Source organism: Acanthaster planci, linkage group LG01 (assembly GCF_054643075.1).
Source record: "Acanthaster planci isolate LZ-2023a linkage group LG01, COTS_SCS, whole genome shotgun sequence".
NCBI classification, from domain to species: Eukaryota; Metazoa; Echinodermata; class Asteroidea; order Valvatida; family Acanthasteridae; genus Acanthaster; species Acanthaster planci.
The window spans coordinates 956,645-1,028,733 of NC_141777.1; the positions used below are offsets into that span (position 1 = coordinate 956,645).

General features: G+C 43.3%; 1 protein-coding gene across 2 annotated transcripts; it reads left to right on the plus strand.

The window, feature by feature from the left end:
- The first annotated feature begins 31,427 nt into the window (after positions 1-31,427).
- LOC110977668 (homeobox protein Nkx-2.2-like) lies at positions 31,428-55,810 on the plus strand. Of its 2 annotated transcripts, none has more exons than XM_022231965.2 (3): positions 31,428-31,645; positions 47,948-48,351; positions 51,253-55,810. In XM_022231965.2, exons 2-3 carry the CDS (start codon positions 48,042-48,044, stop codon positions 51,951-51,953), a joined length of 1,011 nt encoding a protein of 336 aa, XP_022087657.1. In that variant the 5' UTR covers positions 31,428-31,645; positions 47,948-48,041; the 3' UTR covers positions 51,954-55,810. The 2 variants fall into 2 exon arrangements, with proteins under 2 accessions (XP_022087657.1, XP_022087658.1); XM_022231966.2 differs by lacking the exon at positions 31,428-31,645 and adding an exon at positions 37,778-38,317.
- The last annotated feature ends 16,279 nt before the right edge of the window (positions 55,811-72,089 follow it).

Below are 72,089 nucleotides of genomic sequence, written 5' to 3' on the forward strand. Positions count from 1 at the left end.
AGGTTATCAGAGCTTAATGTTCAACCACAGGTCGCGATTTTCTTTAGTCATCTGCTCTCGTTCTGATTTTTGTTTTGCTTTATTTAATTAAAAGGTGATTTGGCGTCTTTTTATCAATTCATTTCCGTATTTTCAGTCAAAACTGTAATTCTGTCCCTCGACTGACTACCGGCACAAAAGCTGCTGGAAATCTATCATTTAGTTATCCTAATTTTTTGTTCATTTGCATTCATTACAATTGAGATAATAAAGCGACATTTCACTATAATCGTGAATTCAGTACAAGTGATGAAATTTTAATCAATTGAAATGAAAAGTGGTGAGACTGGCAAAAACTAGTTTCTTCTATGAGGCCAGGCCCCCGTAAATGTAATTTTAAGTTTCTTTGGCGTTTTGTAACAACGTGGCAAAAAGCGAAAAGGAACTCTTGTTTCTCGGAAATATTTTCATGTGCCAACTTTTGGGTTCACAATTTTAAAAGAAAAACATTAACAGTAACCACCCCATGGTCTGCCCTGATTGACATAATGCGGCAACAGCGCCCTCACTTAGGCTTTTTGCACCAGTAACAATATAAGTTTATTCATAACCTTTATTAATCAGCATCACACTATAGAGTTAGGAAGAGGGTCCAGTTTTAGAGGCAAGAGGAAACCGAAGTACCTGGAGAAAACCTGCGAGAACGAGTATGGCCTAGAAACCAAATGCACTTATTGAGCCTGGTCCAAGATGGGACCCGGGCCCGAGTACAAAGGGAAGAAATAACGGCTTCACTAATCTGCCCACCATCCACATATATTTTGACTTCTCAGGGTACTTTGCTTTAGAATCATCATTTAGCATCATCTACTGTAATATTGTTATTCGCATTCTTGAATAAATGACCAAATAACAGGGTTTTTTTTATAAACAGCCCTGGAAAATATTTACTTGCCAGCTTAAAAAAGATGTTGTTGAATAAAAACAAAAATATATATAACCCCGGTGCCTTTTTTCTCTTATCTGATGCACGTAGAGGGCGCCTGCACGCTCCCAGAAGACTCTGCCAGTCATTGTGTCATGGGTAATGTTGCGGTTTACTACATAATAATGGGCGTTGGCACAGAAGGATAAATGGTGGGCGGGGTGGATGGTGTGGGATACTGTGTTTTTCGACGCACAAAAGGTGATTCTGTTATTTATTTATGTCAGAAAGTGTATTTATATGATGAAGATTCATTAAAGGCAAATTTTCGGTTTGCGTACGGTACGCACGGGCTTGAACCCCCATTTGTACGCATGGTGTATACGCAGTGGCACCCCCCCCCTGCGTACATACTGTATGGACAGCCCCTGATATTACTGGATTACAGTTCGATTTTGTCAAGCACTAAGATCGTTAACTTCTGAACCTAACGGTGATCTCACGGTTCATCCTCGCGAGGACCCCAGTTGAGCAGGCCACCCGTCGGCTTTGGACAAACTCCGGGCAGCTCCTCCAAGACGCATCAGCTTCCGTCAAGACTGTACTTGTAAAGTTCAAGTGTACATGCAATGAATTTTCTTCCACACAAATCTTCTTCAAAATTGTATTCTTTTTCAATGTATGGAAACTCTTTTACATTCCTATTCAATTAAATGCATTTCAAAGCGCACTTTTTCAATTATGTGCACTTTCCTGGACAACTGAGGGCGCTGTTGCTGTGAAGTTATCTGGAGAAGACACTGTTCAGTCCCTCGGTTTGGTGTTCAAATTGTAAACCTATATATTACTTTCAGAAAACATTCTGAGAAAGGGACTGATGCTTATGTCTATGCTTATAAACAACAATTAAATACCAAAGAGGAGAAAGAAAACTGATGAGTACCTCAAATCAACAAAATCCAGGACGTCTGAGTATACAAACCAGTGTAACAATGAAGCTTCTTCCTGGAATGACATCCAAGTTTTGCTTATGAATATGGAAATACCTAGAAGCATAAAAAAGGCAGTAAAATACCCTTTGAAGTAAGCATTTGAAGGTTTGTTGCAGCTACCTTTTAATGTTTTATAACGAGTCCTGATGACTGTTGGTAATCAGTGAACATATTACATATTTCTTACAGACGTTAGATTAGTTTGTGTATTGGTTGTACAAAAGCATAAAAAACATGATGTACAAATTTCAAAGGGATCCCGATCAGACATTAATGCATATTATAATGAAATAGGCTGTTTTCTTGCGAATATCAAATCCGTATGGGAAGATTTCTTTTATTTCTGTGAAGTGTCCAAAGCACACCTAACTTCGAACCCGGTTGGTGACGTTGGCTTTGTTTACAGGTCGGCTAGCCTTATTCACAAGTCGGCCATCTTAATAAATTCTGAAGCGTAAAAATTCTTTAAAAACTTCATGTGTGTGAGAAAGATAATGATGCATTATAAGGGCATGTTGCAGACTGGTATGATCCGATGGGTACTTGTAAGTTATGGATAAAAAGTCATGTCAAATTTAAATTGTCCAAATAAAAATGTTTCTCAAAGTGAAGTTATGCCTGTGATTACAGCAGAATAATCAGGCTCCTTGTTTTGTGTTCAGTAAATAAAAAGCGGATCAGCGGAGTATGATCCCATCTCACGCCGTAGCTTCAGCCACCGCCACCATCGTGGTGTGGTACTGGCTATTCATTGTCACGCTGAGTCGTTTCCTTGTACATGTATACTGTTCTTTACTTTGGTTGTAGCCCTGTAACTCGAAATGTACTGAGATGAATTAATCTCAGACAGCTTTTACAGCACTAAGCTCATGGAAGGCGCGGTCCCTGTCCATTGAATGTTCAAGTCGTTGGCGGCAGCCGTACTGCAGAAAATTGCACTTTTAATAAACACAACTGCTCAAATGTCCGTTTCTGAGCTACATCTTACCATTCTTGCAGTTTTGTAATGGTTATTTGGCTATTCCCCCCCCCCGTTTATTCTCCCTCGAGTTTGCCGTGTCACCGCGTCGCGTGGGGATCACGCTCTAAACTTTCCTTGGACATTGACCGTAATTTATCACCACTCGGCAAATTGGGTTAACGATTCGAGACAATCTGCCTTTATCCAATCACAGGGACCCGTGGCGTGCTCTTGCATTCCTGCATTGCCCCCATAACACTCGACCCTTTTGAGGTTTCCAGAACTCTGGAGAAAATGGTGACGTCAAAGTAGAGGGCGTTAGAGGGCGCTCTTGTAACTCGATGCTCCGTGATCGGCATCCCTCTGCATGAGAGATGTGTATGTGGGGGTGTGTGTGAGTTTGTTTCTGCATTCAATTGGGGACCCTGAACAATAGAGGACAATAAGGTCCCCGATTGACAGAGGGTCCCCGATTGACAACTGTGTACAAAACATATGGGTGGTCTTCTAAAATAGTTAAAGTACGAACAAAAGAGGAACAATAGGGGGTCCCCAGTTGCAGGCAACTGCAACTGGGGTTGTTGGAAACGTTTTATTTTCTTCCATTTTGGGCAGTTTGTTTGTTTGTTGGGGGGTGTTGGGTTGGTTGTTTGTTTGTTTGTTTGTTTGTTTGTTTGTTTGTTTGTTTGTTTGTTTGTTTGTTTTCTCCTGTTTCCCTCTACTCATGTAAAATGATTGATCGTTATGTCTTACTTTTGTTATAATAATAATCTATTTTTGTAGAATTTCTACATTTTTTTTTATTTGGACCTTGGTATTTACTTAGTTAGGATACCTTTCCCTACTCAGTTTTGCCTTCTAATGGGTGTTGGACTGTGCATTAAAATGAACCAACGAAAGGTTTCAAGACGCGTGTTGAATTGATTTAAAAAGGCTAAATAAGGTAGGTTTGACAAGTGCAACTCGACACGTTACACGACACTTTGGCAAAGCAATAAGCGGAAAAAACGTGCAAAGGTAGAGAGAGAGAAAGAGAAGGAAAGAAGAGCTATCTGTTCTTAGAGCCGTAAATTGAAGTATCCAAGGGAACAGCCGGGAGATGCGTCCTCGCCAAGTCCCTGGGACTCGCGGCTATATACGGGGCGGCACTCTACCGGCCCTGACAGCCCGGCTTCTCAAATCACGGCCAGAGCATACGGGAGACGGACATTCCCCGGTTGCTATTGGCACGGTTGGAGCGATGAGTTGGAATCTGATCGAGAGAACGGCGGGATGGAGGACGGAGAGAGAGAGAGAGAGCGAGGAACCCCTAGGAAAACATGGATCCGAATTATCGGAGAAGGCATTCGTACAGGAAAGTGCAGTCTCGTCTGGTTTATGAGCTGGGTGATTGACTGCAGTTAGATTCTGACACGACTTCCAAATAGCTGCGTTCATTGTTTGGTCTTTTTCGTTAACCGCTAATGCTTTGTTCAGGATACCACTTCTCCTTGTCAAGTTCAGTCCATTGTCAACTGCTCTGTGCAATAGTGTTGTCAATAATTTAGTGCGTCTTTAGTTTGGTCAAGTTAAGTTTTCATTGCTTCTTCTCTATCGTGTCTTTTTCTGCTCTGTTCTTCTTTACCATCTGCAGTTCTGTTGGTGTTTTGTGACGATCCGTTCTGCTGATCGACTTGGCCCTGTTGCGTAACTTTAGGGCTCATTTTTGGGTGGGGAAGGGGGAGTTTGAGGGTTTATCATCTTCTGTATGAAGAGGCACTCATTGAATTTGGTCATTTTTTTATCGCACGCAATATACAGGACACAAAGGGTATGTTGGCGTCTATAGTGGGGATGGCAGGGCCGGGTGGTTGTCATCTTCAGGTACGCAAGTGCAAGACACTGCTGGATCTGTTGACTGTGGTTAGCTTTGATCAATTCTTTCAGTTTTCAGCGCCCAAGATCAGGTTTTCTCTGTTGTGCTCCTTTCTTCGCAGCTACACCACAAAAACAGTAGCTATGATTTAACACACCTTTAGTTTCCAAGTTCGGTCGGCGACACCAACATTGTGATTTTCAGTTTAACGCCTCAGTTTTGTGCAGTTCTTGCACGCACGACAGAGCTCAGATCGGCCCTGCTCAGCTAAGCTTCCTTCTTTTTTTTAACTACCAAAGTGCCATGGTGCAAGGCATGGTGTACTGCAAGCAGCGTCATGATAAAAGGATTTAGATATCGCACTGCGTTTCATTTTCATGCGTTGATTAAAATGATAACACAAAAATGATACCATTCAACGAATTTAACAGGATGCAAGCCGTTTTGATTTGTTACATGTCTCCTCGCTCCCTTGTGTTTTGACCCAGAGTGGTTTCGATTCGATGATTTACGACATGCTTATTAGAGTCTCACGCAGGGCGAAGAGGTCAGCGAAGCGTACTGTGGCGTTAAAACATCGCCAATTTATTACTTGGAGCAGGGGAGGCTCTGGGTCGTCACACGTGCAAGGCCACCGGCAGGGAGCGAGCCAGCGAGGCAAGCCCGGCTCGTCTCATCAACTACCAGGGAATCTAATCGTCGGTATTAGCGCTGTAATCATCACCGGTCAGATTTTCTTTGACTGCCCTTTGATTCTGTCAGATTGACTGTCCAGCATTTGGGATATTCGGGTATTCAATTCGTAAAAAAATAATAAAGTGGGATATTCGGGTATTCAATTCGTAAAAAAATAATAAAGATGAAATAAAAAGTGCCAAGGTCAAATTAATGATGACATCGTTACTCATTCCGTTTGCTTAAAATTAAAAACAATAATTATCATTTAAAAAGCACGATCATATCACAGATCGGCAAATCAGGAAAAAAATAGACATGTTTACAGAAAAAGAACAAAACTGGAATGGGAGTCCATCAGAAGCTGTACGATAAGGATTCCTGTAGAGTCGATTGCAATACAGACCGCATAGTGACAGGTGCACATGCATTGTTTAGTCCACACCGCAGGTTTCCCTTGGCAGGACATATTGTCGTGATTTCTTTTCTGTTTCGGGGGAAAATGGGCGAGATACAGGAGCAAGAAATGGAAATCTATTTAAATTTAACAAGAAGTCAATTTTGAATGCAGTTGACTGACTACATGTATTACCAAAATGACACCATTAGAAGTTAAAAAGTTCAAGTGAAATTTTAAAAAGGAAATCACACGAAATAACAGTGTCAGAGCAATGAGTACACAGAACCCCATGCTGAGCGACTGAATCGTGCTAGGTTCAGACCACTGTGCTGATAACAAACCAAACCAACCCAAACAGCCCAACCCTACCCCGAACCAAAACAAACCAAACCAACCCAACCCTATCCCTAACCAAACCAAACAAAACCAACCCAACCCTAACCAAACCAAACTAAATCGAACCAAACCAAACCAATCCACACAAAACTAAACCAAATCGAACCAAACCACACCAAAGCAAAGCAAACAAATCAAATTAAAATCAAACTAAACCAAATAAAACGAAACGACTGAATAAAGACCTGTAGTTTAGTGGGGAGGGGAACTTTTGGGTCTTCATTTTCTTCCAAGAGAACTCCATGGGTTAACTCAGGGAATACATTTTATAATTAATTTAAGAATAATAACTTTTTCCATGAGCAGATACAAAAGGGAGGGGAAGGAAGCCTCGGGCGAAAATGTATTCTGGCTAAAACTTGTGAAGAGAAACGCTAATTTATGCATCAAGAAATGGCGATGCTGTTGGACAAGACGGAAAAACTAGCATCAATCTTAATGTGATTACAACTTGAGGTTTAGCCCTCGTGAAGCTGGTAATCTCGATGGTAGCTGGACTTTGCGAACAACGAAAATGTGTTGCCGAAACTGCTCGAGGGATATTTCACTGTTCTCTCGTAGTACATATTCAACCACTCGGTTGAGAATTCAACAGAACAGTTTCCGCATATTGGAAAATCTATTACACATGAAGATGATCAAAAGCACATGTATCAGAATGCCTCCGCGCTCAGAATACATACTGCCGTTTTGGACATAAACATGTTTTAAAAATAAAACCGTCGATGGAATGAAGGCGATAATTGTGCGCAGTCTACTGGTGAACGTAACCTTTTCTTTACCGTGAAATAGTTCGGACAGGCGTGAGGGTCGGCACTATCGCGGGATCTTACGCTTCAAATGACCCGTGAGGATCGTCCAGTGTCTTCGGTTAGTCATACTTGTTTTTTTTTCCTTCCCATCTTTCTTTCTTTCCCCCCGACGAGGACGTTTGTACCATGCAGTCTATTACCTCGGTTGAGAGCGCCACCCGTCATCACCTCTTTACCGCTGATCACGTTTCGATTAAGAACCCATAGAAAGTGTTGAAAGGTTTCTCTTCCTAGATATAGCGGGAGATTTGGCACCATCTTTTGTGGTGCTGTCGATGTTCCCGATTGAGTTGGGCGGTTTTCCTGATTGAATCTTTGGTTCAGCTGGGGATCCACCAGCTTGCTGTGTGCAAAACTCAAAAAAGACAAAGGGCTCGCTTTCATTTGAGTGCAGAACAAAAGAAATTCTCTTCCCAAAGATAAACATGTCTGCAGACTGCAGCATTTATAAAAAAATTAAGGCTTGTCGTAGTTTGGTTGTACACGTTTCGCTTGTACGTTTTTCCGTAGCATTTTCTTTGGTTTCTAACAAGCAATCAGTTCTTTTCAGTTTCTGACAAAACTTTTCACGAAGTCTATCCGGTGTAACGACATCCAGTAAGATTTTGAAGTAGAAGTTCGTGTGTAAATTACTTTGAATATATTAAGACGTTTATTCTGAAAAGGATTCCTGGTTCCAGTTCTAATGTCAGCTGTTCTCTCAAACGGACGTATTAAATTGGGACAGATTCTGTCCCAATTTAATACGTCTAATCGAATGTACCATAGTTTCTAAGAGTCAGATTGGGCATCAGCAAATAGGGAATTCAAGTATTTTTGCCCAAATACGTTTAATATGAGCGGTTTTGCCTTCTATGTATCACTGATGTGAACCACATGTGGAAGCATTTAGGCAAAACTGGGCAAAATCAAACAAGCAAGAAACACCCGAGGAAAATATTGTGCTGTTTTTGTCAGGGTTTAACATCCCCAGGAGACTTTAAATGAGGTTATAACTTACCAAGTAATTGAAATCTGTTGGCTTTGTCTCAGAAACAACGCATTAGTTTAAAGAGGACCTTTGGAATTACAGTTTAGTTCTGCCTAGGACCTGGAGTTTACCTTGTTTGTCGCTAGGTAAACCAGATGTCAAAGTTGTTTATCCTACTGGCTTTAGAGACTGTCGTCGCAAACAAATCAATTCCACTCAGGTAGTTCCTCTCCAAGGGTGCGCTGAAGACAAGTCGGTTTTTATTCCTCTGTCTGTCTCCAGCTGCCTGCTTTCAGGGTAGTCCGTCCCTTCCGACCACCCATCAATGAGACCAGCCACGCTGGTCGAGGGAGTTCCTCCCCCCAAGAAAAAAAAAGGGGTTTCACTTCGAGGCCATTCTTTAGCCCTGTCTCCACACCACTCAACTTGGAGAGGTGGGACAATGGCCGGGCCTCTTGGGCACAAAGGCCTGACAATGAGCGCGGCAGCGCCGTTGAATGGAGCAACAATGCGCAATTACGGTATTTGGGTGATTAGCCAGGTATCCGCCGACTCCAGGTTAGAAAAAAGTGGGGGGGGGGGGAACGGGGTTAAGGATCGCTGGCGTCTGCACATCCCAGGTCTGACTCCGGAACCTTTTTGAGGAAATGAGGGCCTTTTAACATCAAAATGAGCGACAATACCGACCCTCCTTGCCTATCCGTCTAATGGACATCCCCTCTAATGCTAGACTATTATAGTGTCATTTTGTATTGTAGCCCACTGACACAGTATGTCTGACACAGTTTGTTGTTTTTTTCTGAGCTACTCTCCCACTGAAGTTGTTGCTACATCAGGCCGGCATTGCAGTGGAGTAAGTTTGCAGCGGGCTTCAGTCTCGCATTAGCGGTCTCCGTTGTCTGGAAAGTGACTGCAGGAAATGATACAGCAAAGGCCAAGGAATGAAAACCGAAAGGAGATCCTCTGCGATCGCTTCATTTCCAGCACAAAAGGTAAGTGGGAAATTTATTATTGGCCGAATGCACTGTTGTGAGGTTTTAAAATTGTTCACCAACAAAACCTTGAAACATATTTCATAGGCATCTTATTCTCCGTTTGCTCTTTTGTTTTTGATCTAAAGGTAACATTTTCTTTCATGCTACCTCGGCCGAGTTTAGAGCCCATTTAGCGGGACAGTTTTAATATTCTTCGACTGAATTCTTATCGAAAATTATTAATAACGACTACTAACGGGCTTTAATAATAGGAGCACCCAAGATTATGTGTCTTTTAGATTAAAACGGTTTTATGGCCGTGATAAATGTTAGGGTATTGGAAGGCGCAGTCCGAAGTCCGCCCCGCCTCCATATGTCGCGTTTATTGCCCCGGGACCCGGTCCGGTCCAGTCTGGGGGTAAATGGCATGATTTTTATTGCTGCGCGCTGGCTTCTAAAGTTGGACATTCATTGCACTTTTAATACCGCCAATTCCAAGCGACGGCCATAAGTGAATGGCTGTAAATATAGATAATAAAAGAGGGACAAAAACGAACGGAGCAGACCTGCGCTAGAAAGCGCGCCTTTTAACCGCGTCTTTTCCCTTCAGACTGCCAGAAAGTGAGTTCTGTACATGAATGAGCAGATCAAAGCTTACAGGCCGTGTTTATACAGGGCGTCAGGTTGGGAATGGGCCAGGACACTTTTTTGATTAATAATGAAACGTTTGAAGTGTATCGGAGGCCCGATGTGGTACAGCGATAAGCCTAAAAGGCAACTGTATTGTTTTTCCCCTGAGTACTTTCCGCTACAGCCTTACCGGTTAGATCGGGCTATAATTAATAATGGGACTTTGATGCAGAATTTCAAGGGCTCGAGGTGCGAATTCAAAAACTCGCGATTCGAAAACTTCGTGGTACTGTTTTTACCGCGCTAATACACCATACGTTTTTCGTTGTTTTTGTGAATAAAAATCACGCCTCTGTACACGAACATGTCCAAGGTTGAAATAAAACAAATACATGTACCTAGAATCTGAATTTTATTGCAGTTTTTATTTGATATGGTGTAAATATTCTGTGATAAATGGGAATTAACTTCAGAATGCTGTATGGTTGTCATCATAAATTACACATCTCATACCCTGAGATTTATAATTTAAGGAATACTTCAAAGTCACAATCACAACTTTAAGAACAAAACAGCCTCAGGTGCCAATCAAAAAACACTCAATCCTTTTCTGCTAAATTGGGTTCATCCCATCTGCTTTTAACCAGCAATATACTTCAATGATCGAACTTTAAAAATGCATGTCTTCCATTTCCCAACATAACAAAATTAACATTACCATGCTACCTAATCTTGATTGCTGATGTTATTGGATGTTTGAATTCAAGTTGTAATCCTTCATTTCCTACAGGCAATTATTGTAGAAATGCTACCTCAAAGAAATTGAATTCCCCGGCCCAGCCGTACACTAATGGTGGTCCGGTCAGCATCTGTTTGCGGAGCACAAAACGTGCTATTGCTCCTAGTTGAGTATTCATGACAGTCGCTGGAAAATACACACACACAGGCACTATACGCTCACTAATCTCGTTAAGGAAGGAGGCAGATTGCAGCCGCCACGGACACTTGTACTCTAGCGTTTAGTACCGGACGACCAAGCAATGTTCATATTGCCCCAAACCCAAATGGGTTAATGACATCCCGCACCAGGGAAGTCTGACTTTTTTTTCTGCCAGCATCCCCCCTCCCTTCGTTCGACGAATCAAACCGTCCACCGACGGTGACTCCTGCGAGTCCTTTTGTTCTTAGCAACCGCACCGCGTCCTGGTCAAGAGCCCCTTGATTTTGCTCTGTCACCCACCGGTGGAGATCCCCCCTCCTCCCGGCGACGGAGTGGCTTACAACTCAACACCTACTCTAGATTCTTCGGACTCTTAGCTGAGCACAAATGTCTTCGTGGAGGACAAAAATGGGGCTGCAATACAACAAAAGGGGGCAGAACGGGCCGAGGTGTAAGACGCATATAGGAGACGCTCCAAGACTCAAGCAGGCTTTGAGGCAAGTTAGCAATTCAGAGCAAAGTACCTGACGCTACCCCCCTCCGTCGACCCCCTCCCCTACATCACCTTGGTCTCTTGAAGACTCATCTTGAATAGGAAGGTTTTCGTTGTTAATGCTTTGAATCCGGTGACTTGTGCACAAGGTACATTAGTGTAGTCTGGCGGAACTAATCCGACCGGCATACCCGCGCTATTAGCATAGCAGTTTACTCGCCTCGCTACAGGTACGGGCAGAAAAAAAAGTGCCCCATAGCGTAAGGACAGCAGGCCGGCCGAGCGTCTGTCCTCATCAGCTACGCCTGCCTGCACCGCCGCTGCGCTCTCCATAAACATCACCACTCCTCTCCACTTTGAAGAATAGGTAAAATTGGACAGAATCACAAAGACCACGGTTTGCCTTGATCGAAACGCTTCCTCGGTGCATGGAGGCAGGTTCGTAGTAGTACTGTGCCGTCAACCGGGCAACTATTATGACACTATAGAGGTTTCTCCCGTGTTGATATTGCGCGTTTAATATGTCCTTGGCTATGTTTTTTAATACACCAACACTTTCAAAACTTAACTCAAATTTCTTTTATAGGAATTAGGCCCCTTTAGCACGTTTCCAAAGTTGGGGCAATATTGCGACAACTTTGGTGCGTTATTGGAATGGAATGACATTGGTTTGGCATGTGATTCACAAAACTTATACATTTCTAAATATGATTAAACCTGTGTAGTTACAAGCTGGTTCATACATTAAATGAACGCCAAAGCAAAGTGAGTATAAAAGTCACAATTTTTTGCAGGAATGTACGCTGGAGCTTAATGTATTCAACGTAAAGTTACGAAATCGCGGTGCGAAATATTTGATCTGAAGTCGTCACCACTTCCCTAGCCTTCAAGTTTACCAACTATAGCAGTCATTTCTGTTCATTTGAGGCCAAGTCGGTGTGTTGTAGTGCAAACTTTTGAGTTCTTAACTTCATTAAGTTCAAAGCATTATTTCTATTTCTCTAAAATGACTTCCTTTTGGAATGGGGAATGCGGGGGTTTTAAGATTCAACAATAGTCTTGTAGGAAATGGTAAAATGGTTGCAATAAAATGAGGACGGGGCTGTTGAAAAACACTTTGATTAGTTGTGTTTATATTGGACAGAATCACGTCAAATATTGCTCAGATTTACTCGAATTGTACTTTTGTTTAATCTGTTGAAACATAATACCTAAACATCTCCTTGTTCACATGTCAGGCTGAATAAGAGATGCTTAATATCGTCCCTTTATAGCCAATACGCCGTGTAGGGTTCATTTGTATCCCTTTATCAAGCCAAATTCAATCCCAATTTCCTAGCGGTTACCTGCAAGGCGTACGCGGGAGTTGAATTCACACTTGAGGTATGAAATGACGACAAACAAATCAAAAGGCCATTAAATTTGAATCTCCTCATCTGGAAAATCGCCATTTGGAGAATCTATCAACCTCGAGACCCTTCAGCGCGGAGTTCTACAGGGAGAGGAAGGGGTGTTACCAGAATGCGCGCTGTCGACGACGCGCACACGCAGGGATCCTTGCAGTTTTCTAGTCCGTGTTTATACACTATGTCAGCCACAAGTGGCTTCTAAATGCCCAGAATTCTGACATGAAGTGGCTTGGCTCACGATCGGCGAACCAGGCAGAAGAGCCGTACCCTTCTGATTCAAAACGGCGTGAGAAAGTCACACAAGCTGCGTGGCAAGTGACGGGAAGATGACTTGTGCTGGAGTGGACTGTAAAGTTTAAGGCTAGAACACCTGAGAGAAAAAGGGGGGGGAGGGAGTGATTGGCAACGTGACAAGCGCGGTACGCTCGGCAGCTATAAGTATACCTGGGTGCTCGGCAAAGCGCGTGGCACTATGGTGAATGCTAATGCCGAGGATTTTTCCGAGTTTGTTGGGGGATGAAGCACATCAAGGTGATATAAACTGATGTGCCACGCTGGGTTGGCTCATCATTATCGCCGCGCGGAGGCTTTTGGCGCCTTTTGGAAACGCCAATTATCGGCGCGTGCACTGGAGAAAGAGAGGACGTCGAGCTACCGACTAGCGCGTTGTAGCGCCCCAGGGTGATGTTGCCAGCGATTTCTCGCATACGTGCGGCGTATAAGTAACTGCACGCAGGACTCGCCGGACACAACACTCTCTCTTTTTATTTTAAATAATGACATTATGACTTTCCCGCGAGGACGATCAATCATATGAATCTACAGCAAGCAGAAGGTAATTTATTTGGGGCCGGCGGCTACCTTTAAGTCGGGACTGTAGATGGAGAAAGAGGCATAGCGGGCAAGAGCAATCCCGTCTGTAGTGCATGAACGCGGCCACTTTGTCATGGTGCCCTGGCCTCGGCATTTAGCTGGGGTAAAACGGCATGTTACATGCGTGCACGTTTCCGGTTTCCCGATTTTGCCCCGCGGAGTTAACTAGTTGAGGCTCGATTGTTATTTGGTACCAACTATTTAGTGAACTGGTTCATCCAAACAGCTCACAGCCATCCAGCAAAGACTTTGTTTTAAGTGCAACATGTAACAAAGTGGTTTGGGATGGCAAGTTCAATACAGCGCGCAGTCATTTCTGCTCATCAGAATTTAATTTTGCTGCAAAGATGTTAATATTCCTTCAGTGTCGTGCCGAGCTGTGCCAGCCATGGTTATTTTCCTCAGTTACTAACGAAGTCAAGTAGTACTGCATTGATGTTTCATGTTACAGTGACGGAATGGTTTATCGTTAGTGCAGCCTCTAGTAATCGAATTGCATAATTTGTCACAATAAGCAAAACTAGGAGACGAATGCCAGAGAACACTTTTTATATTCTGTTCATTTAATTCTGTGAACAAATATACATTTGCATAGAGTCACGCGTATTTCACAACCAGGCAAATTAAACTGGCTTTTAGATGAACTGTGTCCCCTTCAAAAATCAGAAGAGATTTTTTTCCCATTTCTCCCAAAGCAATACGGAGAGGTTTATTGTCGACTGTCAGGGCGTGATTCAGTGTTTTATCTCAATAAAGCCGGCCAAGACAGACAAGAAAAAAAAATGTCAAAGGGGGAATTAGAAGACGCTTGGAAGAGCTGAGTTATTAACGTCACTTTCCTCAGTTAATAATAATTCCCGCCGAGGATCGAATTCTAGACGGGCGAAAATCGCGGCAAATTATCTACGCAGAGTAAATAGACACATCACACACCATCGGCCCAGGCGAAACTCAATCTGGGACGCGCGGTATGCAGAGACGGTGGGAGAGGCAGACGGGGCTGCCACAGCACGGTACATACAGTCTGCAGCTGACCGTGCCGCACACATATAGCAATACCCTCACTCCTCGGCTGGACTAGAGACGGCATATTGCCGATCTCTGGTCAGAGCATCTCGTCACCGCACCCACACCGGGGGGAGGGGGGATATAGGAAGAGTGAGACGGCGAGATTAAATTTCAACCCAGGGAGGAAATCTGCGATGTAGCATCTCGCCAAACTCGCCCGCCGTTTGGAAAACACGCCAGACAGTTGGACGCCGGCATTTGACACATGATTTCTGTCCTTTTTGTCAACTTTTTTCCCTCTTGCTTTTTTCCTCCTCTGATCGCGGTTGCCCGGCGGGTTAATCGTACAATATTGCCAGCCTGCTTGACCGTGTTCTAATTCCGTTGCTGTGGTATCCCAGTGTTGCGTGTAATATTGACGAATCTTTGATTAGTGAGACACCACAACACGATCCGCTCGATCGAAGCCCACATCTTCGCGCGCCTTTTAAAGATGCACTTTCATTTTGAAGTCGATTTTTTTTTCTGACATAAGACTTCAACTTTGCTAAAATTTGGTTTCGACCCATACAAAACTTGGTGTCATTTTGCTGACAACTATTCAAAGAAAAGTCTCTATAAAATGGCGTCCAAAGACAACCTAACTTTCCTGTAAAGGGTACATGCGACGAAATCATTTATAGCAGCACTCTTTACAACTTAACACTCTTCTTCAATGCATAATATTATCCGACATCCTTAAGAGGGCAGAGTGTATCGAAATTGCACTTTGAAAAAGAATGGCTAATGATTCTCGGTAACTGAGGGCGCAGTTGTTTTTATTGTTATCAGGGAAGACGTGTGAACTGTTCAACTTACGAACTAAAATTGGCTAACTGAGAATATTTCTGAGGAAGAGTTTCCCAATTGGTGTATTGCCACTGCTAGGCCTTCACCGGGTTAAGGGGATAACTTCTGTTGCCAGACAAATTAAGACTGACTTGTGGGGACATGTCTCTATCCCCACAACATTTTCGGTCCCCACAAAATAGGTGAAATATTGTATGCTCGTCCCCAAACTTACCAAACAAGAACATATTCGTGTACTTACATAACAACAAATTGCCGAAATACGGAAACCTTAGGACAGCAAACTATCACACATTTCAGTAGCTTTCCGGATATACGCAAGTCAATTCAACAGCGGGTTCTCTCCTTGGGATGACATCACAGTTTTGCTCATGAATGTGGAAATTTACATTAACATAAAAACGAAAGCAGATGCTAAAATATGTTGTTGTAATACATGTGTATAGTAAAACACAATTTTAAAAAAGTTAACTGGAACACAGGTGTACATTGTTAGGGGCTGTTGTAAAATAATAACATTGCATGGACCCTGTGATACCCTTTCATGTTCATACGTGCTATGATATGTTTCTTAGAATCGTTTTATGCATGTTTAAACTCTTCTTTCATTTATCAAAACTGTTTGAAATCTTATTGGAGTTAAGTGATCGGTAATAAAGTGCACTGTTTAAGACATATTAAATTGACCAACCTTTTCCAGACAAGTGAGGGCAATATTATGTAATCCAGGAAGAAAGTGACCATTGTGCATGTTTTTGTGTTCATACTTTAAACACTAAATTTGTTCTTTGAAAACTTTTCCAAGAAACGGTTGATCGTTAGCTTGTTGTCATACATTTATAAATTGCAGAAGGAAACAGAAATATTCGTTTGCAAAATATTAAAAAATCTGGCAATGTAACATTGACGTCCAGGGCCTCGGATTACATCACCGTTTCGCTCGGGAATAAGCACATTCATATTAGCATAAAAGGCAAAAAGGCCCCAAAATACAGATAAAAATAGCAATTCAACATTTGAAAACAAGGTTAATTATAATGATTGGAATCTGAAGCTGATTATTCATGAACAAGTCAACTGGCATGTAACATTTTCTGTTTGGGGAATAAGCCAAAGAAAAAGAAAAGTGACAACAGGATATCGCTGAAACGTGTTTCGTAAAATGCATCGGTGCTTATATTGCCAGACGTTCTGATGGAAGATGTTTGTGGCTGATTTTTTTTTTTTTGCAGGAAAGTGTTCAGAAGCGATACCGAGCAAATACTGTGGTGTTGGGTTAACACTTTGTTGGGTTAGTACAATACCATGTAGTATTCATGCATTACCGGCCAACCTGTAGGCCTACCACATGCTGTAATATTTGAATGGGACCATGTTAAAGAAAAATTTTACTAAGATCCTTTGTGTTTCAACTTACAGATAGGCCTATAATGAACCTCTTCATACTAAGATGCTAGACTTGCTGCTGCAGATTTTTAGGATTCAGTGTCTGAATGATTGTTGCTCTTGATCTGTAGTTTCACTCGAGGTTTGTGTTCTTGGGCGCTACCTTGTGGTTCTGGTATTCATCTAGTTTACAATTAAAATGTCACTGCGTGAGTTAGTTTGACTTTTTGGAACTATTGTGATATTCCCTCCGATGAGGCGCTGCTGGTTAGGCTCATGAATATGCATGCCCGTTGGCAGCAGCCGATACTGTTCATTTCCTTCCATTGAGTTGACAGGTACCTCGAGTGCCTTAATGGCCGCTCTGATCGCCCCGATGAAAACCCACACGCTAGCCCCCGGGCTTGAATAGGAATATGATGACAGGAGCTTATACATAATACATTATTCAAATCAGAGATGACAAAAGATGCTACCCGTGAAATCAAAATCGGCTTGCTGCTCAGCTAGTCTAGATTCGACCAGGATTTAAGAAGTTTCGGATATGTGTGTTTATTTTGTTTTACGGAACACGGGGGGATCTCGGCCAACCTGTCGGTGTGCCCCCCCCCCCTTTTTTTAATTGAGCCAAATAATAGTCAGCTTTGTAGGCAGTTTTATGGTTAAATAATTACATTTGTACGCGGGGGACTTTTATTATGCAATTATGATAAAATGGCCTGTGCTTTCAAGCTTTCTTTCGGAAATTTGAACTGCCTGGAAAAAAATCAATTTGAGTTAAGAACACAATAAATTCATAGGTAAACAATCACAAAATATATCTTGTAAGCATTTAGTCCTTTTCTATTTGAGTTAATATCAAGACGTGCCCCTTTGATTACTTTCCCCCATCCCGGTACATGTACTAGGTGCTAGCGACAGAAAATAAGCCTTCCAAAAAAATTAAAAAAAAAAAACAGTTGCCTGCATTATTTATGATATCTGATATGGGGATATAATTCCAATCTACCTCCGATGTTTTTATTTTTCATCTCCAATCGTACACTTTTGGGGTCGAAATTACGCGCGTCGGTGATTTCTCGTCAACAGGCCGGTGCCCCCCCCCCACTCTGAAGAAAACAAGAAGCCATTTTGCAATTAAGGCATTTCCGTCACTTCCGGCCACAGCCCGGGAGCAGTTTGGCCTTTTATTGATCGCCCACAGGCAGTCGGGGCCCGGACTCGGCTGACTTCAGAACTTTCAAAAAACAAGTGCTATTCATCATCGGAGCAAGCCTACATTAAGATATGCCCTCCCGTCCTCCGCGCGGTTTTTTGCTCGGGCTGAAAAACAAGACGTGCGGAGTGCAGTGGAGAAGGAAGGGTTTAGACCAAGATTTCAGCGCCATTTCTTTGGATCTAGCTCCCAGGCACGAAAATCCCCCTGGCGTCTTTTGTAGCCAGCCCAATAACAGACGCGCTCGAGTGTCTAGCGTGCTTGTATCCTAATGCGGAAAATTCATATCGGCCGGCCCGAGTGCCCAGGGCGGTGTTGTGAGCCAATAAGTTGAAATTTCATCTCCGGGATGGGGTACCTTTTTTTAGTCCCAAGTCTTTTTCTCACTCTCCCGCATTCAAACTTGTCAAGTTCCTGAGAGGGTGAGTGGCCCTGTACCCTCCAAGAAGTTGCCATGTGCTGCCAGCGACAGTTATTAGTTTGCCAGATCCTTGCTCATCTCGGGAGGGAAAAAATACAAACGCACACAGCATCTCTTGCCCGTGCAGCCGATAATGAAATCAGCTCTCGAGGCCTTTTTTCACGCAGGATTTGTCGATATGAAAAAAAGTTTTTTGAGTGTTGTTCTAGTCTAGATGAATGCATTTCAGTTTGCGTGGAGGAAAACGGGAATTCCAGTTTAACTTACGCTAATACTTGCGTTTTCCCAGTATACACAAATGTCCAGACGTTTGATAGAAATCTTGTAAGATTATAGTAATAATTGAAACATACATACATACATCTAGGGGGATGTGTTATTAAGTAACAATAGGCTGGAGTGTGTATAGAGATTGGACTTGTCAGGGGTACCCCTCTGTCCCATTTTGTGCCTGGTATAGCTGTTCAGTGTTTTATTGTATTTTTTCATTAGTTCGTGATAAATTGTGATATGTGAAAACAATTTTATGAAGTTGTCACTGTAAATTCTATGCTACTACAGCAATAATGAAATTGAATTTGTTCTTAAAACATATTGTAAGTTTGTAATTTACCTCGACATTAGTTAAAAATCATGTTTTATATTTTGATACTAAAGTCATAAAGATGGTTTTGAATTTTATTGAATAATGATAGCGCTGTGGTGAAACATTTCTCTGTCTTCTCAGCCGGAGGGGTTATTTTAAGATAGCATTAAAGAATAAAAAGAATCTCTTTAGGATTAACATCCGCCGTGGTGTGGATTTCGCGGGGGCTTGGGCCGACCCCGCTTTCCACTGGGTTGTCTAAGAACACGAGTGACCGTGTGATGACCACTGGTTTGCCCGTTGGCCACGCAGTGCCAACCCGCGCTCTGACCGTCAACCGCACACTGAGCACACAAACAAACATTGCTCCATGATCACGCAAAAACACTCGTTTCACGCGCGCTTCGGAGGCCGACCTCGGGTTGTGATGGGGACAGTTGCCATAGCTGAACAAAAGCGACAGAGATTTTTCCTGATTGAACTCCGCCAATACAATAAAATAAAAGTTTGCTTTTAGAAAATTTTGTTTGGTGTGTTTGATTTCTTGAATTTTTTTTACCTCAGTATTGTAATTTTGGTTGAAAGCGCAGGTCGACGACGATAGGCCAAAACAAGTCTGAAGGTTTGAAACGTTCTTGCAATGAGACAGTCTGTTCTTCTGCAACGTGATAATCGTAATTGTTGGTAGATAATTGCTGCGAAAAACAAACCGATAGTGCACAAAGTGTTTACCGCTAAGCAGCTTTATGTAGCTACTGACCACAATCTAGTAAATACTGCTCAATTAATGACATACCAGCAATGGGGTTATTATGCATTTCGAGACAAAGGTTATTGCCATACCAAGTTAAGTGAACTTTCTTCACGTTTTGGCCTCCCAAATCAACTGACAGTCGATGCTTGTTTACGAAGGGAAAGTCTGTAATCTGAAAAAAACTGCGACCTTTGACATAAGAAAACATAGATAGTGCCCTCTATTGGCTATAAGAATGAGAAGAATATTTAGCTCGTTCGATTGGTGTCCGACAGGTCTATAGATACGGTCATGAGAAATTTGTGTCAATAAGCGAACGGTTTCGGGCTACTCAACGTGCCTTAATTGGGTGAAGAGGTCACACAGAGATTAAATTCGCTGCACGAATTCGAACTACCGACAGCATCAAGGATCCTCCCCCACACACATATATTTTTTTACATGGCCTTTATTTCACAGAATTTATTTCACCTGAGCCAATTTGCCTCTATACAGGCAACCATTTCTCTGAACTATTTACAACCGTTTCAACTTGCCTTCGCATCGCTAACTGAAAGGCCATTTGTTTTGTTTTTCCACTGTAGGATATACATGTACTTTTCCAAGTTACGGCGTGTTTTTGACTTGGGCTAGGCCCGATTAAGCACAAGATGTCTCGCGACTGTCAAATCAAACGCAGTCGGTTGACATGAGTGAGCAGGGGGGATCGAACAAGTTGACTGAGCGCTATATACAAGTATGTCAAGGTACAGACACCATTTCTAAAAAATATTTTAAACTTATTCTATAAAGAAAGGTATTTTATCTGTTTCAAGTAGGACTTATCAATAAGTATAAGTATAAATCATATACATGTATTCAACCAGTCCCATTCTTTTGAATCAAATTTAAATATTTGAACTGTTGAAATACATATTACCTGAAATAGTTACTTATCTCCATGAAGGTAAACCACCAGAGTACGGAAGTGTGGTGTTAATGAAATCAAAAACCCAAATACGAAAAACACTACCGGTACGCTTGTATTGTAAGCAAAATAATCGAAAATATTGTATGGGATTCACTTTTAGAATGATTTGCATTGATATCAGAGCACCAGTCTGATGCACTACCTTGTTGTTCCTTTGACTTGGTGCAGTATTCATCCCAGTATCCTTAACTACTATTTCGTGGTGGTGTAGTATCGTCCCTTTATAATTATTGTGGACAGTAGAACACATGCATAGCAATGAGAGTGTAAACTTTACAGCTGCAATTATGTTGTCTGCACGATCCCTACAAAGTGTGCGCTATCGTCTCTTTGTCCCCGGCGCAATGACTATGCGCTGGGGTAAATACAAATGATGATGGTTGTACCCGAATGAATGTGAGCATAACCAAACGCAGTTTACACATCGCGACGAACCGGCTGAGTGCCCCGCTCAATGAGGCCCTGTCACAACACGTGTAACCGACGCTAAAATGACGAACTAAATCGAAAGCAACAAGAAGAAAGAAGCGTTAAATGTTTGCGCTGATGACGGCGTTGGACAGTCCATTTACGGAGTGACAGCCACATCCATCAGCGGGGGCTCAGCGCGTTTTTAAGTGCAGCGCGCCGGGGCCTGGCGAGAGCTAGGGGGCCGTGGGCGACTGCGGGGCTAGCGAGCCGGCCGAGCGCGCTCCATCCCTTCCATCCTCAGTGCTCACCAGATTTGGATTGGACTCCCTCTACAATGGTACGGTTGGCTGACAGGAATGAATAAAAAAAGTCGAGTAACTGAAAAAAATGGGGAGAGACTTAGAACTATAGCACACATACATATTTCTTCCCCAACTTAAAATCAACAACATGACTTCAGGGTCCAGCTGTCATTATCAGTGTATTGCAAGGACTAGCAGCGCGCTGTGGTGCGGTGGTCCCGTTGGGCATATAGCTACACACTTCATTAACTCTCTTATCTCACTACCTTTATTTTACCTTCTCCCACTGTATTGCAGTTGTAAAAGCCTAGTGACATAATGCTTTTTATAAGTGGCGCGATTACCCCTAAAAAGTCAGTGCATTTAAGGCACGTTCAGTGGGCTCCGATGTGTTAAGCGACCGGCAGCGCACGTGTGGCGTCTCCATCGGAGAATACACCACTTTAGCCCCCATAAATCGGGCTTGTTACATGGTCAAGGGCATCTAAATGGTCTTCATTGTGCATCTTTTTGCTTCCCCCTTTCTTTCTTTATCTGAAGTTTTCTTAAGCGGAACCCCGGGGCGATAAATGCCGGCGTTTCGGCCGTCAAAACCCCCTCGTTGTGGGTTTTGTGTAGGCAAATACAATCCACAGCCGATTTAACAGGGACAATATACGCTACCAAATAGGCAGGCTGGTTCGGATGTAGCGGTACGACGAGGGAGCTCCCGCCCTGTTCTCTCGGCCCAGTGCCCAGTCACTCTCGGTGTTTTTCTTGGCACGTCGACCATATGGGCCTACGCGGTCGACTCTCTCTGGCGCACGGTGCATGGTTGGGTCCCGAAGGGAAAGTAAAAGCAACAAAACAGAACAAAAAGCGGCGCAGCCGATTCAAGCATGCAGTTATTACTAGGGACTTGGAAGCCTCCAAGTCCGTAGGCCTGTGATGGGGACCTAGGCACATTGCTTGTTCGTTTATGGGGAAAGGATGGGCACCCCGGACGGGCCAAATGTGATCAAATAAAGTAATATAAACACCCATCGCTCAGAGAACCCTTCCGTTAGTTTAAGAACCTTAAGCACATGGGTGGCTGTTGTTGACCCAACAAGCTATTAGTAAAACAATAAATGCAAACTAGTGCCAAGGCAACAGAGTGAAAGTAACACGAATTTAACACAGTTTGGGAGTCACATACATAGGACTTTCACCCCGGTGACACTGCACTCACCGGGTCTTCCCCGGCGCTGTCTTTAGAAACGCAACAAGACAGATTAACTGTACCCAGATGAACATAATTTGTCTGTCATGAAGAAAAATTATTTTCATTGCATTTGATCTATGGTCAGTTTGCCTTCAAATACTTCCATTGTAGGTGTCTCTACCCTTTGCATCTTACGTTATAGTTGTTGCTACTAAAGCTCACGCAGCCTATAGGTGGTTTGGGTTTCTTGTTCATCTACCCCAGTTTTGCTATTGTTCGAATTCTTCAGAATTCATGGTTTTTAAGGCATGCCATTTGGTTTGGAATGTACAGTGGAAACTTTGGCTTAGGAAGTGAAGTCGGTGAATTGCAAGAAGATAACTCTTCAAAACGTTATACTTTGTCAAAACGTGTTTTTCATAGAACTTTCTTTGAAGAAAACTTTTCTACATTTAAGACTTTTCCCCACTCAGATAATTGTTAGGTACCGTTAAATTTATTTCGATATCATCGTCAGCAAAGATCGTCATGTCAAATTCTACCTTCGCCTAAAAACTCCTCCAAAGGGGTTATAACCCAAGTAACACACCTAGACCATGATCGGCCAATCCTGCAGCGCCCTCATTCTGAAATTGGGGCTGGAGGTAGCTAGTGACGTGACATAAACCATAACGCAGAGTTGGCAAAGAGTGAGAGTTTGAAGGTAAGAAAGCGAATAGTTGGACTGCAATAATGCCTTTTGTACAACTTCGTCCACTCTTCGTATAGTTCGGAAGCTTCGTCCCAGCATTGCCCCGAGCCCCGTATATCCAACAGCACTGCGCATTGGAAATGGGCCCTTCCACGAGCATTCACATCATACTCCAAGTCGCAAGAGGCTCTCGTGTTAAACTAGCAACCCTTTCCCATCACTAACTCCATGGGCAAATAACGAGTATTGGTCCTCGAGTATACTCCAGCGGCACCCCATAAACACCGGAATCGCGGGGGGGGGATGACGGGCATGTATATACGCCCGGAATCGAGTCGACGGAGGATGGGTGCTCTGGACCTGAAGGGTTACCATCTTAAGTCCCGTCGAGGGTGCTTCGATGGGTGAGGACGAGGGGACGTGCGCGTGACTCGGGATCGTCTCGGGCCGTCGTCTTGACCGACAAATCACAACAGTAGTTCAGCCCTTGGAGAAGGCACTCCGCCTTGTATTGCGACCACTTCAGTTAAATAGCAACCTCATCCACAATAAATTATCCGGGATCTTTTTTATCACTGAACTCTTCAGAATACAGGGGATTTTTTTCTTTTAGGGAGCTCCTCCAAGAGACACTCGCCGATTTGAAGTGACACAACATGGATTTGGTTAGAACAATGACAATTCTGAATTGCTTTTAATGCCAAAGAGATACCGCAAGAAAACCTGAAAGTCTCCAGTGTAGGTTGCTGGTGCTCTGCGCTGCAGCAATAAACAGAAAAAATACAGCGTAATAGCCATCCCAGAAAGTAATCATTATTGCGAAAATTCAACAACAAATATGGTATCTCTTTGGAGATTTCTATTAAATTATTCATTATTTACTCTCACGGCGCAGAGCTTGAAAACGACTGACTCATCTTCCATGTTCTATTCAAATAATTGTAATATTCAAACAGTCTGGAAATAAATTGTGGGGATTATGACTAAAAAATCCCACAAAAATGTCCCAATATTTCGAGTTTCTTAAATCAACGTTGAAAATGGAATCTTGGAATGTTGCCGATAACAATGTTGATATGCCAATGACACATAAGTTCACTTTACCACACAAAAGTGGTCGACAGTGCAGCGGACGGAGTTTAGACCGAAGAGCCCCAGTTTTGCTCATCCCACCTTATGAAAATTCACGCGTGCTGCCGCCCAATGCCCGCCTGCGGTCGTCGGTATTTTCTCCAAATTGACATAAAAGGAACGGCAATTTAGAGTAGCGAGTGCGGTTCATCCTCGAATTACAGCCCCGTGTTTGTTGGGACATCAACGGCAGTCCCCCTCGCCACTCAGCTCAGGCATTGTCAAAGCTTTTCTCTCCCTTCCTCTACATATCTTGAGTTTACTCTTCAGTTTCTTTGGCAACTGTAGCAGCGTGACGAGGGGGCTCCAGCCCCGCAGAACCCCCCGCGCATGCCAAAGAGAGTGTGGCAGGGACAAAACTGGGGGGAAAAGACCTCAGCAGAAAGAAGATGCAGAAGTGCGGTCAATCGATGTAACAACATCCAGTCGCAATTACCCGTGTTTTGTCCTTTTCCTCGCTCGTTGCTCCCTTTATGGTTCTCCCGTCTACGGCTCTCCGCCGGCGCGGTGGAAGGCAAACCAGAGACGTGGCTCTGTGGACAAAACAAGGGGATGAGAAATGACATGGACCTATAGAATCTGTATCATCTGATCGGGCCAATCAATAGAGCGTTTGCTTGTTAAGGCCCTGGCGAGGCTAGGCAGTGTGAAATGAGGTTTGAACAACCACCAAACAACACGCTGAGCCTACGGCGGTGCGGAAATTCCGTAATCCGGGCCCTCCAGGAAATCCACGTAGTCCCAAAATTGAACTTACAATGTGAATTCCATATTTTATTTAACCCGACTTTAAGTTCTAAGGTAGAGATCCGAAGAAAAGAAAAGTGCAGCGATTCCAAAGCATGAATGGGTTTGTACTCAAATTCATGACTAATGCGAGACATAACTTCCAAGACAACAGTTGCGGAATTACTGAGATTTTTTTATTACGCTTGTCAGTTTGGACTAGTCCAACAATGCTTCGATAATTTCCAGTCCGTGTAACATTATCACCAGGCTACACCTATATGGAAATCACAACAGATTCTACAGGAGTCGTTTGCTTTCTGTTAAATGACACTGTAACTGATTTAAACTCTGGATTTTAAGTTTGGGACAACGAAGCTCTCATTTAAATCCTTTCTCCGTAAATACTTGCCAGAAAATATATTACTCTGCCAGAATCACCTAAAATACCATAGAAAGGTAAAGAAGATGTTTACTTTAAACAATATCAGTTGAAGTCGCTGTGCACAGTAAAAATATTATTCAGTTCGTCTTGTCGGATTACAGCATTTATTTTCTTGGGGGGGGGGGTCGCGTAAGACAATCTGCGCTCCCTGACTGCTAGTCACAATTAGCCAAACGTACTTGTGATTTTTCCCCCCAATGCTGCCCGTTCATCACCGATGCCCTATACCCCGGTACGATGCTCGGTGGAAATCACGCCAGGGAGTCGAGTTACTCATAAACCCAATATTTGAGATAATATGGTGCTGCATAAGTGCTGTGCAAAGAATCCCGGGATGCACGATAAAACCAAACCCAATCTCTACATTGGAAGGTACCGTCTTGTAATCCCTAATTATACGTTTTCTTGTTTCAGGGTACCTAATAACATATTCAAATGACTTGGCATCGACTCCCCCGCACGCTGTCTTGCTTAACTTGTTGGATCGTTTTATCTGTCTAGGATCTCGCAGTCCCTTCTAGCAGAAGGATTGATACTTACCGATAATTAATTTAAAACATAATTTACTACCCCCATAACACACGACCAATGCATTTAATCAAGTTAAATGTATTTGATAATTGCATTTATCTATTGTGCCACGCGCGCGGGGCCGGGCTGGCCCCGGGTCAGTTATACAGCACTTGAGGAGGCCTCTAATTTGTCAAATAAGAAGCTCCCTCCTAAATTAATTGATAATGTATCGGTGTTATCAACGAGGCCGGGGTCTGATATGTAGGCTAAAAGACTCGATCAGATAGCAAAGTGGAGATGGCAGCTACATCGTGTGAAGCAGGCCACAAGGATCTTGTTTTAATGCACGGTTGACGCATCGTCTGTGAATGTGCTTTTCATGCCGTCGCACCACTCTGTGTATCAACCTGTTAAGCAGAATGAGAGAGCAAGAACAGAAGAGTGTCCGATCTGATTCACTGTATGACGAATGCGTTTGATAAAGTCGAGATGCTTAGCATAAAAGTATGCAAGGTCCATGTTACAATCGTTTTCACTGAAGTAATGGATTGTGTGTATTTCATCTCTTTTTAAATCATTTCCACGTGAAACTAATCTAGTGGCATCGTTTCAGGATTATTTCGATAGTTTTCTTGGGGATGAGTGAGGGTCATACAACGTATTTTGTCTTGACTGGGATTCGAAGCTGTGATAGGTGAAAAGGCACTGCGATGTATTCTGATTCAGGAGTTCAACTTCCTGCAGTATAACGTCGCGTCAGCCTAGCCCAGCATCTAAGGTGAGGTCAACCAGTCTCGTAGAGCTCTTAATCCTTTCTTGAGGTTTGGTATTACTAAAGCGAGTCTTTTTGGCATTCGGTTGCCAGCTGCATCTATCTGATCTTGTCCAGCGAAGCTTAAAAGTCTCTACAAGATGGCTAGCTTTCGCATATATGTGGCCTCCAAAACTCATAAAGACTTCTTCAAGAAAAGAAAAAGAAAAGGTAACTTCAGTGACCATTGTAATGAAACGACGATGCAGATCCACACATGGCCATGATTGAGTGCGTACTAATGGAAACGAAGTTTCAAGAAACTATGTAAGCAGCAAAGACAAAATACAGAAAGCTAGAGAAAGTAGTAGAATCCTGCTTGAAGGCAGCGTCACAAACTTCTAGTGCATCTTCAGAAGCAACCGACTAAAAGAGTTGAAGGGCAAGCTGTAATATTGGTGCATTGAGATCTAGATCGCGTCTATTTTGTGTCTATGGGCTCTTAAGTTCCAAGTTTTTGAGGGTTGGGCAAAGTGTCTTGGCACCAGTCGTGGATGTAACGCCGCTTACTCGGACACAGGACTATAGGGTCAGGTCTGCAATGTTAGGGCTACGGTATAGGGGACAGTTGATGTCGTGCAGTACAAGGGCCCGTATAGACAAGTTACGGGTTATCAGTTGTTCCCGCCCCACACATCACCAATGATAATCATCGTCAGTCCGCTGAATTGGACAGAGAGAGGGAAAGAGAGAGAGAGAGAAAGAGACGGGGGATGTGAGTGGGGCAAAAAGATAAATGACCGGCCATATGGAGCGTTTGGGGGCTCCCGGCGAATATCACCCCAATGTTTGCTCTACCGCACGGTTGTCACTGCCAGGAAATTGCAGCACAAATGAGTTTATTTTAGGGGCTTTTAATAATTTGACGAAACTCGTTAGCCGAATCGTTGATTCCGGCCAATTTTTCGCGTTTTTTTCTGTTTGTTTTTGAGCATTTATGCTACTTCTTCAAAAGACCAAAATGTTGAGATTTACTTCAGTATACCTTCTTCACTGTCTCATAATGAATCTCTAGCATTATCATAGGTTCTTCTGTTAAATTAATGGAGGCTTCTGCACGTTGTCGGTCTTAATCACCGTATGAAATAAGCGCCCTTTGACAACTCTCTTGTTGGGTTGTTTGAGACGTATATATAGTGACCAAAAACATCCCCAACTAAATGCAAATATTATCCTGTAATGAGTTCTTCGGTTTATATTCTGCAAAACTAATTTCACTGTTGATACGCCAGAGAAACATTCTAGGTCGTACAGACTAGACTCAAGTAGTCGTTAGTATCCGCCTTGAGCAGAAGCACCCCCTCATTGGTTGAAAAGAGCTGTGTTGGTGGAAAGTGTTCATTTGGTTGGTGGCGACGCAATAGCAGTGCATGCTTTTATTAGTCGTTCATAAACCTGCAAAGTGCATTTCCCACCAAAGGAGCCACCGTTGCTTGGAAAATTGCGCCCTCTCTTGGTCCCGCTCAGGGCTCATTGCGTGTCATTGCACACATGGGCATGTCACCCGTGTTCCCATTGTCGAGGAGGGGCTCAATGCCAGCGTACAACCCGTGCACAAGCCTGGAATGCTATAATAATGGCTTCTAAATCTAGTCGAATGTTCTACATCCATCAAGGACGAAATAATAAACCTGAAACCACAGATTCGCCGATTTTAAAACAGAAAGAGCTCCAAATGTAGATCAACCTCAAGTTGTCCAATTTCCATTTCTACCGTAGTGACCAAGTCTCGCTGTTGACAAAAGGTACAAAATCCGCCCCTTTTCGACTGTTTAGATTTTTAAGGTCTGCTGCCCTTAATAAGTTAATGCAAGTACAACGGGGCATACATTTCCGGCCGGCAGCCAGCACAGACCGGTATACCGCATGCAGCGGGTTGTATAAAGATTGAAGGCCTGCTCAGTGCACGCATCGCAGGATAGAAAAAAAAAAGAACACGGGAAATTTCTGGTTTGTTTCGCAACGCGCCAACCTTGGGGGAAACCATTAGGCGTTTTAACTTCGGAATCCTCTAAATGAGCAAAACGGGGGGAGACCCAGATCGCCGGTTGGCTTCCTGCGAACGGTCATTTAGGCAGGAAAACGTGTATACAACCATTAATGAGCGATCTCTACGGAACGTCCAAGCGTCAGGCGAAGCGGTGCGGAGATATTAGCGGTTTCCGCGCGAGAATGAATTGCGCATGTTTCTAATGGAAGAGTCGTTCAGCCCTCAGGTCTCTTTTTCTTCATCTCTCTTTTACTTTTTTATGCGGGTCCATAAAGAAGATTCTGAGCGACACTGCGTTAACGTGCATTGCCTGAGGCCCAACCAGCTCGGTCGGGGTGTTAGAATGCGAGACAAATATAGTCCGGGCTTCAGGGTACATGCTGGCTAGGTACGGACCGTAGAGGCAATAATACTGCAAGCCTAGCGTTAAATATGCGCCGAGTTTGCCCCCATCGAAGCCGCACAGTCGTCGCTCAGCCCACCGTACGCCGTGCTCGCATAAGAACGGGAGATAGAGACAGAGCCATGGCGAGGATTCATAGCACCGAACCGATTTCATGCACGTCTTGGCAAGTGATATTTGCTCATTTCGAGCATTTTACGAGGACGGGGGAGAGGAGGGGGGAATGACGGAAAATCGATGCGCGTAAATGGACGTTGGGCTGGTAAGTGGCCCGCTTTTCTGCACCTAGAGTGCCTCGCATTTACCCCAGCTTGAATTTTAATAGGCAGAATATGTCTCATCATGGACCGCATGAAGTCATCCTTGCGGACGCTTACAGTTGTCGTCGTTCGTTGAACCTCGCCCCCTCCCCTCCTATGCAATCACACTCGTGGCTTGCGTGATGCCACAAGGTGAAAAGGCGAAATAACATAGTTCTAAAAGTCAGCAAATAACAGCACAAGAATCTAGCCACGTCAAGTGGATGGTTCTTTCGAACCAGATCCTAGAAAAACATAACACACAAATATTGTTGAACGCTTTCGCCTTGCTGTAAGTTGACTTTCGAGTAAAACTAACAAGGCCTAAAACATTTTTAGGTCGATGAAACCTGCTCTATGGCTTTCATTTTTCAAAAGAATATGAAACATTTTATTGGTCTAAAATCTCTTGTTTCTTGTGTTGTCTGGTCTTTTCTTGTCCTATCAATGAATAATCGACCTCTTTACATAAGAGTTACACAATGAACTAAGGGATAACATTAAACGTATTGATAACTTTGCCTTTCATTTTAATAAATCAATACAGCAATTCCGATCCATCGTCATTTCTGTCAAAGACTGACCAGTGTGTACGGAGTCAAATATCACCGCGTTCTTGTGCACCCCTTTTAGCTCTTAAAGGCCACCCAAGAAAAAAAAATAGGTCCATCAGCAATCAGATATCAGATCTCGTATGTTTAATATTAAGACCCCACACCAGCCTGCCACACACGCCCGGCGGGACAGTCTGCCGCGCTCGTCCCGGCGAGCACACTGCCTGCGTCTGTTGCCTTCATGGAGACACCACGGAGTTGTCCTAGGTGAAACGCTGTAATGACTGCGATAAAACCTAATCACGGGGATCATGAATGGCTGATCATGACATAGGGCCGAGCGGAACATTGTTCGGTCAAAGCGGCGGGCTGATAGAGCGATTTCTTGTTTAAACTTTGCGCACAATAAGTTGCCTGCGATGGCCATATGTCAGTGTGTATTATCGACAATGCCTAAACGCATTTGAGCCGGCGAAAATCCGTCGCATATACACAGGCCTGGTCTTGCCCCAGTATTTAGCACCGGACTGCGTTGCTATACAGGAGGGGGATGCCTCGGGGAAGTCGGACCCCGGGGAGTGATAGACTGCCGAAAAGCAAACATCATTTCGACAGTGCCCAGACCCAGGGTTGGGAGCGAGTGAATGCAACTTCAACGACGGGCGTTTTTTGGCGCGCCAGATGGGTGCAGGCCCTGAGTAAACACTGGACTCTGACCTACGCAGGCATGCATTGTTGCTAATAGTTGCCAGAGCAAACCCGCCAAGTATTTAGTTACCACATATTAGAAAACCGAAATTGTGATTTATGCCGTTTATGAGGAAATCATAAAATGTTTTGCTTGGGCATGGTATATTGGGGGGGGGCGGCAAATACATGAAAGGCCCAAACGCCCCCCGGGCAGAAGTGCCCCACCGTCTGTTGGCTAAATTGACCCTCCCGCCCACCCCCCCCCTCCAAAATGGGGGAAGAATCCACCCAATTTAAGGCGCACTCCCTTAAACGTGCTCCCCAAGCTGTAGCCGGGCTTTTCGGCCTCATGTATGGTCTGTGACCAAATAATAAAATCCATGCGATCCCAGATGAGTAGTATGGGGCCCTGACTGAGTATTTGTTATTAACACTGAGTTTGCGGCTCCGCTGTTTACCCAGGAAACAACCCAAGTCAACAGCATGTCATCTTCTCGCGCACGCCGAGCATATTGCGTCAAGTCAAATGACGGGGAGGGGGGGCTCGGAGATATTGACAATTATTACGAGAAGCATATGGCGGGCTTTGCACTGCCGAAACAGAAATGTGATGTGCAGATATAATAATTGTCCGACGGCCGGGGGAAGCGCGCTTGTGAGCTAGCAGGGAAGGATAAGCGCCTGGCCAAAGAGTTGAGGGGTGTAGAGTAAGCGAGGGACAGATAGATAGAGTGGAGGAGAGGGGAAGAGAGAGGGGAAGAGAGCTGGCTCGAGAGTCTAAGCGCTGTGACCATTTGTCTGTGTCAACACGCGAGCCCATGTCAAGTCCCAGGCCCGATCATCATCGTCCGATATATATATAAACTACCAGTGGGCGGATCGGCAGCGCCACTCATTCCACGGCTCTTGGCTAGTGAAGTTTTTCGCCTCATCCTCGGCTCATTGTTTCTGCAGGAGTTCAAGGCTTGTCCGCCCCAAGATAGGGCCCTCCTGTTTCGTCAGCACTTGTCTCAGAGAAAACGGTAAGGGTCTCTCTCTCTCTCTTTTTTCTGCTGGCCTCGGCGCGCGAGGGAGCATCACCGTGGATTGTGCAGCGCGCCGCGCTTGAGCACCCCGGCAGAAGGAATCATGCTTGATTTTGGTTTGAAGAGGAAGGAATTCTTCGGTTTATTTACCAGGCCAGGATGGTAAGGGGCAAAGAATTCCCTTCTTCCTAAGTATTGATGTAATTTAAAGTGTCATACACTTGTCCCTGTCTTATTTAGGTACCCTTCTTTCATTTGATTATCTGTGCTTTCAAGAAGCAGACACTTGTCACCTTTTTTCGGCTGCCTCTAGAAAACGCTTTCTAGAGCGTTCAGATATGATGATTAAATTATTGGTTGTAAAAAAATAGAAAAAATGCTAACCAGTTTATAAATCGTTATCATTTCTCTCTCAACGTCTGCGTAGTTACTAAGCATGTGGATTCGCTAAAGAATTCCTTCTACTATTGGAACTAATTCTTTTTCCGTTGGTGTTTTCATTCGTTCTTTTTAATTTTTGATGGATTTTTAGGGGGGGGTGCATTTTGAAAAATGTTGGTCACATGTTCGTATTATTTTCCGGACTTGAAGGCAGCTATTGTATTCGGTTGTGCCGCAGGAAATCTTTCAGCAAACCATTACTCCTATTGATGCTGCTGTTTCCTCACCGCTGACCATTTATTTTAGTGGCATAAAAATATTTACTTTCGGCGATTCTACAATATAAGCCACTTTCAAGCAACAGAAATTAATTGACATTCTCGAGCCGGATTCCTGCCGTAAAAAAACTGCTGTCGACGTCTTCTCTATTTCTGTAACCTTTGACGATTGAATTCACGCATGATTTATTTGATTGCAGTGTCTTTCATGTAAAAAAAAAACTTTATGATACTTGCATTGTTTTTACACTGCCCAAACCCCGTGTTATCAGGGAACCCCTCCAAGGCTTTTCAGCGATGTTAACATTTGTGGTGTTATTTTAAAACGGTTGTTGTTGCTTTTAACACTCTCCAGTCCATTGTAACACTTGTAGGTATATTAAGTAACACCGGCGATGTTAAAGGAACACATTTGGTGTAGTAATCTGATAATACCCAAAGTGTTCTTTTTAACTCCAGAGATTTTTGCAGTGAATATCTGCAAACTAAATCTCAGAGAATGATGTTCGAATCACGTTGTTAATGTTCATACCAGAGCATATTCTTAATGCTCACGTGTAAATATTTATTGTGGGAACTGGAAGGAATACTCAGCCTTATCAAGTATCCGCTCTGTCAGTCATTAATGAAAAGAAAATTGGAAGTCCGTGATTTGAGATTGTCAATTATGAAATCGGCCTGAAATCGGCTTATTGTTATTACTGTTGTTAATTGTTTTCAATCAGTGACACTCTTGAACAAGAATACTGTATCATTAAGACTTCCAAGCATCAGCGTATCATAGCTAGTGCATTCCGTCCCTTATTTTCGTTGCGAGATGATGTTCTTAGTGATTTCGCGAATGCACTCGGTGTGCTTGTGAATTTCTTTACACGAAGTGAATACAACCACGGGTCAACTATGATCTTCTCATAGCAAAACTAACTGTTTGTTTCGACCCAAATCATCCATTTAGTTTTCATCAACCATAATTTTTCTTATGTTGACGAAAGAAAAAAGCTGTTCCTAAAGCAGGCATTTTGCTACAAGACAATAACAGTTAACCGGAGTTAAATCATTACATGGCGAAATTATGAAGGGTAGATATTCAATTATAACGGGGGTGGAGAAAGTAACTTCTACTCTAACCCTTCCTGTATGCGAGAACAAACAATTCTAAGATTCATTTTTAATTGCAAGGAATTTTCTTTAGTTTGTTTCATACTCTCGAACTGCAATCACCGAGGACATTATCTGATCGTTGAATGCCCAAATGTATGCGGCATTTCCTATAAAAGAAAAGGTATGTGGTAACACAGTCTTGAATATCTAGTCAATTTCCGCAGGCCCCTTGAATCTACAGGAGCCGAGCGAAATTACTGATTATGCACCGCTCGGACGATTCTTCCCTTGCTAGAGATAATACAATGTTCTCTCGTGGTTCATGAGACAAATGTTGTACGTAAACACAATACATCACACAGCGTGCTCATCGGTGAGCTGCTTAATTACAGTAAATTTCCAGCGTTTTTGTTCTCCGTACCTTTGAGGACTCGACTAATATTCAGACAGCATTTAGAGACGGTACAACACTGCAACGAGAAATTCATATGTATTTGGTCGAGGGCTTCCATCTTCTTAGCAAGACTACTGCTGACGCAAAAACCAAATTCGGTTTTGTATGAAGTAATTATAAAACACATTAAATCAAATGAATTAAGAAAACAGTCAATCCTGAAGCCATACGCCGTGTCACTTCAGCATCCATAATTGGGGCTACATCTCAAAGGATAATTTGATAAATCGAGCCAAAAAATCTGAATTTAAATCTTAGATGCCAAATATCGGTAGCCTCCAAAAAATGGCCTTGTTCCCTTTTTTGTACCTGCTCATAGGTTACACCTTTGAAATCTTACAAAGTAGAGAGAGTCAACGGAGGTATAGGAATACAAACGGCAAATAGGCAAGCAAGGCCTGCCGCCTCACTACCTGTGTCTCAAAATAAGATAGTATCGAGTGTCTTAGCAAAGGAAATGAAGAAGAAAGGGTCAAAATGGGAGAAAAGGAGCTAGCCCGAAATTCGGTTACCCCGAAGCTAAAGCGATTAGGACGAGAATAGGAAACCGTCTAGATCTTTGACGGCACGGCACGGGGCCGTCCGTAAACCGGTCCATCTTCGGTAACCCGATCCGTGGAAAGTCTGTTCCATATTTCCTCGCCGAGGAAATGGGGCCATAGAGACGTGGTTGTACCGGGCGAAATGGAACAGATCCCCCGTGCATCTGTCGGGGTTTACACGGTGCTTCGTCTGGTCGAGTTCTCTCCTTCCCTCCCTCTGCCTCTCTTAACCCCTCTCTTTATACCGAGTGGTCCTTCTGCACCGTCGGGCAGAAAAAGTGGTCTCAGTTGGAAGTGCTTATTGACACAACAAAACGTTCAGTTTTTCCAGAATGTGAAGCAGGAATTTCACTCTTGCTTGTGATCTATGTTTAAAAAGTTTCTCCGTTTTATGTCCATTAGATTTTTTTCCTTTTTTTATTAAGCGTGTGCTGATTCTGCATGCTCAAAATTTAGTTATCAGAACTTAGTTATCAAGTGGGACATAAACCATCTTCACTATTCAAGATTTCTGGAAAGAATGCATTCCTTTGCCATTGGAATTCTTAATTTCTATTCCTGTTTCTGTTTGTCTCTTGAAATCAGCTCCATTCCAAGCCGAGACAATGGAAAGATAGGATCGAGCGTGGTAATTCCTAACGCCAATGCGATCTCATCTCATATGAAAGAATTAATTGCGTGTAAAAACAAAAGACGCCAATACTTGAAACAATTTTAAGCTTTGATTTGGAAATAACGATGCAATTCTTCGTCGTCTATCAAAACCCAACTTGATTTTTCTCGTAATTGATTATGAATATTTTATGGAAGGTGCTAATAGTAATGCTATTGTGTTATTATTTGGTGCGTTGTAGGCCCACAGAGGATGAAAAAGAAGTGGATTTAAAGGAAGGAGAATTAGCGGACACCACTAGTTATAATATTAAATTAAATTTTACGACAGCAAGTTTGTAAAAGCGTACAACCGTGGAAAGATTTTTAATCTGATGTGAAAGAGGCATGATTTCATTCTTTCACATTGTAGAAAAGCAAACATCATTGTTGACTTTATGGAGAATATTTCATATTTGGGCAAGGGTCCTACTGAGAACAACAAAGCAATTTTTCAACTGCGGGTTTCATTCTTCAAAAGAAACGCCAAATGGCGTGTGACATGAAACTGTTCAGTTACTCGCCACATTGGTGATAGCGCTATGTAGCGCCCTCAACCGCCAGGGAAATATCAACTGATAATAATTCCCCGAGCCCGAACAAAATGAGCCCAAATGAAGTGGCAATGGTTAAACAATATTTCCCGTCAGATTCATTCCTGGGCAGCGTAGCCAAGCATTCATCATCGAGCTAGACAGCCCTTGATTCAAGCATTTAGTCTGGGCAGTACACTGCCGGCGAATGATTGAGGCGAGCAGAAGTCACGTATAAAGAGTCATGGAGTGAATCTTGCACGAAGCGTTGGACGGTCTTCTCACGAAAGCGCGAGGCAGTGTGTACTCGGCCTGCAGTCGTACCGTCTTTGTTAAAATAAGGTGTGAGGGAGATGCTGGTTCACTGAAGGCAAATGTTTCAAGCAAATCCGTCTTATCTAGTAGTTAATGTTGCATAAAAGTGTGAACTTATGATTGTGGTCGAAAAAATAAGCGTTTAAGATATCATCGGCGGTCATTATTTTTTATGAACCGACGTTTTATAGTGTGTCAATTTAACTTTGACAAGTCATATGACAAGATGTGTTGCATTTCTAAAACTGAAACGGCCACGTTGAATAGTTTCCAGGGAATTCTGTCAAGCTGTCTGAATAATGACTTCTATGTATTGCTTCCGTGTGATTATCTGAGGTCGAGTCTTCACACAAATCGTTGCAAGTTCAAAGCTCACGGAATAGCTCTGCCTGAAGTGTTATTGATGTATAGCTTTAATCTTTTCAACAATTGCGTTCGAACCGTGCTTGTACTTTTCCTGTATGTTTTGCGTCACCTCCCCTATCATTAACAGAATTAATTGTTCAGTGAATAGCTTTTAAAAGTTCTTATAAACTGATCACTTTGTGATAACGACAACTGTAAGGCATGATATGTCCTCTTCATTGGTATACTTTATAAAGTACGACACAAATTGCCTGAATGACAATTTTCTCTCTCTTAAATTTCTCCAGTTTGTTGCCCTTTCAAGCCTTCCAGATGAAGCTCGAGGGATTATTGAATGGCATGAAAAATATGCATCGAATCAAGCAAAATGGCGGCTCCGCGCCCTGTTCGCCTGAATTATTATGCAACCTCTGTCCAGGCACCCTATACTATAGGCACTTGTATCAAGGGTCTCAAAGCGGGTTTCGGTCCTCAATATTATGACCTTGTTTCGAACACTTCAAACGAAGTCTTTGAGGTCACATGACTCAAACCTCACCGAAATACCAAAAAAAGGGCAATCCTTAATGTATACCCCCTCTTTTTTCCCAGCATATCCACGGAAAGATACGACACATCTATATTCGAAATACAACTGATGATTTAGGCAGACCAAAAAATAAACTCTATTCACAGCTATTTTAGAATAAGTTCCTCCCTGACTTCTGACCTATCTTGGGTCTACAGTTGCAATTTTAATTTAATTTCTGAATGTATGTGAACTCATGCCGTAGCGACTTTGACCGGTCGCTTACCACCGATTGTTAGTCGTCACTCGTTCAGTACGCTTCTCAGACAAAGACCAACAACAAAAGTTCCTATTTGCTTTGCTGTTAGCCGACTTTGTGACATTACGGGTGTGGGGGCCGTGCAGTACCCCCATTAAACCCACTTCAGACCGAATTACACCTTCATTGTACGAACAACATTGGTATCTGCTCTTGGCGGTGCCGTTTATTACCGTACAATCGCCGCATATTCAGGCTAATGTCCTCTCTCCGTTGTTGATCTTACCCGACAGTTATACGGTGTCCTTTGTTGCCTTTTATATCTCCATGCTAAGAAACAAATGACCCTATAGAGGTACAAGAAGGGACTATAGGGCGGTGGGCCCTTATACAGCGGCATTTCTTTGCTTTGCGAGCTGGGTCAACTCAATTTAGGTTTAAATACAACAAGCTTAAAATTAAACAAATAAGTTCCTCTTTCTCGCGTTCTTTTTTTTCTTTTTAAGGAGTCAAGTATATCTCAAAGCAAATAACTGCGAATCGTAAATTAGCCGACTACAGCCGTCTAGCTGCAGGCACAGTGGTATTTGAGGTCAAAACTATTTTCAGGTGCTTATGTAAATTCTGTGTGGTCACTCTTGTCACGGTTAGTAGGAAAGCTATGAGTAATATGAAATTGATCTTCTATATAATTGTGTCTGTTTCAAGCTTGGCAACCTTTTCTCAATCATAATTGAGCGAGTGTGAATTTCGTATCCATATCCATACAGCCCGCATCGGTTCCAACGCCAAAACAACCAACCGCCACCCAATTACCCTCATTAGGGGTTGAAGGGAGCCCCTCTCATGTCCACGCGCGCCCATAAAATCAGTTTACCAACGAGCAATTTGTGTCAGCCAAGCCGAGTGATTTACGCCCATACCCTGCTAGACTCAGCCTTTATGGCCGGTAATTTGGCGGGGCGCGAATCCCCGTCAACGAACTTGAGCCCAGTCGCTGGGATCGGGTGCCGACGACAGGGCAAAGGCGGGGAGAGTGCAGTTTGAGCCCGGTGATGTAGCAGGACTCACAGTGGGGAACGGTCCAAGAGCAAGATCTGTTGGTGATGAAACTGCACGTTGGAAGGCCAACCCCCTCTGTCACGATAGCAGACATCGTCAAAGTTTGAACGAGGCAAGACGTGTGGATGTCTTCAGTATGTCCCATCATATCACATAGCTGATTGAGAAGGTTTCATGATCGGTTACCAACGTCTCAAACTGTAAACAGAGATAGTTCAAGTAAGTAATTAGTTTGTGTACGTTACAAGTAACAGACATCAGTGCCAATCCTTGAAGCAATAGTTTCCTAAATTCAGTAGCTTCCCCATATATCGCATGGGCGATCGTTCTGGGAGCTGCGGTTGATGCAAGTATTAGGTAAACAGGCCTCTTAGGTTCGCTGGCAGGCAGGATACTAATATCAAACTCGAACGGTTCATGTACTGGGTAATCCCAGTGGGTATCACTGGTCAACACTCTTATCAAATATTGATGCTCTTTATGACGCCATCTTTGCACTGTACTTGCCACGTACATATATAGCAAGCCACGTGAAACCAACATGTCACGGAGCTCCAGTTACCTCCACTAGCCGTCAGAAAGGAACGAAGCACTTTAATGTCCATTCCAGTGTTTTGCTCTTTTGTCACACCATGATGACTTAGATATAACGTGACATGTCCCGGGCTTGAAAGTCCGATGGGCTTGCCCCGTCCATTGGAATTCATCTTGGAAGTGCACTGCGAGAGCCCAGGGGGGAATTGGTCGGATGCTAGGTGATGCTGAACGATGTAACACTTGAATCGATGGTCAACATCGGTACTCACTGTTTGAGGCCGTGTTTGCGTCGCCAATGTTGTCAAGCCGTTGTCTTTGGTTCTGCCTGCAACCGTCCCAAGTTACACCTCCGATTAAAAATGCACTGACGTGGACAAAGAACGGGACTGTTTTAGTTTGGTACTGCATAAAAAACCAAGGTCAATTACAACTCTCGATTTCTCTACTGGTATAGAGGGTGTCGGTGTCATTGCACTGCCTATTTCCGTTTGGGTAGAAAGCACATCGATACAATGCCACTTACATGTCGATGGTGACAGTCTTTAGGGAGTTGCTGCATTCGATCACATTGTCATCATCTTTTCCACTTTCTTCTTCTTGCTTCTCTTTTAACTGCATTGTTCCTTTTATTGTCGTATTTGGTACATCGTAATTTTAACTGCCACTGGGTGTAGTAATGATACGGACAGTTGATACTGACACCAACATGAAACTATCTTTATTTGGTCCCCAAGTCATGTTAACAAGGGTGTGCATGACAGGCGATATTTCAACCTGCACTGTGCAAAACATAAACTTCATGAATAGCAACATTTGTTCTTTGCCAACAAACAAGGCCAATTTTTGGTTGCTATGTGATGCTGCTGCTGATATTTTCTATTTGCTCTTAACTCGTTTATGGATGGAATCGATTCCCTTATGATATGTAGACTTGTTAAAGGCGCGAGTTACTTGTCATACAACCTTGTGACAATCCGAGGCCATTTGTAACGAGTATTTTGCCAAGTGACTCAAGCATTGTGTTATCAGTGACAAACTTTAGACAAAGGTCAGTTCGTCTACAGCGTGATGATTCACTGTGCCTTACTGGCGTTATTTTGAAAGTCGTATTTTAAAAAAAGAGACACTTAAAATCAGTCACTGTTTCACACGAGATTATCCACAATTACCGTCAAATGGCGTTGAGAGTGTGTATAACTTAATGCATCGACTCTATGCTTTGATCTGTATCCCGTGCAACAAAGGGCCATCTTTTACTTAGAAAATGCATGGTTACATGCATAATATACCGAATCAGCATCAAAATTCTTTATGAAAGTAAGATGAGGGAAGACGATAGAACCTCTGCAAGAAAGTTTAGGAGCAAGATTGTCCAAAAGCTGTTCCAACATTCATTGCAATTGTAAAGAGAATTTCTTTTGTTTGTTAAGTTTTTGAGGTATGGCACATATCACTGGGCGCAACATTGCACTTGGGGGAAAAACCCAACTCACACTGATGTTTGTGTTGTCTAAACTCATCAGCAGTAGTTCAAGCACGCATGAAAATATTGGCAGGAGAAAACAAAATGGCTGTTGTTTCACGGGCAAACATGAACCGCTCTACAAACTTGTAACAACCATATTGAAGCTCCCCTATGATTAGAACTCACTACATGTACAAAAGTAAGGACAAAAAAAATGAACGAGGGGTTTGCTCTCTCTCTCCCCCTGTCTCTGACCAGATCGAGAAAGTCGTGTTTGGTTTGTTGAAAGGGTTTTCAGCCGCGGTAAACCCTTGGACAAACTCCCCGACAAAGCCCGTGGAGTGGCGCGGGATGACGATGGTTTTGACGGTACTCCAGAGTGCTTAATCCGTCCCTTTGGATGAGTGTATGCTCGCTTGATTTTTGGCACTTCCCGACTGCGCCTTGTTTATAGTCTCAGCTTCGGTGACAGGGGCAGTCATTTCTCCAAGCAGTATCAGTGCGTGCTGCCATTTCATTACCTCCTTATCGCTACGTGCGCTTTCGTTGTTAGTTTCATCAATCAGTGTAAATGTTAAAACTCACATGGATAATTATGCACATAAGTTTCATTTCATCGGCTAAAATGTAGGACCCTTGGTTTGTTGTATGCCTTGCTTCGTTTAGTTGCTTTAATTTCCAGTTTCGTTACCATTCGGAAGAATCCTGAACCACGATGTAAGATACAAGTAGTTAGATGAGGCAATAATTGGCAGAAATATGTTCGGCACGATTTGGTCTGAGTTTACCTCAGTTGTCGTTTGATCAGCGTAAAATACAAAGACCAAAAACGAGAGATAATTTACAGCCAAACCTAATGTTTTGACCCTCCATAGTCATTCGACAAAATATCAGGTTTAGTTTGGCCAACGGTGTAGGCAACCTCCTCAGTATGCGTGCATTTTTGTTCGTCTGCACGGCTTCCTGTCCTGAGTGCGGTTGAACTACATACATCGCTATAATTCTCAGCATTTATGCATAGTCGATATCTACATAGCACCTGTATGTATGATCATTGTTTGCAGAATCCAACATCTAATCATCGTTACGCTCATGACCAGACAGATATAATCCTTCCCTCAAGGACACTTATAGCATTGGAGGCCTTATAGTGGACAGCCCATTCCGGACCGTGAAAACCCGCTGTATCAATGAGTATCAAATTAATATTAGCCAGTATGCGGAAGGTCATATATCGCAGCAACTCGGCATAGTACACGTGATTACGGTCTTTTGCCAAGGTCTTAGTTTGGCTAAAAGTAGTGATTTTGGTGGTTAAAGCTCAAGAATAGTGCAGATTTCAAGAAAAGACTTGTGGTAAGTTTGACTGCGCGTTTACAGCTTGCAATATTACTAAAGCACCATTATAGCGCCACTGCCTGTGAAGTGTTCGTGTAATTTTCCATTTGCATGTGTTTTAATGATTATTTGACCTTAAGAAGGCCTAAAGAGGCATAAATCCTGTGGGTATCGCGACCGTGCTCAGTATGGACCAGGCCCGTGCCATGCCTATGCCGAGACGGGTCATGATGTCGGTGTCCTTTTTAAGCCCTACATTCGCGTCTTCTGTTTGTAAATATTGTGGATCTAATGAGCGAAACTAGGTCCGTTGTGGACTTCCCCACGCCCACAACTCTTCGCGGTTAAAGAAAGACTCTTGAGATGTATGTCAGTACCTAATAAAAATCCGTGTTATGGTGTTTTTAGGTCTACCAAAAAAGTACCCGCTCGGTTAAAGCATGGGGGAGACTCGGTTGTGGCAGCGTTATTTCTAGGCTTCTCTTGACAATTTACCGTTATCTCTGCACTGGTTCTGTCACAGCAGAGTTAAATTTGGGTCATGCGTTGTGTAACTTTGACGAAAAGAAGTTGCACAGTAGAAATGAATGAGCTCCCTCTATACACCAAATTCCCTTGGAGTCAAATCTAAATTCCACACTCAGCTGTCTTGACAATTGTCACACTTGTAGGCATCTATCAAATCCTACATGAAGGGGAACCATGATTTTTTATCATGAAACCTGAAGTGAAAACGTGAGAAAAATTGAAGCTTTGTTATTTTGAAATCAGGGAAGAGAGTAACAGATACCTTCTACCATGCACGCTAGAAAAGAACATAAACAGTCTCAGGATACCAGACGCAAATGTCCATGTAATAATCTTTTTAAGGTCAGTTGAACTTGTGTTGACCGTGTGACGAGACGGGATACTATGGTGATAGTACCATTTGGCTTGGTTTCAGCCGTGCGGCCTAATTTACTACTTCTGCGGTGAGCGTTTTTGGAATACTATTTATCTATATAAGGTGCAATCTATGTGATAAAATGCGACTGTCTTTGTTGCCATTTGAGAACTTTATCGTCTATCAGAAGTGGCTGGTTTGTACTGGCCCTAATCTTTCACTAAAACTTTAGTCTGTGCTCTCAAATTCCAAATTAATTCATCTATGTCTGATTATAATGGTGCCCTAAATTGTCAAAGTACTTCCACCCCTTTGTATTGAGGAAGTCTCTGTTATCTTTCCTCCAAAATTCTGCACCCCGAAAAAAAGAATGCATGAGAAGGACAGACGCAACAACAACAACAAAAGTTTGTAAAGAAGTTAATAAATTGCAGGTTTTGACAGGCGAATAAAAGAGCGAGTCGACTTCGCGCCCACGCCGGTACATACCCCGGGTTTACTTTTGTTTGGCTCTGGAGTGTCATGCTTCCAATGCAGAGACGCGGTCTGCGCATGCTGGGTTTGCCCGTCCGCTATGTGGCCTGTGGACCCCCGCACGATCAACCGAGTTGCAACCGGCAGGTGCCTGGTCTCTGAGCAAACGCCGCGCTATTTGTTTCGTTGAGTGACGCCGGCGAGATGTGTACTCAACAAGATGGATATCTGAGTCTCAACGTTTGTGCGTGTTATTTTGTCCGTCTGTGTGCCCATGTCTTCACTACCCAGCAAGGCATAACTCAAAAAGGGGGCCTTTCAGTACGTTATTGCAAGGTTTCACTCACTTCGTTTGTTTTCCTGACGTTTATTTTCTTGAAAAAGTTCTTGAACGCTTTTGCAAATGCACCACCCAAACTGTTTTTGTTATTGGTTTGTCCGTTGGATTCAACTTTAATTTGTAACTTCATTTGTGGTTTAGATTTTGAATTCTAAGGGGGAAAAGTCCAAATGCAACACCGGCCTCCGGGGCAATATACTCTGGCGGATAACCCAAATGATAGTGCCTAAGTTTGTTTTGTGGCATTGGAGCTTTGCCCCGAGTCGAATCCTGGCGACATGCTACATAAAAGCCCCGCGATTCGGCCCACCCGATCTTATCACCGAGAAAACATAATCGCCGTTTGGCGATTTATCACAGTTTGACTGACAGTGCCCGCTTTTTTGTCCGTGTCAAGTTCGTAACAAATTAAACCGCTCATTGATACTAAAGAATACTCGAGTTTGGAGTGACAACTGCGAGGAAAATTGTGGTGGAAATAATCACCCCAACTCTGAAAGAAAAAAGACAGGGAAGCAAGCGCTTTACATAATACATAATGACATATTAGTGTTGTCTGTACCCGCGGCCTACTCCTATACACACAGGCTTTTCAAACTTTATAACAATTACAAACTATCGGTCGAATCCTTCTGTATGTTCCAGTAAATTCCGTATTTCTTGCTTTGCTTTTCTCACCAATTTCCACATGAATACAGGCACTTGATTTCTCATGTATGGAGCTTCCAAAAATTGTCATGTACCCGGTAGAACGAAGCTGGTCGATTTCCCGGGTTAGGTGTTTTGGATTTATGTACAGTAGTCAAGTTCGGCGTGTAGCGCCGTGAAGTGTGACAACTTGTCGGGACTTAGTTTGGAGAGTCTTGTCCACTTCATGCCTGTTTAGATATCGCTGGGGCCCTATAGACCATCACCCTGGACCAGTCACTACTCCACTTGTCCGTGCGTGGCTTGGGATAGTAAGCCTGCTGAGTCCGGCAGGCAAGTCCGGAGGTGTATCGGACTATCGGTAGTGTATGCCTCCAAGACATATCTGCCTGTACAAAGATTGCAAGCTTCTTTCTTGCCTGCCCCAACCACACATTGTTTCATTCTGATTATCAGCTGTTCTTAAGCTGTTTAATGAAATAATCTTCTTTTTTTCTCACTTCCAATCTGCATCTAATTAATTTGATATTCAAAGCTGACTCATAGCAATGACATTTCGTGCGTAACAGACAAGAAAATCATTAATTACATTTATTTGGTCCTTTTCGAGAAAATCGGCCGAAAATCACAGTTGCCGAAACTATGCAGAAAAACGCTTGAGTCTGTCGATGGCCTGCCAAAAGGATGTTGAGCGGCAAAATGTAACGGGCTGAATTGAAGCGCAAAATGAGAATCCTTATTATAGAAACAAACTGGATATGGCAAAATGGTTTATCCTGGCGGTGAAAACAAGTCGTAAGTGCCAAACCAAAGCGGTTAAAGTAGATGAAAAAAACTTTGAATAACATGTCACGAAAGCATTCCCTCATAGACTAATGATTGTAATACTTCTGTTTTCAAAGCTTTCTCGTGTAAATGGACCTGAAAAGGTTGACCATTCTGTTTTGATACAAATAAACATAACCTTGGTCGCGGATCTCGAATTCTTAAGCACATCTCTTTGGCAAAGACCCATAGTTGGAACAAACCAACATAGTTTGCGTTTGGAATGAGGGGGTAGGCCTATACGTTTTCACTACACACATACTGCATCGTGTCAAGTACTGAAATGTGTCAGACAGCTGTAATGATGAGCATCTACGAATAATACTCTTGTTTAGCTTGTGTGTTTTTAAGTTCGTGACAGGTATACGTGCTTGGCTGGCCTCCAGAGGCCTTTGTATGCCCTCTTTATTCACTGAGTAAGTTCCTATGTCAAATTTACTCTCTGATAACGGTCATCAGTTCGTCTTTTGATATTAATGCCCTGCCTTTAAACAAATAAAAATCATATTTGGTAACTCAGGGGCTATTCTCTACCACCCAGTAATAACAAGATCGGAATCTACCACAAATCTGGCTTGCTGGTTTTGAATTTAGGCTTGCAAGTTGAATTTCACTCCGAAGTTTCTTCAAACAGATCTATATAGGGCTGAAATTAGATATACGATTTCGAATGATTTCATGAACACACGCTTTTAATTATTTTGAATTCCTTAAACATCTTCAGTCTGATTACGTTTCAATTCCACCTTGACCACGGATGATAGAATGATTTCAAATAGTTTCATTGCACAGGGGAATAAAATTGTATCTTTTCCCCTGATTTCCGGTTTTAAGGCTTTTGTCTATAATGTTTCTCTTCCTACATCAAAGCAGCATACGGTTTTTGCTTCTCATTGCTATGCAAACTTTGGCTGTTCGTCAGTAAAAAAGTAAAAGAATAACTCACAAAGTGTGACAAAATATTTCGAAATAGCCCTCAGAACATTAATACACGTTGGTGTACATTTTGCCACTAAACACGTCCCCTCGTTAACACCGAGGGGGGTAAATGTGTAAATGAGCCAAGCCCTAGTCCAAACACAAGGATAACATATCAGGGGAAAAAGAAGAAGATATATACATGATTAAATCCAGTAATTGATGACAATATGGTGCACTTCAACTTTGAAAGCATCATATATGATGATCCTCACTTCTTGTAAAGTCACCATGATAGGCAAAAGCTGTTTGTGGTTGTGTGGACTAAAAGGCTAGACCCAGTCAAATGGAAAGCTAGTTGACTCTCATAAGTGTCTAAATGTCGAGCGAAAATTTAGATGGTTGACACACAGTCTTGTGTTCACTTCAGTATAATTTCGCGGAAAAACCGAAGCATGAAAACGCGGATGGATATTTCTAACTACTTTTATAAGGTCATTTCTAAATCACAAAGCAATACAAAAAAACCACACAACTCTCCTGTATTTTTCTTTGTTACTTGTTCAAGAAAAATCATTTGATCTCAAAAATATAATAAGCAGCAAGAAAAGTTTATATTCTAGTGGACTTAAACCTAATCTTGTTTGGACTTAAAATTTGTAAAAAATGTGGGAGAGGCAATACAAAACGTAAAGCTACATGGTTCAATCACGATCCACAAATTCATAGCTGTGCTTTACGAAAAAGCGGTAATGTTGAGCAAATTTATTCCAATATTGGGTATCTAATAAATTTCAGTGAATTGTTGAGCAGAACCTTGAAAAAATTGCCCCCAAATGTGTGCATTTTGTTTTCAAACCGCTGCAGAGCAAGACAATGACAATTTACCATTTTTATCGTGTCGAAATGCCGCACAACCTTTTGCCAAATGCAGAAAGTACTCATTCCCAAAGTCTGGTGTTTCTGAAAATTCAGCTTTTTATAGGCCAATAATTGATCGTAAAATACATGCATTTTGAATAATAATCCTCCACACGGGCTCAGAAGTGTCCAGATAAGTGGTTTGTTCGAAGCGCAACAGAATGCTTTAAAAAAAACATAAAAATGACTGTTATATGGTTTGAACATATGTTTCTGTTGCCAGTAAGTGCGCTGGCCTCTTGTTTTTATAGAAAATGCTATTTAACCGGTGCGCTCAGAAACTCCTCCAATTCACATCTCGCCATCCAGTCAGCAACATCTTTCGTCTTTTGTCATCGGTTGTATATAATAACATTGGATATGTAAGGGTGCATTTCGGCATTCATCCGAAAGGACTTGTTCCAAGTAGGCCATGTTTGTCGATTTTCCGGGGTACAGTTCATTTGTAAACACTTTTGAAATTGTTCTATATAATGCTCCATGTATGTTGGCCATGCACAGACACATGGCTTGCCGCGTCGGGGCCATACGTAGATAGCAAAAACGCAGAATGGACCAAAAGGTCATGTTAAGCAAACTCGTTGAGACTGTAATTCTGAGCTGAACTTTCGCTAAAATGAAAGTCCTCGATGCATCTGTGAAGCTCGGTGTCAGTTATCTGACCAAAATAAACTCGTCGCATATTATGTGTGGTTTCTTTTTTCTGCTGGGACGGAGCACTCTGTCCATGCATTCGTCAAATTGAAAGACGACAAGGGAACTTTGTACAGCATAATGGTCGTCGTTGGTAATCCAAACCGAACTGGCACGGTCAACCTATAGCCGTTGAGATGGACAGCTTAGTGCAGGCATTAACACACGTTTCATTAAACTTTTTGTGGGGGGGGTGGTGGTTGAAAAGCTCGTCAGGTGTTTTGTTGGATGAGGATAGACTGGGTATCATCCCACACGGGACAAAAGACTCGGAGCGGCCTCAGTACCCTCGGGTGGTGTAATAAAGCCGCTCTGACACCCGTGTCAACGGCAGTACTTGAGCACCAATCAAATTATCCACAGAGTTGGGTGACAAATTGATTTTATGCTAACACCTTGTTTGGGCAATTGACTCTAAGCGCCGCCCACTGCGGGCCTGTGGCCATTGGTCGTCGTGCGCACACACCGTGTCCACACGCAGTGCAATCATTATACACTCACACACCCGGCGCTTTTTTTTTCGCTTCTGCGTGGCTCTCTCCCGGCGTCCGTTCGTACGTTTGTTGCGCACGTTGTGTGTGTTCGTGCAAAACTGCGGAGACGAAAAGACAGACCGTGGAGTTTGTCATTCTTAAACTAAGCCTCTCGTATGTCGGTCGGTCAGTGTTGTGGTTCTCAGTCTAGGGACAAGATCGCATCTGCCGATCAATGCCCCAAATTTGATTGAGCCTTCCTCTTCGCAGGAACTTACTTTATTGTCACCGTGATTCGTTCATGCCGTTTGCGGTTTCTTCCCTTCCTCCCCAGCTTATCACGTGTGCGACACAGGACCAGTGCCGTGCCTACTTCAGTGAGCTTCTCATCTCGTCCTGAACTTCGCTGCCTCCCCCGGTGCGCCCCCATGTGGACATCCCCTCCCCCCATGGATGAGACAGAGATCGCCATGAACGTCAAGACCAGCTTCTCGGTGAAGGACATACTGGACATGCCGCAAGCGGCGGCCGTGGTGGCCGCGGCGGCGGCTGGTGAGGCGACCAAGGCCAGGTCCTGCCGTGTGGGCAATGGTGGTTCCCCCACAGTAGCCCTACAGGACGGGGCCACTACTATCAGCTCCCATGAGCAGGCCAACATGAACTCTTTCTACGACGCTAGTGATAATCCTTACACACGATGGTTACAGACCCAAGGCTCCGATTTAATGCCTTATTCCTGTGAGTATTGCTCATTCGTAGATTGCTCCAAGTCTGTTTTTTGCCCCCTCTCCAAAAAACAGAACTTTGAGTCTTTACTTTTGCTGCTGAAAACCGATTCACAGAGGATAAATGTACTTATTTGCAATGTTAACGTCTGTTCCGAAACTCAGAATGCACAGAAGAGGAAGAATCCGTAATGTTCTCAGGCAACCATTATTCTAAAGTTTCGACTGTGATTCCATTACCAAATTTTGGAACGAAGAAAGTCTTATCGTTGATATGATCCTCATCTTACTGCCTGCATTCCAGACCCAGTTCTTAGATGAAGACCAACGAAAAATCTTTATCCGTTCTCAATGCCAAATCTGTTCTTATTGTTGATAAACTAAACAGCAAAGACGATGCAACACCACAGAAGTCGTATCTTTTTTTCACTCTCAAAAAGTGTAAACCTCCGTTCATATGATGAGAAGCACGAGTATCTTCGGTTTTAGATAATGTGCCCCTGTATATAGATAAGAACCAGACGCCTTCATAGCGTTTGAGTCTTCCTTAAGTTTGTTGTAAGCTGAAGACATTCCCCGATCATTAGATTGTTGGGGATAACAAGTGCACGCCAGGATGTGCTCTTGATTGGAGAAACTTTATTTTGTTTAATCTGTGTACTAGGATCGTATAAACGTCGCACTTGATACATAATGAGTTTCTAATACACCTCACCATTTATTTGATGAAAATTAACCGTTGATTAAATTTCACCAAACTCACTTTGGCTAATATTGGGGGTTAAAGGCACTGCAGAATGCCTTAGCATTAGATACCCGTTTTGTGATATAAATACAATTTGAAGTATTGCTGTATACAATATTCATCTTGGTAGGCCTACATATTTTTTGGCCGACTTGATTTTGCCAGAATACTATACTTGTATACTGTTTGATCTTTTCTTTTTGGTATTAAAGTAAAGAAGTACATTTCGCAAGTATTTTGCTACTCACTCGATATAAAAGGTCGATTTCTGTGTATTATATCACCATCAAGCGGGGCATGTACTTTGCGACCGTATCAGCGACATTTGCCGTCCTTCGGGAACGCTTTGCATGGCAATTTACAACCGATGTCCTGGCTCGGTTTACCGGGCTTGTCACCCGACACTGTAACACGGTGCGGACGAGGGAGTGAAAGGTGCGGAGCCTGTCACACTATAGGCTTGCAATTTAACTCCGAAATCATACACGTTGATCTGTAAGAATATAACATGCACCTATAAAGTCTGAAGAAATGCTCTCTTGAGTAGTCGGCGCGGCTCAAGTGCATTTACCAGTACCTTACGTGAAAAGGTTACCAGATCGTGGCTTTGGAATTACAATGTTCCCTTCCTTTATTTGACACTCGTAAAATGTTCTAGTTCGTGCTAGCTTGACTGCCTGATGGTATTGATTTTTCGAGTCAAGCATTTCTTTCATGACATTTTTTTTGTCAACTGAGCTGAGTTAAATTGGGTCATTGCCAACCAAGGTTATCTGGGCGTGATCTGCCTGTCAATCAATCAAATATTGGTCACAGAATAGCGTACTCTTAGGAGAAAGACGAACGCCACAACGCTTTTGTTTCACCTCACCACGATGTCCCTAAAATTGTTTAGTTATGTAGCGGACCAGAGGTTTGAATGGGTCTGCGATCGAGCATGCAAGGGTGTTCGCTCGCCGTATTTATAAATGTAGTTACCTGGCTGCATCTGCACACAAGGAATCATTTGTCGACCAAACTCCTTTCGTAAATTCCATGTGAAAAAAATTACAACCACCACCGCCATTTCTTAATCCATGCATGTACATGTATATCTAAACATCTTTTATAGACAGTTATGGAATAGTCCTCTCTGATAGTTTTGCTTCTTGTGTTCCATCACATGAACTTGCTGTTCCAGACTTGAATTATCTCTATTTTTTGTTGAGTCACTCACTGGAGCCATGACTCGGATAAATTACTGTTCTCTGCATTCTCTAAAAAATGATGAAAAGGGTCATTTTGCATGTTGGTCATGCACAGATGCTATATATCAACTAGCTGTTTCATTGTCATTGAAGATTCCATTAAGGGGACACATCCCCCCGTGCGAATACGTAAATTTCACCTGTACCAAAGAAAACAATGTTTCTTCGCTTTGTCATTCAAGAACAGTTCATGCACTCATGAAATTGTTTGTTTTACCATTTTCTGTGATAAAAATGTTAGCGTCCCCAGCTGTTCCCGACGACAGTATTTCTCCACGGACATCCCCTGATTTCATTTTCAAATTTCCCACTAATTTCTGGCGGTTAATGATCGCTTTTGTGCTCGTTCCCTAATTAATTATATTTGCCCCGTGGTGAGCAAACATACTGGAGCCCGGAGCCTTGCCCGGCTGCGAAGTCCTTCGCGCGGTGACACCGGTGTGTGTACACGGGCGACCATGATCGCCCCTGAAAATAAGTCCCCGGCTTGGTTATAAGATTGCGGGTGATCCATCACGGGGGGACGGCGGTCTTTACGGCAGGGCGCTGGCGACGGTAATGTGTCGTGGATTGAATTCTGTGGGCCTTCGCCGCATTATGCCGTTCACGTTCGGTAAACGCCAGGTTCTCCCTGACGGATAGAGCCGCGTCACTGTTTAAGCAACTTGACTCGTATATTGATGTCTTCTGTCTATTTGCCTAGCCAAGAAAACCGGTATACCTGCGACGATGTCTTTTGTACTGGGGTGTAAAGTCTCAGCGCGATACGACCGGAGTCACTTGGTTAAAAAAGCAAAAAAGGAGAAAAAAACGCTGTGCTTGTGTACATAATGAAGTTAACAACCCCTGGGTGTTAACCGATTGTTTCCTTATACTCTGAGTGGTTGTTTCTTGATTGGTTTTTGTCTGTTTTCTTTTAAAGCTCTCGGCCAGACAGCCAATTCACCGAACTCCACTTCAGCTAAAAGCACTTCCAGCACCGTCAACACCACCACGACTTCCAACAAGACTTCTCCGCCTGTAACCACAGACATCAGCAACGGCAATCTGAGTGGCAGCGGCAGCGACGATGATGAGTCGGCCAACCAGGACTCGTCTTCCTCCGACCCCCCGAAGAAGAGGAAGAGGCGGGTTCTCTTCTCCAAGGCCCAGACTTACGAACTGGAGCGGCGGTTCCGCCAGCAGCGGTACCTGTCAGCCCCGGAGAGGGAGCACCTGGCCAGCATCATCCGCCTGACCCCAACCCAGGTCAAGATCTGGTTCCAGAACCACCGGTATAAGTTGAAGCGCTCCCGCCAGGAGAAGGGACTGGACATGAATCCACTGCCGTCCCCTCGGCGCGTGGCCGTGCCGGTCCTGGTTCGGGACGGGAAGCCGTGTGGGGCCGGTATGAACGGTGCCGCCAGCGCGGCCATGGCCGCGGCGCCCTGCATGGGGCCTAAGTCACACCACGAGATGATCGCCACTACAGCGGCCACTGCCCCGCCACCCCTGCAGCACATGCAGGCCTACCCCTCACAGTGCAGCTACGCTGCCGCGCCCTACAGCAGTTACAGTACCTTTTCAGGCATGTCGAACAATATGCAATACTCAGGCTCGATGGCTCAGCCTTGGACATGGTGAAGATCCAGATCTGCACCCTGAATTTTTGCCTGCCCATCGAGCAAGGAAGTGAAACCCTCAATCCCGGTGTGTGTTCAAACGGATACGCACGAAGTATTTCAAACAACACCGTATCAACTATTGGTTGATTAAATGATGTCACCTACCTGCTGTACATACTAAAATGTCTTTGCTCCCCTTGGCGGAGAGCGTGGGTGTTGCCCTTGCTGGATGGCCGGTGCTCTTTGACAAAGTCCCTTCCTCGTTTTTGTCCACGTCTTGGATGGATTCCTCGTTCGCCGGTTGACTGAGCACGGACTGTCCTAGCGTCCGTCCGCTTAGGCTATCGTGGTTCTGGGGAAGGATTTGCCCAGCTGCAAGGGACACTGTACAACACTTCGATGGGTTGGTTCGTGGTTAATGACATGGAAAATCGCCTCGCACACATGTGCCTCTGGTACTCCTGAAAAGTCCGAGGCTTTTGACATTTGTTACCCTGACTAAAGATCCCTTAAAAGGACATGCAGTCGTCGTATCCGAAAACCAAGAACCGATGGCTTTGTGTGAATCACTAAACAGTGTTCGTACAAAGAAACAAAACAAAATCCAACAAGTAGACCAAAGATCTACATGTATATTTAACAAGCTAGGTTAAGATAAAGCTTTCAGAACTGAAATCCTTTCCACAATCACTTAAAAGAAATTATGCTGTTCTGTTTCAGTTCATTTGGGGAAATAAAGGAATAAACCAGTTTTTGCTGTTGTGGTACTTCCCTAAAACAGATTGCAATGAGATAAGGTCTAGAAAGTAGGCGACATTACACACGTCGGGCCCCTGTCGGTGTAGGCTTTCAGTTCATATTTCACAACCACGGAACAAAAAGAAACATTTTGAAAAGACCTTATTCACAGGGAAGCCATTTTTTTATCTGGCTCCCTGAATCTGTCATATTGAGTGTAATCTGTTATGGGATGATGCCAGATTATCTTGGGTTCCAAGCCTCACTTTCCTTTTTTTTTTAATGTGGCTTAAACATTTAGATAAAACATTTCACAGATTTTAAGTTATCCTGAGCCTAAACTGGCATGACTTTTTAATGACCTTTTATTTAGTTCCTGTTATTAGAATGAAAAGTTAACCTCATTTTTATTTCAAGATGTCCGACACATGACTGCACATCTAGTCTATTACATTCTGCACTTTGATGCATTACTTTTTTCAGAAGGCATGCAGTTACTTTCTGTTCAGGAGAACCCTATCGGTAAAGGTCTTGAATGTGTTTCTACAGGCGTATCCTAATCTCGGTTTCACTCTTTCGCGTTGAGGATGAAGAAGATGACCAATTTTAAGTTAAGGGTGTTACGAAGTAACAAGCCATCTCCTTTGACATCTGAGCCAGCGTGGTCTTACAGACATCGGCCGAATTAATTGTATTTCATTTCAAATTAGCATCCACCCTATTTTCTGCTCGCACACTATGGGGCCTTTTCTGCTCCCTTCCCCGTAAAATGCTGGACAGGTGTGAGCGGTGAATAGGTGCAAAATGTGATTTGGGCAAAGGGTCACATTCAGAGACAGTGGCTTGGTGGTCTTCTTATTCTACCCCTTGACAAAAGACGGAGCCTCGATAGGCCAAAGATACCCCAAGAGAACACCGCTAATTCACACCGTCATTCTTCTTGTTTTGATGAGTCCTCTTGTGCCCTCAAAGGCCTCCGCAATATAGCCCAGCCCCACCAAAAAAAAAAACGAGCCATTGTTTGATAACACCCTCTCCAAGTCCTCTTTTTTATTTTCCCACCGGTTATAAGCTCCGGCATACAAGGGGATGACTTACGGTCTCCGTAATCAATCGAGCATGCGGACAATGAGGAAGTGTTTGCCCAGCTTCCTGGCTACAAAGCCCCGGCCAAACATGTTCCCTCTGCCCGCTTGCCACCAAGTACTCGGCAAAGAAAAATATTTGTCCTTAGTTTCTTCTTTGCTCGTTCATCCCCTTCCACACTCTCTCTCTCGTTCGATCGTGTTTGTCAATCCGAGACACCCCTCTATCCTCTTGCCTAAAATCGGTCAATACTTACTCTGAAATAATAGGGACTGTTTGAAATTGCAACATGATGAGAGATGTCGGTTGTGTAGCTGTAGTAAAAGACAGTAACTTATGCACCATGACCTCAGATGGAGTTTCATTTTTTACTTTTTCGATGTTCAAAATAATTCGAATGAGCTTTGACTTAGCTTTAGACGTCAATACAATCGAATGCTAGTGAATGACTAATGTTGATTAAGAACAAATATTATAGGATTGACATAAGATGGTGTCATGTGTTATCTGATTCTTGGGATCCTGTTATTCTGTGTACACAAGTCATCTCCTTGATTTTCATTGGTAGCCAAGAAAATAAGAAATACCTCATGGAGTTTGCTGGGTGCCTTTACGGAATTCAATTCCCAAGCCCGTACTTACATAATTATTTGAGACAGGGAACTGTACATTGTGTGATTTAATCAACTGATCTGATAGGTGTTTAAAATGGAGTGTTTCGTTGTCATCAAGTGGCACCCGGTTATTCTTATAGAAAGCAAATGCTAGAGGCGTTGTCGTGGAATAGTTCAGGGATGTCTTCGATCCTTTTACCCAGGACATGCTTTAGGTAGGATGTAAAATTATGGCAAATGACGAAAGCCGTAGCAAGGTTCCGACCGTTAAGGTGCTCCTCACTAAAACTGCATTTATTGCTTAGTTTGCACCTTTTGTGCTTGTTTGAGGGACACAATCTAGAGCAATGGGCAGATCTGGGAGGCCGAAGCTGGACTTGGAAAGGGTGCCAAATTATTGGAGTTTTGTCATTGCAATTTTTTCCCTACGTGCTTGACAGAGCAGAATACATTTGTGATGTTTTGTAAATAAAATGGCCGTGTTTATAACTAAAACCTGGTGATGTTTATCGTGTATATATGATGACATAAGTAAATCTGAATTGGTTCGCAGACTCTGTTTTACATAATGTAGATTTGTTATTATCAAGACATTTTCTTCGGAGTTGCTACACAGATGCGATATCATGGAAGTATCACATTAGGGCTGCATGGGTGTAGTGTCACCGAGTCTTAAAATCAGTGCTGTGTTCAAACACGGAGTATCTGAGTTGTGGTTTGTGGTGTTTATCTCCATCGCAATTTCAGTTGGCTGTGAAACAAACAAGTATTCTTACCCTAGCCAAGTCTCTTTTATGGATAAAAATACCATTCAAAATGGGGAGAGTTTCACTGATTTCGCTGCATTCGAGGTGGACGTTCATTAGATTCTGAATCGGAGGGACGATATTAATGCTCAAGAAGAAACGAAGGAATGAAATCCGTGCCGTGGTATCGAGGGAGATAGCAACTTAGTTACACCAAAAAAGAATAAACCATTGAATGCCATGGGAATATCTCCCCTTTTGAAATATTACCTTACCTCACATGGTCAGACATTTTGCAAACTCCCTGGTTCAACACTTTCTTTAAGTTGAATTTGTACTATACACAAAAATTATCATTGTCGAAATCCTGCAGAGATCTTACTTTCCAATGTGAAGTGGATTAAACCTCTGCTTATGATTGAAGTTGGTTTGGGCGGCGTAATCTAAAATTCGATTTTGTACAAGTGTATGCTTAATTTACGTGTTTGACTGCGTGAATGGGCGACACGTGGAACATTATTTGTATTTGTTAAGATTTAATATTATTTCTTGAACCAAAATATTATTGTTTATATTAAGTAGCACTTCATTATACTTAATGTAGCTATATTCACGTCTAATTATCGCCAGAAAAAAAAGATAAAAAAGACAAAATTCGGTTCTGAAATAGTAATATTGACAATTGAAAAATATTCTCTAGTCTGTGTTTACTTTCCCCTTGAAAGTGTGTCACTCGTTCCGAGCAATTAGATAGGATTTACCGGGAGGCCTTTAGGGATGATCTTTCATCCGTCGTGTCTTGTCTCTGAAATGCAATAGAGTCGTAAAATTCACCCACACTAAAATCATTATCGACATCTCTTTTACTCATCTTTCTTGGCCAGATTAAGCCCGGGGTGATTTTTTGTTTTAAGCGAACTTCGAAACCCACCGCTGGCCGAACGGCGTCGCGACGAGGGAAGGAAGCCGTCCTAAACGGCAAATTACTCATTTGAAAGCCCAAACCGTAGTCTCCCCCGCGGCCGTTCCTTTCTGCTGCAGCATCCTGTCGCATAAACCGGGAGCGGGGGGAGGCTCTAAAGCCAAAATATACGACGAGAGACCGCTCTTCAGAGACGTCACGGGATAATAACCCCTGCAGCTGAAGGCTAACACTTCAGCACTTAAAACAGCTCACCTTAATAGCTTCCTTGACGCTCAAGATGTAAAAATGATTATGAAAGTTGAGAAAAGATGTCTGCCTTCATATTTTTTCACTCATAGGAATCACAGAAAACCACGACCTGCCCCTGGGCCCACGTTGCATGTCTACTTCTTCAAGCACGCTTAGCATCAACAACACGCAGATTATGGCCCGATCATGCCAAAACAGTCGACAGTTTTCTTGGCTCTCATGTTCGATTTTTTTTTTCATCGAGAGAAGTTTGCGCTTGAGAATAAGTTCTCCCCTAGGCGCTTTCCAACGCTTCCTCCCCATCTTCTACCGGGACTGTTGGCCCAGGCAGGCGGGGGGCGGCAGCGAGCGGAGATATCCCCACGTGCAGTAAGCCCACAGGAGGGGTGTCTCACTTCTCGTTTCACCTTCATCAAAATTCGGTCCAGTTTTTTTTTTTTCACTGAAGTCTTCTTCTTCTCTTGATCCCGAGTTTATCTCCGAAGGCAAAATGGTGCTTGGGCCCATTCGGCCGCGGGAGCACGAAGGAGGAAAATCGAAGAGGGTAATTGATCTAGAATCTCAGCGGGCCAGGGATCTGTGTCTCTGCATGCGGAGGACGCGGGTGAACACATGACAGGAATCCAATTGTCCTGAAGATGCATCAAAAGAGGCCTGGAGCACATCTTCAGTCCCCCCCCCCCGCAACTGACTCCCTGCCCTTAATTCTTCACCATGACACCGAAGATTTCCAGGGAGTATTGTGTGATTTTACGTTTTGTGTGGTTTTTATTTAGGTTTGATTTGTTGGTAAGAGTTGGATTGCTGTTTTCTGGAATGACAGTATAAGGTCTCAAATGATTTGATAAAAAAATCCAAGGTGTCAAATCACATCTTAAATTATGTGACGCAGAAAAAGCTCTGCGTCCAAAGCTTAGAATTGACATTAGAATTGGGAATAAACGAGAAAAGATCTAAGCTTTTCTGTACATGTTTGAGAAATTGCATTCAATTCATTGTCACGTGAACGGCCATTCCAGTTCGTTTTCACAATGAATAGGCATGTTGTTCTAGTGACATATATCTTGCAGCAAATTTCTTTCTTTGTTTCAATCAACTTCATCTCATACTTCCAAACACAATCTCTTACTAGTGGTGTTGAGTGAATTCTATTTTCTAGGAAAATAAGTATATTTAACTACCTAACAAATGGTTAAAAAATCATAAATGTCCCTTCGAGACAAACTACAATAGTCATTTATAAACCACTTTTCGCACAACTTTCAAACGCACATTATTAATCTTAACGCCATTATGACTGTAACATATTCTGAGACTTAAGCCCCTGTAGAGATTCCAAATCGATAATACAATCTTGGCGCGACGGGCTAATTCCATAGATCGGAGTCACCGTTGACTGCAGAATGGAGGCTGGGTTTTTCATATTAACAAATTGTCTCTCCCGTGCACTTTTTACGCGCAACCAACGTAACCTTCACGTGGGACTAGAACCCGCATCGTACAACATCATAGCTGCCAAGCTATTGCTAAGCGATCATGTGCGTAGCAGAAATCGGCCATGAACCAGTCAGAACTGATCTACTACTTTTGGTTGGTAACCTGCATTTTCTGAGTGGAAGTTTGGTTTGCTTATCTCACTCCACTATCTTCATGTATTTGAAAATGAATGACGTGCGTGTGGCGTGTTTCTCTGAAGCATGCTCCCCATGGTCTAATATGCTGCCCAAAATGTGATTCAGCCTTCCAAAATAAGTCGCAAATCGTCAAAGATACTTTTGAGGGAGAGGTCTTCAAACAAAGCCCATGCATTGGTAATCAATGGGAAGGGATGTTCGATCCAAAATCTCCAAGTGAAAAGCTCAGAATGATCGGTCAACTGCACAAGAAATTAAAACGAGACAGTAAAAATTTAAAAACGAAAGTAACCAAAAAAAAGAAAGAAATGATTTTGTAAGATCGGGTCACATTGTAAGAACAAGCTACTATCCACGTCATCCGTTGTCAGGATTTAATATACGTAAGTTCAGCAAATGGGAACCCAAGACGTCACAGTATTCGTGGGGGAAATTAACGGCAAGGTTGTCTGATTTTAAACACTGAAAAACAAAGTTTGGCATATCTATTACTACATATAGACATGAAACTTACATCGATGCTTAGAGGAACAAGCGCCACATTTGGACAATTTTCAGACTTTTTGTACACTTTTAAAGGGAGCCATCTTTGCTCGGGAAGAGTTTTATTGCTTTGTACGAATCTTGGCATGAATACGGAGCATTAGTGAAAGGAGCATATAACTATATTACGCTGAAACCTCACGTGCACATGAAATTAACGGTAAAATGCTATTGCGTTAGAATTTCACCCAACCCTTACAATGGACACCATAAAGACTCTACAGCAATTTAGCATACAGCTTCTGAAAGAGCTAAGTTTCTTCAAAACTGAGTGTGCGTGCATGTATGTTCACGTTTGGTTGGACTTCATTATGGTTATGTCTAGGGGTTGCGGCGGTTGTGATTTTTTTTTCTTTTTTTTTTTTTGCTACGTGCCCCATCCAAAGCTCAAGTGGCAGGGAAATCTTTGAACGCTTGTCATCGCGTCCGTTCACCCACACCAAACCACGAACGACAAATAAGAATACACGGGCTGTTTTTGTCTCCAGACTCATAGCAACCGTCTACTTGTTTGTAGTCAGCGGCGAGGCTGGCTTTGTTTATCTCGTCCCTTTCATGAACGAAAAAGGGTCTGTATTTCGAGAATAAAAAGATAGTGCGATGAGATGTGGAGTTAAGGCACTGACGTCTAATGTTAGATCTGACTGATCTAATGCGATGACTCGGATAACTATGCCATTGTTCTTTGCATATTTGATGCCAAGGGTGGCATTCTCCGTCTTCTGTCCACACAGACGTATTGATGGTGATTGACAGAAGCCTAGTTTGTCTCTGTTGCTTAATGCTTTCCATTGTCTCACCGTGTAACTGAACCCTCTGCATTTAAAAGTTACTGACGCCCAGGTCTGTTGCTATTGTCTAAAGGAATCACAGTGACAATTAATTATGCACATGAGAAACGGTTGGTGTCTTTGTTTTGCTCCACTAGTTTTAAGTAAAAATATTTTTGAAGCATAAGTATTTCATCTTATTCGATGTTTTATTTTTCTCATATCCAATCCTTCGTTTTGTGTGTACAATTTTAGCAGTGACCCAAAACCCAGCATAGCGCATGTTCTTGTTAACATGTTAGCAGCACCGCAAGTTATATGGGGAGCAAGTTCACATCTCCGAATAGTCGGGAAGGTCGCCTGCTCTAGTGTAGGTGTGCATATTTTACTGTCATACCGTTTAAAGTACATGCACTTGTCAACGATCGTGAACAATCAGCAGCAAAGACCATAGCGTTCACTGTCATCGCTGAGTATATCACGCGTCTTTATCATATCAAACGGATCGGCTGAATGCTCTTTACGGCGAAGGGGTAAAGATCACGCTGTATACGAGGCGCCTACTTAACACCGGGGTTGAACTCAACATACAGGTGACATTCTTGAGATGATTTCCCTCATCACACACTGAGCTGCGTTACTACCTGTCCCCTTAGGAGCAGTCCTGGCGTTATTGAGTCCTCACCATTAGAGAGGGTGAGAGAGGCCCGAGTCTTCAAGTTTAATTGAACCACTCATGACCGGACAGGGGAAAGATAGAGGGGGGTAAGGTGGGAAGCGAAAGAAGGCCCCGAGTCGCCCCACCGTGTGATCCGAAGCGATGAAGGGAACCGTTGCCGATTAAAAGAGAGCTATTTGAGCGATCTGACAAGCTCTCCAGTTCGAGTTCTGACAAGCGGTGGATGCCGCAGACGGTCGCCCGAAGGTGCTTGCGCGGGCCAGCGAGCCGGTTGCGGGCCGCGCAAGTACGCTCGGCTTAGGTTTATCTTACGGCAATCGATCGAACAAGCGTAGCACTGACAGGAAGCCGACTAATTGCACCATTTTCTGAACCGTCTGTCTTGCGTTGACTTGTCGTGTTCTGGGGGTTAGTGATGGTAAGGGGGGGTCTTCATTCCGAGGATGGACAACTCCGAGGTCTCCAGTATCTACAATTGGCATGTGTAAGTGTCAGCTACCCGGGTATATAGTCGGGCTCCAAACTGATTCCGCGATTTTGACCGTCGGCATCATACATTTTCAGCGTGCTGCGGAGCGCGTTCGTCATCGAACTGACAAGCAGTGAAGAGTGCTCACTAGATATGACTTCTCTCTAGAAAACAATCATTACTGAACACGTCATCGGTTTTGCCTACGGGCAAAAGCTTTCCATTTTTTGCGGTAAAATGGACTTGCAAATGCTACTTGAGTGGACGATTTGTTTCACGCTGAGGTTACTAAACGATGGAAATATGCGTTGCTTGTAGCAATTTTAACCGAAAAGGCTGGCGACGTAAACATTATCTACGTCAATGATACATGCAAGGGTTGTTATGCTTACAGTATTAGATTTTGTTGTGTTGTCTATTTTAAAATAATCGCACAGAATACGAATTTTTCATGTTTCTTTGGCATCAATTTTTAAAAACTTGAAATTTATCTGTAAAACATTATCAGGGCATTATGACGTTTCTTGAATATTCTTACTATTTTAGCTGCGTTGTCTCTTTCCAACACTACAATGAGGAAATGTCAAAAATCTAACACGTTTGTAACGCCAATGTGGGTAACTCAAAGCGTAACTGTCCTCCCTTTATAATGTAAGAGAATTATAAATCACGACTCCAGACTTGGTCAGCCACGGACTCGTTGCGAATGTGCTCCTAAAATCCGATAACGGTATTCACTGTCTTACGGATCTTTACACTATTTCAGATTTTTGACGTTTATGTGTTTGTCTTCCATGATCTCTTTCGTAAACGAACAGTGACAGATACCTAAGCAGCAGTATGTCACTCCAACCAGAAAGTTGCCGAATCACAGTGGTCTGATTAGCTCCGTCTTCTTCAATCCCCCTCTCCTTTCCGACGTTTTCCCCTCCCCTCCCGCTGGTTTCCCGACACAAAATGTCATGTTCATGTTCGAGGTTCTTGGATTGGGTCTCATTGGCAGGAAAGCCCGTCCACTAACCGGAACCTTGCTTGGCGCCGTGTTATTGGATTCAGTATGTAATCCTACACAGATCCACAACCTAAACTGGTTTACGGAGTTCCTCTTTTACCCTCAAAAAATTCTGACAACGTCACTCAGTTGTCAGTCCCTAAGAAAATATAGAGAGCAGTTTACATTTATGATGCAGGAATTTTCGTTTGAATATCATCTGAAGTAAATATCCCTACCTGTGGAGTAGCAATCAATTATTTCATGTGTTCATTAATCAAATTTGCACCTGACATTTCAGTTAGTTTTCACAAATAGCAAAACATATTCATAAAGGGCAATAATTTGTGTTAACTTAACACCATAGAATGTGTGAAGGCCTACTTAAACACTTGCATATTATGAAGACTTTTGTAAAGTACTTTACAAAAGTGAACAAAACCCTTATGGATGAATTCTTTTCAAATTGGGTAAGACACAATTCAATTTAACTGGTAGCACATCGCTTGAAAGCGAATTCGGGTCCTGTGACAAGAAAGTTACCATTGATGATTCCGAAAGATGGTTGTTAATTAGAGTTTGGAGATAGGACGTAATAATGGTCATTACAATATGCAAACCAAACCCGCTGGTCAATTCTAAACCAAAATGAAACAATATCCTATCATTTGAGGAAAAGGTTGCTCCAAACAAAGGCCCATAGACAGGGCTCCGTACTGTCTAATCAGGCCAGGGAATACGATTAATTTATGCACGATGGAGCTGGAGTCATTCACCCCCCGTTAATCGGGTCCTTACAACGGTAACTCCATAAACATTATGACTAGGCCCGACTCCCATTTCCCCCGGCACTAGGCTGTTTATGTAACTCTTCCGAAGCCCTCATCTCCTCTCTTGATTAAGTTTTTTTCCCCTTGGTTGCCGAGTGTTAATTGCCACATAATTAAGTAGCGCTATTGCACCCTCTCGTCCCTCGTTGGTTGGGAGCCGTTCGAGTCTCATCTAATCAAACTTTGCGTTCTTAATTAAACAATCATGAGGGTTCCTGCCAACCTGTTGAATCGAGGCTCATTGTGCCGCTGTTACGGGTAAGCGCATTACGTCGAGTACATCATGTCGATTCGTCCGAAGAATGCTAATTGGCCAACCGAGGACTTTTCCACCGAGCTTTGACGGGCGTTCGGAGGATTTGTTTTTATTTATCATTATTACCACTTGCATAATATCACTGGAGCATCATCGACTGCAAATACTACTTGAGTCCCAGGCATGCACAGAGAACGATAGCTCTCTCGTCGTGAAGAGTTAACCAAAACAACGCAAGTGGATTTCTGATTCTTGGGCATGCCGCTGCCATTAGCATGCCGGGCTCTAAATACCGCCAGCGTGCGTGGTTGCGCATCTGCCGGGCTTTCCTGTTCGCCCGGACGGTGCTGCGAAACACGAGAACCCCGCAAAAGTGAGTCAGCGCTCCGCTGCATCGGCAGGCGATCCGTCGGACTCGGCCAAACCCCACGTTTTCCCAATAGATTTTGAAGCCGTCCGGATCGCTTTCAGTCCTCATAATGATCGCATTCGGCTGACTTTTCGCTTTGACTCGGGAGTGACCGTGCTCCGATAGCAAGCAAGAAGAAGACGCAGTCATCCCATTCGTACATGCAAGATTACAAAATCAGCGTCCTCAAGCTGATCGATAGCGCCCCCTGCAAGCCTGGCATCTGGCTTTCGAACACGGCAACGACTTCCGGTCCTTTCGCCAAAGCCAAATATTTCTGCCGGGAAAGGAGTGGAATTGGATCAAAAATCTGCAATCAGTTTCGCCTGTCAATTCGCACGAGCGGTGAGCACGCATCTTGGGATTTGAAACCAGGCACCGTCGGGTGAAGCCAACCGGACCAGAACGACTCTTTGCCGGTCGTAATCCGCCATACACTATTCGGTGGCAGTGACCTGAAACACGGGACAGGCTATCTCTCTTGCGACTTATCGCTTGGCGGTCTCATTATTCATAAGAATATGTACAGCTTAGGCCTACTTCTTGTCATGTATGTCTGCATGCACACATCAGGCCGCCAGCTCATTTTCATATTGTGTATAATTATGCCTCAGTAGGCGACGTTTAGACCCGATTCAATGTGTTTTCAAAGGACCAACCATAATTCCCGCTGATGTACAAGTTGATGTATTCCAGCCACAGATTATCATAGACAATGACGCGGTATGTTTGTTCTCCTTGTCTGTTCTAAATATTCTTGACCAATGCTGTGAAGTCACATCTTGCACTTATGAAGGCAAGTTTTAAGCTGTTCAAGGAATTATTTCATTGGTCCATGGGCAGTCATACCCTTAAGTACACGGAGCACAAACCATCGACAATAGGTAAATACACTCGTTTGCACCATGAATCTACACAACCACTCCTCTCACAACAACGGACTGAAACCCGTCCGTTTGGATTATAATAGTCAGCAAACATTTACCCGCGCTTACCGTACACATAGGAGCGAGAACAGGACTCTGGATCTTGGTTGATTTTTTTTTCTAACTTTCTTCACCCCCCCCTTTCTATCTCTCTCTTTCCTTCTTTTACACGGTGCGATCTTGTCAGGGCCATGTCTCTCAACAAAAGGCGGCCAGGCCGGGCCGAGAGCAAAGTTTACCCAGCACTTGGGGATTCGTGCAACCGCACGGAACAAAGCCGCGTCGAGGGGAAACACGTCGAACCGACGAGGTACAGACGATGTTGTAGCTGCTTGGAAAGACTTGTCAAAACCGTCCAGTGCCCACACACTAACATAATTATTTCAATGACAACTCTTCTTGCAGTTTGAAAGGGAGTGTAGATACTATTAACAACAAATCACAATTTAATCCGATTATCACAATGAAACTTTCAGTTGTGAGATGTCTCAAAATCAGAAACCCTTTTGAAATTTCCTTCTTTTCGCGGATTATATTGATTTCAACTAGTCCTACCGCAGTAGTCTTGCCAATTTTGATCAATTCAAGTGATTGAAATTGATTTTTATTTTGTTCCATAACACTGTTTTGGTGATAATTATGACGATAACCCCAAACTGGAAGCAGAAAATGAACGGACTGACGTTATTCGACACACTCGGCTCTCCCTTGTGCAATATGTCATCAAACACGAGGGAAGAAGAAATCATTAAAATCGATGAAACGCTGAGAGTAAAAGCAAACATTCCATTGATCTAGCTCAACATTTATTCATCGAGGTAAAAATGGAAGGACTGGGAATTGCAACATATTCACAGAAAACAGATGCATTATTTCTATGTGTACTAATGAAGGAGCTTCATCAAAAATAGGCATAAATTCAGCTTTTTTCGGATGAAGAGAATGTCCAGAAGGCTCATTAAAATGAGGTTCTTTACTGTCTTGGTGAACAGTTGATCCTACTTGATGTGAATAGGAATGATTGGAACCTACCACATTCTTTATTTGCATCGCTACAGTGACAGACGGGACTCCGTTGTAATTAGTACAATAGAAATGTGGATATAACGCTGTGTTAATTTAAGATTGATAGATTATGGGCGACCTGGAGAAACATTCATTAGCGATGTTTTCGTATCATTGTATCTTATTTTTTCTACTTTTCTCCTCTGCGCCCCTGCCCTAAAATGCTTGTTGCTTTGCTTACTAGCTTCACTGTAAGCAAGACTATTGAATACTTACTTACCGACTTCCTTGCTTTCTCTCGACCATGATGACTATTAGATTTTGGTGGTTGATCTGTGGTAGTATATACCCTCTTAATGTTAAAAAGTAAAATCTGTGTCTTGAATTAACACGCCTCTGATTTAACTCCTGACTCCTATGAAGTCAGGGGTTTTCAGTTCACTGATGCGAGTGACCCCGTGAAGAGAGCGCCAGTCATCCATCAGTGTTGAACAGACAGAGAGAGTCTTGTTTACCAGCCTTAAAAATGTTGGTGGACTGGATTCCCTCCCCCCCAGCTCTCGGCCTGTTGTGCCGTACCCGATTTGATTAAAAAAGGGAGAATCGGGCTGTGATCGTGATGGATACCTCGGCGATTAGCGCCAGGACGCGCGTGGAGGAAGGGGGCAGGTTACATCTTCAAAATGAGGCTGGGTGATTTATGGAGGTCTGATTTCCGGGACTTATTTTTTTTTTCTTTGTGGCAGAAAGCGTGCACTTCTCGGTCTCGTGCACGATCGCGTTGCCATTTGCCCCCAACAATGCGGCTGTACTGATGTTAGGAGATGTCAGCTCTAAACCTGAAAAGGCGTTAAGTTGGTCTAAGTACAAGAAAGGGAAATCACACAAATATGTGCGCCTGAGGATCAAGGGCGGTGTCGAAATACAAGCTTCTGCTTACATGGTATGATGGTTGATTTCAGTTACTTTGCATGGTATCCTGGGTCGTAGCAACACACACAAACAACTGAGAACCAGTTATAGCACTGATCACGCGCGGTTTGATCGTTCGCTGTAACCTCCCAGGGTGCATCCACGTAAATAGGCTAAAAATCTGTCCGCCAAGCTTATTAATAAAAGTCATACACTCATAATATTCTATATTAGAGAGCTGTGATAACTAGGCCTATGTGATTGGGGGATTAAAGAAATATGATGCTGAACCTCTGGCAAGAACTTACAGGGCTGTATTCAGATGCGGTCAGGTCCGAAAGTGGCACTATTTAGTCGGTTGACTGATGGATGGTTGCTTTTTCAAATCTCAGTGAGGGAAATATCGTTCGTTTCATGGGTCGTCGACTTTGGGTGGGAATTTCCCAAAAGGTCATCAGTCAACCCACCAAAAATTAAAAGGGAAAAGACGACATGTTCACTATCATTTATCGGTGTGGCATGAACACCTGTGAGAGTTGTACTAAAAAGAATTTTGAAGTACATGTACAGGGATTTATCACTCATGTCTGTAGAAATTTATTTACTAGGTGCACCCCACTGACATGTACCGTGCGCTAGTCTCATACACAGTATTGAAACTCCGGAAAACAATTGTGACATTTGATTTCCTTTTTAACTTCACTCTTTTTGAGCGTATTACCTTTTGGATGTTGTCTTGACATAATGCATTCAATTTTATATTCTTTACTGATTATTGTCTTAAGTGATTTGCAATTCGGCTTTTGGGCTGCGATGTTAGTTTGACTGCACAAATCATAGCTAAATATCGTAACTGGGTGGTTTTAAAATTACTATCGAGAAGGAAAACAGTAGGATTTAAAGACATATAATACAGACATTTCCAGATGACATAAGGAATTGTTATTTTGTAGATAGATATTTGTTACAATTATATGGAAACAGCGCACCACACAAAATTGACAGGGCCAGGAAAAATCCCTCTGAATGGTTAGCATATTGTTGGTGAAGGGACGCCCCAATTCCTTTTCTCTCCAGATGTCACCTGCTCCAACTTTTTAACGAGTTTTTCCCCGGCAATCCAAGTGTTGATTACTTCATCAGCCTTTTAAAAAGACACCGCCTCCTTTCAGTTTGTCGGCGGTTTTCTGCTCTTTTAATCAGGTTGCTTTTGGTCTCAAAAGAAACCGTACAAAAAGCTCAGCCACTGGACAGAGGTGAGACCCCATTGTGCAGTGGAAGCTGGGGGTTGTTGTCGGTGGACGACATCAGAATATGGGTACGTGCCCGCAACCGTAGTATTGACAAAACGCGGCACAGCCAAAGGGTTGCACTAATCGGATTCCCAAGAGGTTGTGCTTCACTTTTTTATTGTCGCGTCCCAAAATACTGGTAATAACTCGACCGTCCTTTTGAGTTCAGACCCTACTGAGCCGCAGGATGAGAGCCTTTGACTTAATCTTGTGTGACCCATGTTTCTTGTCTCGAGTGTTGCCCACTTGTCAGCGCGAGGACAAGGGGAAAATTGAAGTTAGCCAACAAGCACCCGTGGCTTTTCCTGTAACTTGTGCGCACTCGTGCAGTTCGCACGAGGGACCCAAGCACTCGAAAAATAACATTTCCGTGTTGGTGTTTTGCGTCCCAGCTGCACTTGTCGCCTGCACTTTATCTGCGACTCGAGGGGAAGTACTTGGGAGAAGTGGTGTTACTGTTGGAGTTGCAACAAGCACCAGTGCACACGTACATCACTGCTATTGCGAGAGCTTGTGAAATGGACAAGGACACCAATTCACCTAATAATGTATATAGGAAACTTTTTTATGCTCTATCTGGTCTCTTCCATTGTAGATGATTCACCTCTCATTTCTGTCCATTTTGTGGGGTCCACTTCTCTGTCCTATCTGTTTGGTCTTTGTGACCGCATTAATTCCCATGGTGACCGTAAAGCCTTTCTACACAAGTACACCGACTGTTGCCAAAAAGGAAGAGACTGGACGACACGATTGACATCTTCTTCTTGCTTTTTGTTTTTGTTTTGTTTTGTTTTTCAAATGTTAAAACAACCATAGATGTCTGTGGTTGACACCTGAGCAACACTGGTTTCGTGCATGGTCCATTTCTCACGTTAAGACTCAATATATAAAAATTACTCTTTAGTACAAAGCGTACATCGCACCCTGGGCCAACAAACAGCATGTGCCCGTCCGTGTAACGTCCTCGGTCAAAACGCCGTCTGTGTTAAAAAAAAAGTTGGCTGAATTACTTCCAAATGTTTGTCCAATTTTGGACCTGAAATTACAGGGAATACAGGTATTCTTGTACCAATTATCCGTCAGTAATTCTGCCAAACATTTCAACCAGTGTTTGGATGTTGAAACCGATAAATGTTTGATTAAATGAAAAAGGGTGGCATGTTGGAACCAACGAAAAGCAGTCACTTTCATTGCACATTTAAAAAGGTAGTAAAAATGTGTGATCTAACAGAGGAAATGCAAAGTAGGCAGTGCTGCATGTATCTCCAATAATGTCCACTTTTGATTTGGAAGGATGCGTTGGCCTTCATTATAACTACTACAGTCTGCACTCGACCAATATCCAGACCATGTTGACGATGAACTCTAGTTATGGACCTTTAAGTAGCCACGACATTATCGCACGTCGTGTGGGTGCAACAGGTGGGTACGGTGTGGCTCCATACAAATGGCGTTTTTCACCGGTATATTACAGCTTGCATGGTTTGTCGTAGCACCGATAATGTATTAAGGCTGGTTAGAACCCCGGTTATAGGTGGGAAAAAACATCGGGAGTGGCAACGATAAGACTGGAAATATAACCGCGATAATCGAGGAAGCAGACGGACCGAAGTCTAAAATACGCCGCCGATGTGTCAATCTCTTGTTAATGGCACAATCTTCAAGCTGTCAACAGCCGCGATAGGTTCTACCGTTTGTTTTAAAATGGTGAAGTACAAATCCTCATAAAAGAACAACATAGGCATCATCTACACCAGGCTTTATCAACCGAGCCTGTCCTGCATTAATAACCAACAAAAAGCTCTAGCCCCTATTAACAAAATAGCATAAAGTGCAATGACAACGAAGCCATCAGATTTTATTTCAATGTAACTGGGTTTTTTTTAAGTCCACGAGCTACCCAGACATCCTTTTAACGAAACGGTTTCTTTACGACCTTGACAACCTGCCCGGGGCTACAACTCCGTCGAAAATTAACTCATGCATCACCGGTTTCAGGCGCTCGAAGACCAGGCTCCGGGTTCCGGGTAGAGCACGCGACCCTTTTGTGCGGTCAAAAAAAGCTTTTTTTTTTCGTTTAATTCTTGTTATATTTTTTCTTGTCCATACTTTGCGAATGCTCAAGCTGGAAAGGAAGAAAATATTATTGGTCCTCATGTCGTATTTACACCATTAGGAATCTTAATGAAACCAATTAGCCAGCATTTTGTCGGACTCTGCATGGCGCTTGATTATTTTTAGCCGAGTGCCACACTTCTGATGCAAGGTTTTTTTCTTGTCATACGGCAGCGGCGCTCACCAGTCTTTCAAATTACAATAACCACAACTTTTAAATGCTTTCCACTCAATGGAACCATGCTGGAACATACCATTAAAAATTCCTTGTCTTTGATCTCTTTCGAAATTAATGTTGCGATTTTCAGAGATGTGTGTTGTGTAAAGGCTGACCTAGCTTCCCACTGTCTCAGAGAACACTCTACTCCCTCCTTTTACTCTTCATTCTAGGCTTAGTTGTTTTTCTCCAAGCATTTACCGACCCACGGCTTTTTGTATTATTTAATCGGCAAAACTGTGTTGGTCGTCCTAGAGGCACTGATGTAAAGCAAATTATCTCTGGCTTGTGGATGTGGTTCAGTGAGTGACACGGCAGAGTTATCCATAAATGGCGGCGACATAAAAACCTGAAGCAGAATCACGCGTTGCAGCGATAACTGTTTCCGTTAACACCTGTCTAGCTTCAAGCATGCTTCAAGTGAAGATACCTTTCAGGTTTCCCGGAGAAAATGTGCGTTGGCGTCGTATTTTTTCCACGGGAATAACATTTGGACCTGTGCAGGACTCGTGCAAGCGCATTCATTTTACACAGCAAAGTGTAGCTTCATTTTGGCGTTGAGGGAGTTAGTTCTCAGCGACAGTTGGAACAAAGTTAAAAGTCGACACAGCAGCGTCATGCTCGTACGCCGGGCAGTGCTCAGAACGTTTTGGATCGTTGATTAATTACGTAGTCAAAGCTCATAATGCGCGTAGCTGCTGTCACTGGCTGCTATACATGGAGACTTTTCATCACGCGATTCTACATTGCACTCCTCGACCATACTGCACGGACTGTGTAAAGAACAAAAGAAAACTGTTCCACCTTGAAATGAATAAAAGCCTACTATGGGTCATATAAGAAAAATAAAGGTTTGAACGCGTTTCGGTGAGTGTTTTGCCAAGCGTGCACACCACCGAAATACTACGGGGCAGGGAGGGGACTAAACAAGGATGACTTGATCTGTGGCACGCGCCGAGGTCCTGGCTCTAATACATGTAGGCCTACACCGAGAACGCTATCAGCCGGTTCCATGACTAATACCGTTGTTGTATACTTATACTTCTGTTTAGGTCTCAAGCAGGAGTGTGCGGTCATGGTCTATTCACTGCACACATCAGAACGACAAACCTTGAAAAGATCTCTCGCAATGGCGTTTAGGGTTTTAGTTCATCAGACAAAAACGCTGATCGCCACTGAAGTGTCAGACTCTCATCGGCAAGTATTATACCAATGACGCATCACTGGTGTAGAAAATCTGGCCTTATCGACAGACTAACAAGCCTCAGCCGAGGCCTACTGGTTTGGATTCTGCTTGCCATGAAAAAAGCATTAACAGTTTTCATACAATTTTAACTGATCTCAAACGACCGGATTTCAAGGCGCACCAAACTCCTGGCCCGTAATTTCAACATCCTCCATGCACCCGATGCCAAACAAGGAAAGTTTGGGGCGGCTATAGTTTAAAGTCCCATTTTTTCCAGACTCAATTAGTGGCACAAGGAACCTGTGTTTGTAACTTTTTTACTATTTTTGTATCCTGCAGATACTCTGTCTGTCCGAAGATCATCAAGGACCCTTCCTTGCCTCTTATTCTCCATCCCCGAGTCACCCTGAGCCCCATCGATCCATTGCCCTCTGAGTCCGAGCACTGTCAAGTGTCTGGTATAACAGACGACAGCTATGATCTCTAATCATTTCTCTCCCGAATCAATTTAACATAAATTAACCATTACACGCAAATAGCGATTAAAATCGGAAGAAAAAAACCACTTGAATTATTCATCATTTTCGCGATTGATCCGGACGCGCGTACGAGACTCGGTCCCTAGAGCGCCCCCACGGTCGATACTGGGAGAGAAAAATCTCTACCGAATCCATGGAATCTACGTGCCGGCACATCACTCTCGTCCCGGAGCGAGGCCGCGCGTGAGGAGGGGTGGTTCGCCCGGACCGGACTACTCTGATTACTATGCGTGCGAAGACGGGGCCGGGCCGGGACACCGATCTCCCCGAGTCGTCTGGGTTTCCAACGGCCCGTCTCGGTGTGACTGCTTGGGGAACCAGCCTGAATATTTTACCAGAAATCGAAGTAGGTAGTGCGAGGATTGCCGTGTTATTGCAGTATAACATCAACCAGCCTTTTTTTACCGCAGACGCGAAGCCAGGGTAAAAATCATGTATAATGCATGCAATTACCAGCATCATTGCATCAATATTGATCGCTTCCTCAAAATTTGGTCGACCACGTAAACTACCCTTCCATGTGAGATAGATGCCTATATTCAATCTCGGTCAATCCAACTCGTCCTTCTAGCCCCAACCGATGCATCGGGGTTCCTCTTTCTGTTTATAGAGCGGCATTCCTCACCATCGAAGTAGTGGCGCATGGAGTGTTTCTGCATTAGAATGCTCTTGTGGAAACGGAAAGCTGGTATCCGAAAAAGGGGAAAATGACTAAGACACTATTAGTATGCCCGTTCGCCCTCTACCGTGGTATCTTCGTCATCCTTCTTGTCTCAAAACTGTTTTGCACTTCCCTTAGATCAGCCCACAATGACTAATACACGTTTTCCTATTGAGGTCCTCATGCAGTTTGGAATGTAGTAGGTACCTTCAGTTGAAAGGGCGGTTTTCAGTTTTTCTTGCATGTGTTTTTTCATTTTCACAGTGTATATGCTGCCAAATTTAGGACCCGTATGTGTCTCTCAAGACTTAAAGGACCGTTGTATAGACAAGATCTCACTATAGAAAATTGGCAAGGCATATA

What these genes read in the sequence shown, in the direction of transcription:
- LOC110977668 (XM_022231965.2), top strand. Translation starts at nt 48,042, where the DNA reads ATGTGGACATCCCCTCCCCCCATGGATGAGACAGAGATCGCCATGAAC. An exon ending in CGATTTAATGCCTTATTCCT is followed by an intron (nt 48,352 to 51,252) that starts GTGAGTATTGCT and finishes TTTCTTTTAAAG; the next exon opens with CTCTCGGCCAGACAGCCAAT.